Source organism: Protopterus annectens, chromosome 9.part0 (genome assembly GCF_019279795.1).
Source record: "Protopterus annectens isolate FY-2018-M chromosome 9.part0, PAN1.0, whole genome shotgun sequence".
NCBI lineage: Eukaryota > Metazoa > Chordata > Ceratodontiformes > Protopteridae > Protopterus > Protopterus annectens.
In genome coordinates, this window is record NC_056743.1 from 1175417406 (window position 1) to 1175489494 (window position 72089).

The following is a 72089-nucleotide window of genomic DNA, read 5'->3' on the forward strand; positions in this document are numbered from 1 at the left end:
GCCTTGCTGCGATCTGTTTGCAACCCCCTTCAGCACCAAATGCAGCAAATATTTCTCCCTTCTACCGCTTCCTGGTCACCCTCCCAGAGATGCTCTAGTCCACGATTGGCCTCAGGGACTTCTTTATGCCTTCCCGCCTTTTCCTTATACCCAAACTCATACAGAAAGCAATATTGTTGGGTTGCAAAATTATCCTCATTGCTCCTTACTGGCCATGACAGATTTGGTTTCCGTTCCTGCACCGTTACCTCCTCGAGCAGCCCTGGACCCTAGACCCTATTCCAGACCTGCTGATTCATCAGTCAGGAGAGCTGCATCGATCCCTCCAGACACTCCAGCTCACAGCTTGGTTGATCCATTTCCAACTCTAGACAGGCTTTCCAGCATTTCCCCGACTGTGCATGAAATTATTGTATCCTCTCACAAATTGGCTACTAGGAAGACGTATGCTAGCAAATGGAAACATTTCTCTTGTTGGGCAGAGGCTAGGAACATAGATCCCTTTCAGCCCCACTTCACAAGATCTTGGAATTCCTGACTGAGCTTTTTCACTCTGGGTCCGCTTCTGCCACAATCAGGGTTCAATTAGTGGCCATATCTAACTATCATGTTGGATTTTCTAATCTAAATATCATGTCTCATAAGCTGTGTAAAGCCTTTCTCAGAGGGATTACTCTCCTTAGGCCTCCAGTGAGAGATCCCCCTCCTCCTTGGGACCTTAATTTGGTATTAACCTCCTTGATTATGCCCTCCTTTGAACCGGCAGCTTCCTGCTCCCTTAAGTTTCTATCTTGGAAAACTCTCTTTCTGATAGCTATTACCTCAGCCAGACGTGTATCGGAACTTCAAGCACTAAACGTTCGTTCTCCGTACTTAGTCTTTCACAAGGATAGGGTTGCACTGAGAACTAATCTATCCTTCCTTCCTAAAGTGTGCTCAGAAAATAATCAAAACCATCCATAGACCTTCCAATATTCTTCCCTAACTACACCAACAAGGCAGAATATAAGTTACACCTTTTGGATGTTCATAGACAACTGTGTTTTTACCTGCATAGAACGAAGGATATAAGGAAGTCGGACCAACTCTTCCTTTCCTATGCTAGGGGCAAACAGGGTCTTCCAGTTTCCACAGTGACCCTGTCCAGGTGGTTGTCTCACATTATCACCTTCATCTATCAACTAAGAAACAAAGAATTGTCTTCCAAACCGAAAGGCCATTCTACTAGGGCTTTGGCCACTTCTGTAGCCTTCCAGTCTAGGTTGCCCATGGACTCTATTTGTGCCACTGCCACATGGGCAAATCCTCATACCTTTATTTCTCATTACAAGTTAGACATGGCCTCCAGGAATAGAGCTAGCTTTGATTCCACTGTTGTAAAGAGTCTGCTCCAATGAGCCACCCAGGATCATAGGTGCTAGGGACGCTGTCCCAACAAACAAGAAACGAAGGCAAGATAGACAACTTAACATAAATAAGTTATGTACCTACCATAACATTCCATGTTAGTTGTCTTCATCTCGCCTTCTTTCTTATGTCCCCTTCATCCCTCTGTCCTTTTGGACCGAGAGGAGTTTAGGCTTCACCGGCTGAGAATTTTCTGGTTTGTTTCCTCTACTGACTTAGTGAGTATAACAGATATGCCCAACCTGTTAGATTGGTCAGATTATTCTTGCTATGTCTTGGGTTAGCTATTACAAATGAGATCTGGGTAGCTAGCGCTAGGCATCATGGGATTAGGGGTAGCCTCAAGCCAGTAAACAGCTCTCGAGCTATAGAAGATGGCCGAGTTGGAGCTGAGGGTCGGCTCCGATCCCAACAAGCAAGAAAGAAGGCGAGATGAAGACAACTAACATGGACCGTTATGGTAGGTACATAACTTCTTTTTATCATGGATGACAAGTAAGTGAGTTTTAAATAATAATAGCAAATAGATTTTCTTCTTTCAGCAGAAAACAGTACTTGTACTGTTGAAAGGAGATGATGTGATTACAGTTACATTGGCACCACAGAGGTGATGGTCACCTTACCAAGGTCATCTCGTTTGAGAAGGTGTATTACAAACAGAATAAAAACGACCACTTCAATGGAATGCCTGGAACAGCTCTTTTATTTAGTCAAAATGGCTGTCAACCTTCCCTCTTCAAAATCTGTAACAATATGTTTCATGATGTGGAACAAATGGGCAAAATGTGGAACACTTAATAATAGCTCACTGACAACTTCATCTAGGAAGCTCACAGCATCATTAAAATGTGCTACTTCATACTTAAACACGTTAATGAATTAATAAGATTTAGTATTATTTAGTAAGGATGTTAGTTTAGCAAGCAATAATGCCTGACAGAGTGTGTGTTATTAGGGAAATGACTCACACCAAGGGGTGCTGTGAGGCCTGACAGCACAAGTTGAGGGCCTCTCCACCCTGAATAGGGATTATTTCCCCAATAAAACACATCCAGAATGGGCCATCTATTAAATTGGTTCATTTTATTTTATTTGTGTATTCACATATGGACATTATAGTATATATATTTATTATTGTGTGTTTCTTTCTTATGTTTTTTATGTAAAATGGTTCCTCCACCTAATGTTTCAGACTTGGTGTAGCACATGTATTTGCTGTTAGAGGAAGTATTTTACACCAGAAATATGCATTATTGAAGTATTACATTCTTACAAATACTCACACACACACATAAAAGTACACATTCAGAAGCACATACAGACATACATCCAGGTTCATATATAAATGCACACATACATATAAACATGCATACACACAAATGTGTCCAACAGTTACAGCCATTTTGAGTGAATACATCTCTGCTATCTCATTGTGAACAAATGAAATAAAGGAAAATATATAGAATGCAAAAATTTGCAACCCCTCTGCCTGTAACTGCCCCTGATTTTGCCTGTTCTATCTCTTGTAATGTTTGATTTGCTGATAAATCACGGATGATTAAAGTCAGTCAATAATGCCAAACATTCAAGTTTCTTACCTTTTATTGTTCAGGTAATACGTGTAGTGGACAGCCTGTTGCAATCAAAGGACATTAATATACCCTAAATCTGCCTTACTCAGGCTTTCTGTTGTTTTCTCTCTGTCTCATACACACACACATGCTGTCTCCACCTTTCTCTCTCTCTCTCACACACACACACACACACACACACACACAATTTTATTTATTTATTTTTATTTTATGTTCGCTTCAAGGCAGCTTAATATGCTGTTATAAAGCAGGGATCTTGTTTTTTTTTACCATATATTACCTGTACATTAACACCCTTCTGGAAAACATTCTCATCCATTCTCTAAAAATTCTCAGCAATTAGTGTATGACAGACCCTTTTGATGTGGAACAAATGTGGAATACGGAGTTTTTACAACTAAAGTAATGAAGAACATTCCACACATTGAAGTATATTTGAAAGGTATGATAGCCAGAAAGTTTTTGGTAAGTAAAGTTGTATTTTCTCATTAAAGTCATTATTTTATGGTAAAATAAGACACAGACAGCATCATACAACCAACAGACATCTCAAAAAGGCAGAAACAGAAAGTAGAAGCTGCATTCTGTTTTGTGCCTTAAAGGAAAACAACAGGATATTAAAGCAGATTCCCCAACCTGCTGACTCTTTCAGTCCCTGTTCTTTGATAAAGCTTAAAGAAATCACCCTTGCAGCTTTAAAAAATAACCCACTCAACTGTTTCCCTGTTCTGCTTCCTAGCTTTCTATACTGTTTTTGTTTCACTTTGCAAACCAACTTGAAAAACCTGTAGTGGCTCTGAAATTATGTTGTCACATCTGCCATCTGCTCTTGCTCTAGCTATCGGGATGTTTCCTCCCCCAAAGTGATGTAATCCCCACCTGATTTGCATGCTGTATAGAAGAGCCAGTGTTCCTCCCACATTGTGATGTCAGACCTGCCTTACCCAGCCGACTCAACCTAATAAAACCCATGTGGTGCGTGGAACTCCTTTTCATTGTATGTGTATCCTGTCGACTGCATTTGTTTGAGGGACTACTGAAACGTTTGGATTGCCTGCATCTTTGTCTGCATTTTTTGCTTTATTGGTAAGATAAGTCTTCCTAGTGAATTAAAAATGTAATTCTACATACAGCCTTTGTTTGAATGCACTTCTAGCCCTATTTTGTGCTGCCTGATATAGTTTATGACTCTCTTCTGAACAGGAATACCCTCTTCCTCCCTATGAGGATTCTGCTGCTGAAGAATATATCCCTTCAGCCTCTCCTCCTGAGGATTATTCTTTTGGGGAAACCCTGCATACCATGAGGGAGCACTTCCACTGGGAGAGCCAAGACTACTCAGAATCTAAGAAAAGGCTCAGGGACTTTCCTTTACCACCTCAGCACAGGCCTCTTGCTACCCCCCTGTTTTAGACATTGTAGATGATGTATTTTCAGAGTCCGGCCTGTCTCCTGACTCTTTACCCCCTGCACCTGTTAAGCCAGACAGATACTACAAGGTTCCAGATTCACATACATTTCTTTATAAAAACCCTGCTGCTGACCCAGAAACTATTTCAGGGTCCCAAAGGGGTCAAGGTTTCCAATGCAAAAAACCCTATCCCCTCTAATAGGGATTCAAGGGCACTGGACAGATGGGGGAAAAGGTTTACACTTCTGCTACCTTGGCTGAGATGGCTTTAAATTGTCAATTTCTTATGTTTAAATATCAGCAATACTTAATGTCACTGCTTAAACAGAAAATATTAACAAATTCTGAATGTGCAGAAAACAAGAAAATGCAGGATTTATTGCATGCAACTGAACAAGTGGGAAGGCATACTTTGCAATGTGGTTTTGATTCTCTGGAGGCCTCTTTCAGGGCCGCTGTTACAGGTTCTGTCGTTAGGAGGCATGCTTGGTTAAAGGAACAGAATCTGCCTGATCATGTTAAAGCAAAATGATTAGATGCTCCATTACAGCATGATACTTTGGTGTTAAAGCAGAGGAGGTGTTGAAGAAAACGGAGGACAAAGCAAAATCTATGCAGACAGTTAAGGATTTCTTAAAGGTGCAGCCACCCAGATTTAGCAGGAACTGGCCTACAATGAATTGGTCCTTTCCAGTGTCAGACAGGCCACAAAGAGACATATACAGATGCCCTAGAGACAGATCCCAGCCCCAAGGCTCATACAGGCCTAAACAATGGGGTGCTTCTACCTCCAAAAGTGGAGAAGACAAATCACAGCTATACAGGAAACATTCCCAATGACTTTCCTCTGCCAGCACCAAGCACTTATCTTTTGGCAGGCCCCTTAGGGGGAAAACTAGCACTTTTTTCACAAAATTGGCACATGATCACCCAGGACAAATGGGTCTTGAATATAGTGTCTCAGGGCTACAGGTTCTACTTTCACATCCTGTCAAGGGCAAAAGGTATGCCAGACCTGCCATACAACCAATGGGCAGAGGCACAAAAGCAAGTTTCATCCCTCATGGACATGAGGGCCATTCAGCGAGTACCACAGCAAGAGGAGGGACAACGATTTTACTCAAGACTTTTCTTGGTATCCAGAAAGGACAAAGCCTGGAGACCGATACTGGACCTGTCTATTCTAAACACATTTCTGGATGTTCCAAAATTCAAAATGTTGACTCTGCAGCAGATTCTGCCCATGCTGGGCAAGAAGGCTTGGCTTGTAACTTTAGACCTAAAAGAGGCATACCTGCATGTCCCAATCAGACAATATTGCAGAAGATACCTCAGATTCATAGCTGGCTCAATGCACTACCAATGTTCTGCAATGCCCTTTGGCTTTTCTACTGTGCCCAGGGTCTTCACAAAATGCCTGGCACCAGTAATTGCATTTTGCAGACAAAGAGGAATTCAAGTATATCCTTACTTGGATGGCTGCCTTATTTAAACAGAGAACAAGGACATTCTACTAAAGCATCTGGCATTTGTAAAAAGATTACTAATTTGCCTGGGGTACACAGTAAACGAAAATAAATCAAAACTAGTACCCTCTCAAGAGATAATATTCCTGGGTGCAAGCTTAAATACAACTGCCCAGATGGCTTATCTCACACCAGACAAACAAAGGCAACTGACTTCTTACTTCAAAATGTTGGCAACAAAGATCCAGTTATCTGCAAGAAAAATTCTGCAGGCTTTGGGCTTCATGGCATCCTGCATCCTGCTAATTCCATATGCCAGACTGCATATGAGAAAACTACAATGGTATCTAAAAAGTGTTTGGACTCAACATTGCCACAGCCTGGAAACATTAATTACCCTCATTCCCTGCCTGCAACAGGAGTTTCGATGGTGGGCACAGGCCTGTCACCACAAGGGACAGCCATTCACTTTACCCACAGCCAGGCAGACACTAACAACGGATGCATCAGATTATGCCTGGGGGGTCTACATGGCAGAAAAATATATTCAGAGCACATAGCCCGCAAGCCAGATGCATCTTCATATCAATCAAAAAGAGATGCTAGCTGTTCAAAATGCCCTGACAGCTTTCAAGGATCTACTTCATCCAGGACAACTACTGATAAAGACGGACAATACTACAGTCATGTGGTACATATACAAGCAGGGAGGCACACATTCCTACCCCCTCTGCAGACAAGCCATGACTTTGTGGGACACAGCATTGACTTATCAAGTTCACCTGCAAGCACAATTCTTGCCAGAAAAGATAAATACTCTGGCAGAAGAACTAAGCAGAAACCTCATGGAACCCCACGAGTGGAAACTGGATCCACAAGTCTTCAGCATGATAACAAGGAAATGGGGAAGCCCAGACATAGATCTATTTGCCTCCCCTCACAACTGCCAGCTACAGAGATTCTGCACAAGGACTTATCACAAGCAAGCATGGAAAGTAGATGCCTTATCCTTCAGCTGGAAAAACCTAACAGTATATGCCTTTCCTCCACTGCCTCTCCTCCCCAAGGTACTCCTAAAGGTCAGACAAGAGAAGCCAAAAATGATACTGGCCACACCAGCACTGGTACCCAATCCTAAAGAACTTGTCTCAAGGTCCAGCCTGGACATTGCCTCAAATTCCTCACTTACTGACCCAACAAAACAATCAGATCCTGCACAGCCAACTCAGGACCTTAAATCTGGCAGCATGGTGGATAATGTAGCCATTCAGAACACTCCTCTCTCCAAAGCTGTGATGGATGTTATTTTGGAGGCCAGGAGGCCCAGTACCAGAAAATCTTATGCAGAAAAATGGAAGAGATTCTGTGCTTGGAACCAGGCACAAGGAATTGACACATTTGTTGCAAACATTCTTCAGATTTTACAATACTTAACTGAGATGCTGGACAGAGGCCTATCCTTTTCATCAATTAAGATCCATGCCTCTGCCATTTCAGCCCATTACAATACGGAACCACCTATCTTTTCTCATTCTTTAATAAGGCAGTACCTCAGAGGGGCCAAAAACATAAGACCTTCAAGGAGAGCACCAATACCTGCATGGGACTTCAATTATGTCTTGGAAAAACTCACAATGCCTCCTTTTGAGCCAGCCTCAACAGCTGATATAAAATTCTTATCCGGGAAAACAGCTCTGCTCCTAGCAATAACCTCTGCAAGATGAGTCTCGGAGTTACAGGCACTCATGGCTGTGGAACCTTTTATCATTTTCCATCCAGACAGGGTTTCTCTGAGTACAAACCCGACATTTATGCCTAAGGTGGTCTCCAGTGTGGCCCTTAACCAAACCATTCACTTGCCTATTTTTTATCCAAACCCACAGAACAAGGGTGAGAGACTTCTGCATTCTTTGGACATACACAGACAGCTACGCTTCTACTTGGACAGAACTAAAGCTTTCCGAAAGACTGAGCAACTTTTAATGGCATATGCTGCAGGATCACAAGGAAAGGCTATCTCAAAACAGACTATTTCAAAATGGATAGGCCATTGCATTCATTTCTGCTATTCACAACATGGCAAATCAGTGCCTAAGGACATTAGGCCACATTCAAACAGAGCAGCAGCCTTCCTCAGAGGAGTACCAACCAAAAACATCTTAGAGGCTGCAACTTGGAGTTCGGTGCACACCTTTACAAAGCACTACCACTTACCTCTCTATTCTAAATCCAGAGCAGGCTTTGCCACTGCAGTTCTGCAGGGCCTCATAGCCTCTCCTAATCCTATTTAGCCCCAGCCACCCATCCTCAGCTTTGGGATTCATCCCAAGAGTAATGATTGCAACAGTGAAACACGAACATAGTACAGTTGTGTACCTACCATAAATGCAAATGTTCGAGTGTATTCACTGTTGCAGTCCAGGTTACCCTCCCACCATCCCCCTTTCTTTTGCTGGGTCTTATCTGTGCTTCTCTATTCTATACAACCTATGTGGTGTATTTGCTTGTAGATGAAGGGAATGATTACCTTAGTGCATGCATGTTTATTGGCATAATTTTTAGCCTACCTTTTTGGGGGCACCTGACATCTGGGGCAAGAAAAACTGAAGAAAATGGCATCGACTGCATCTTTTATACCCCTGGCGCACTGATGTCAGGGAAGAGGTGACAGCAACCAATGCAGGACCAAGACTTTGGAATTCAGGCCGACTGCGGGTAGCCTGCCAGCAGGATAACCCAAGCGTAATGACTGCAACAGTGAATACACTCGAACATCTACATTTATGGTATGTACACAACCGTACTTTCTGCTGAGTCAGCATAGCAGGAGCATTCGTTATGAATGGAGAATATTATATAATTTCATCAGCAGCACCCATTTGTTTCCACTTATATGTATTATTAGCATTGATATTTTGCAATAACACTGGTCTTGTATGAACTGACCGTTCGCTCAGGTGTGCTAGATTGTCTTACAGTAACACATCAGTAGCTTTAGTGGTGTTAATTGTACCGTGCCAGATTTTTCATTTATGGACATTGAAATTGCTTTATCAGCATAGGCAGTATAATTAGATACTAACTTGATTTCAGGGCTGTATGGTTTAATGTTGCTCCTTGTTTAGCTTTATAATGTGTTTAATGCATCTCCTCTAAACATTCCTGTGTCTATTTTTAGTACCACTATTATGCAAGGATATGATGGGGGTTCACACCTGTGGTTAGTTGGGCAAGCAGCAGCTCAATTCAGTCATGTTTTTGGACCAGTATAGCATTGTATTAGTGCTTTAAAAACATTGAAACACCTCCTCCATATGTTTTATTCGGAGCTGAGGGGGATCAAACTGTATGAAAGGCACTGTAGACTTTAATAGCCAGAGTGATTACTACGGTTCTGAGCTATGTTTCTGTGACTGCATATATGTGTGTGAATTTTCTAGGGTAAGGAGTACTTCCAGGTATTTTTTTTTTTTATATTTAAACTACTAGCATTGAGAAGCAGCACCTTTAGGTATTTCTGACTGATTTTTTATTATGTTGGCGAGCTTAACTTGGCATATCCTAAAAAAGGCACTATGGTGACAACGTTTTTGTCAATATTCAGAAGCCAAGTGGTGATAAGTGCAAACCATCTCTTGAAAAGCATAGTGGCTTGTCGGTTATGTCTATCCAAGCTGTCAGATATCAAATCCCCTTGTTGTGACACCAGAAACTAAGCCATTTGTTGAAGTAGGTCATTTTTTCCGGTCCTGTCATATAATCATTGCTGAAGGTAGGATGCGACTCAAGGCTAGATTCATACCTACCTGGGACACATGTATTCAGAGAGCTCCATGTCCCTCTTCATATAGTCCAGTGAAGTATCATGGACTATGACCGTCATACTGGTTCTTGTGTTTTAAAGCCACAAGTGCATGTGTGTGTATGTGAATGCAAGCAAGGGGCAAGTGTGTGTGTGTGTGTGTGTGTGTGTGTGTGTGTGTGTGTGTGTGTGTGTGAATGCAAGCAAGGGGCAAGTGTGTGTGTGTGTAAATACAAGCAAGGGGCAAGTGTGTGTGTGTGACTACAAGCAAGGGGCAAGTGTGTGTGTGTGTGTGTGTGTGTGTGTGTGTGTGTGTGTGTGTGTGAGAATGCAAGCAAGGGGCAAATGTGTGTGTGTGTGTGTGTGTGTGTGTGTGTGTGTGTGTGTGTGTGTGTGAATGCTTACTAAGCTGGGCATTAATCCCTACGTCACTCGATGGGTTGCCAACTGGCTTACTGACAAAACCCACACTATAAAAGTAGCCCATTCCAAATCTAGCTTCTGACAAGTCAGAGTACCTCAGGGGTCAGTCCTGGGACTGCTCTTGTTTGTCATCTACTTTTCTGAAGTACAGGCCAACACTAAGGGATTCTGGCTAACAAAGTTCACAGATGACTGCAAATTGGGAGCCATTATTGAATCCCCAAATGTTGTGGATACTCTAGAAAAGGGCCTTACAGAAACAGATGCTTGGTGCCAGAACCATGGGCTCAAGCTCAGTGCCAAGAAATGTATAATTATCCCCTTTGGGAAAAACATGTACCCATTCTGGGACATGCTACACTTAAAGAAATCCCAATCCCTCAGAGCTACATGCTCCAGGGATCTAAACCTTGTCATCACAATAAACAAATGCTGGAGGGATAGGTTCCTGACTCAGAGACTGCCCAGACTCTGAAATAGACTGCCCATACATGTCAAGCAGACCGCCTCTTTGGCCCTCTTCATACGGAACATTGACGATTGGATGGAAGAAAGAAATTAACCCCGGAGATTACGTCACTCACCCTGCTAGACAGGGGTCCAGGGTAGAAAATAGTGTGGAAGTAATAGCCAGGGAATTGTTATGGCTAGGCTTGTATAAGCCCTACGGCCAATAGCCTACTATCAACCTATGAACCTATAGGTAACAGACTGCTATCAGAAGGAAGAAGCCCTTGGGTCATTTTAGCTGTTGCCAAACAAACTTTGTGTCTGTGTGATAAGGGGCAAGTGTGTGCGCATCTGTGTGATAAGGGGCAAGTGTGTGCACATTTGTGTGATAAAGGGCACTCTGCCAGTATCTGCTGAATTCTACAAAACCACTTTTATCTCTAAAGCTGTCCCAGCACAATCTGATAGTTAGATGTAACATTAAATACACTATACTGGTATGTTCTTCATATACTGAATTGATAAAGTCTGTTTTGTGATTTATGATTTAGTGTTGAATTGTCACTTAATTCCATTAGGTACTGGTGTGCCTTTGCTGGGTACTTTTTTCTCTGTGGTTGTGGAACTGTGTAGTTATAAAGACAGGAAGAATGTGATTGTTCCCAGGTGGTGTGGGCATGGTTGCTTAACCCTCCCCTCAAAACCGTAACACCTTTAGTTTTGCAGCCATGTTTGGATGGATTTGGATCAGGGTGATTGCAGTTTATAGGTCTCCTTTTTGCTGAGATTTATGTAAGACCCCCAAAAGTGGGAAGGATGAAAGTTTAAAAATAAAACATCCTTCATGATAGGTCTGAGGTGGAAGATTGTGTATGTGGTTATGCTGATAAGAACTGGAAATTCCTGTGTTCACACTAATGTACAGTAGACAGTTTATTGGACTGTGCTGTAGAATCTGAATATGTGGACAGGTTTAATGGTCTGTGTAAAGTAGGGCTCACTAGTGTTGGATTAAAGTACTTTAATAATGTTGTAGGTGGAAAGCTGTTCAATGGGTGCATTTCATGTACAATTTAAATGGAGCGGCCTAATGTGTAAGATCTGTATAGGCATGTGTTTCTCTTTCTGATGTCTGCACAGCCAAAGTGCATAATTACTATTGCATTCCTCAGATGAAGGCCTGGGGTCATTCTTGGTGTTGCCAAACAAACTTGTGGTTATGTGTGTGAAAGGGTGAGTGTGTGAGTGTGGTGTGTGAGCTGAGTGAGTGTGGTGTGTGAGTTGAGTGAGTGTGGTGTGTGAGTTGAGTGAGTGCGTGAGTTGAGGGAGTGTGGGGGGTGAGTGTGTGGGGTGAGTGAGGGTGGGTGAGTGAGTGTGGGTGGGTGAGTGAGTGTGGTGTGTGGGTGGGTGAATGTGGGGAGTGAGTGTGGGTGAGTGCGGGTGAGTGCGTGGTGACTGAGCGAGTGTGATGGGTGAGCGAGTGTGGTGGGTGAGCGAGTGGGTGAGTGTGGTGAGTGGGATGAGTGGGTGTGGGTGAGTGTGGTGGGTGATGAGTGAGTGTAGTGAGTGAGTGTGGGTGGTGAGTGAGTGCAGGTGGGTGGTGAGTGAGTGAGGGTGGTGAGTGAGTGAGTGTAGTGAGTGGGTGTGGTTGGTGAGTGTGGGTGTGTGAGTGTGGGTGGGTGGGTGAGTGTGGTGGGTGAGTGAGCAGTTGAGTGTGGGTGAGTGGTTGAGCGTGAGTGAGCAGTTTAGTGTGGGTGAGCGGTTGGGTGTGGGTGAGTGAGTTGGTGTGGGTGAGTGTGGTGGGTGAGTGTGGTGGGTGAGTGTGGGTGGGTGAGTGTGGGTGAGTGAGTGAGTGTGGGTGGGTGGGTGAGTGTGGTGGATGAGGGTGAATGTGGTGAGTGACAGTGAGTGTGGTGAGTGAGTATGGTGGGTGTGGTGGGTGGTGAGTGAGTGTGGTGGGTGGTGAGTGGTGAGAGAGTGTGAGTGAGTGAGTGAGTGAGTGTGGTGGGTGAGTGAGTTGAGTGTGGGTGAGTGTGGTGAAGTGAGTGGGTGAGTGTGGTGAGGTGAGTGGGTGAGTGAGTGTGGGTGAGTGTGGGTGAATGAGTGAGTGTGGGTGACTCTCATTTTTGGATGTAATTTCTAAATTTTGTAAACTTTGTTTTTGTATTGTCATATTGCTTTAGATTGCCCTGCCGATATGTGACAAAGTACAGGCAGAAGCACAGTAACAGCTGCAAAAACTAAGAGCATAAATTTACAATAACCATGTGTATACATTAATTGCATGTTTTTACATAAGAAGCAGATGTCTGTCACAATTAATCGACAACACTACATCAGATTACAAGAAGTATGCAATACCATAATTTTTTAAATTATGTCTTAAAAAAGCATGTTGGTGCTGTCATGCAAGTCTGTGAAATATTTCATGTTTATAATGTGTCATTTGTTAGCTATTTAATCAAACGGGAAGGAAAAATAAGTGGGAGTTAGATGCTTTGCAAAACGGTGATTATTCCCAGTGCTATGTAGCTTGGTTCTAAATTTGACAGGAGGAGTGCAACAAAAAAAGTGCCCCACTGTAAGGAGGGAAAGGCTGACAAGAAAACAGTACATTACACTGGTCACCTGCTGTGAGCTGTCAATCACATGCAGATAATGGGTCAAATTACCCTTAGCTCTTTGACAGCTAGGGAAGGCAGGTGTGAAGTGGGATGGGGAGATTCCTTGAAGAACTAGATTTCAGCCTTCACAAAAGAAAGCAAGTTAACATTTCTAAGAAACAAAAGCAATAAAATGCACTTTTCAGTTCAGTTCTGTAGCATTTGCACTGCTTGGGTTTGAAGTAGTCATTGAAAAAGGATAACATTTTAACCAAAAGTAGGGGACTTTAAGACAACATTGAATGCCTGTTAAGTCAATGAAGTGACAGCAGCTTAAGGGAAAACGTGGCAGATCTGATGCAATTTTTTTGGAGACAAACAATGCATTCTGGGATACTTAGAGGCAGAGTAAACAGTCTGAATTATTTCAAAATGCCAGCCCCCATGTGGTCAGAGTCAGAAATTGCATATAAAAATATCTAAAAAGCTCTAAATAGTCCCAGAGTGCTGTTAAAATGTAGGAAACACCAAACCATGATGAAATAAATATGTTTTTTGAGTCTGAGGGTGCAGTTGTCCTTTAAAGCTTAGAATTTCAATACTGTGTTGCTGCTTATGTAAATTTGTCAGAAGAGTTGACAATTGCCTTTAAACCTCTGACTAATCTAATTGCTTTGTTTTGCTACGAAAAGGGAGTGTTAAGTTCTCCTCCCCTCTTCAATAAAAACAGTGGAAACAATTTCACAGCTTTCTGTCTTTTTTTTATATCAGCTGCTGTGTTCCTGACAGCAGGATTAATTGCCCATCTAAGACTGACAGCAGTACCTGACAGGGTAAACTACAGATTTAACTGTGTCTATGATATGTCATGCAGGTGGAGACTAACCTCTCTGTATGTGAGAAGTCGAGTTTAAAAAAAAAAAAGTAGGTTTCCCTTCCTTTGACTCCAATGCAAGGAAATAAAAGTTTTAAAAACTACAAGCAGGTTTCTGGCACATACATAATGCTGGAACCATATTATAGGGAGAAAAGAAACTCAACAATTGAGTTAAACTGTATGAGAGGGTGGAGTGTTCCTTTAAATGTTATTTATAATAGTCTGTGTTAAGATAACTTGAGTAGTAGCAAAGATTTCTGTGACATTTAGAGAAAAGTCAGTAAATATTTTTTCTTGTAAAGTATGAATGCATTTACCATTTTCAACCCCCCCCCCCACACACACACACACAAACAGGCCAGAACTGCAGAAAGAGAGTCAGGTGGCAACCCTATCAACTAGGTGCACTGATACTGTTCATAAAAAGGTCTTTTATGCCTTGTGGGACATCCTTCCAGAGGGGGATGCATATCTGGTACATGCAGATCCATTGTAAGAGATTCCCACTGACTTTGAGTCAGTCCTTACATTGTAAGAAAGCAACCATAATATACAGCTGAATTTACTTTAACATACATTTACTATGTGTCATTGCATTAAGAACACTAAGAAAAGGAAATCAGAAGTACTTAACTGTGTTTAAATGCATACACACAAGCGCACTTTTCTACACATGTCCTTTTTGTACATATACAGAAACACATACATACATACATACATAGACACACACAGTGTGTGTCTGTGTGTGTGTGTAATATGTGTGCATACAATGAATTTATAATAAACATAATACAGTTAAGCATTATTCATGTATACATTCTAGTAAATTTTGCTCAATGATTTAGTTGGTCACACATTGGTTATGTGTTCCACATGCAATCTTGGTCAATGTCTTTCTGTCAGTATTTTTTTTTTCTTTGTAGTGATAAGTGCATTTAATAATTGTTATTATCTTTGCCAGTGTAGCTTATGTTGTGGCTGAAAAAGGATCCTGGAACCAGTTTACTTTCCTGGTTACCAAAGTATAAATAAATATGAATTAGAAAAAAGGAGGGGGAACGTGACAGAAATAACTGAGGAACTAGTAAAGCACACTAAGTCTGCATCATTCATGAGAGAGAGAAGAATCCTCCCACTGAAGGCATTGGGAAGTAGCAGACAGAATAAGTTTAGAGTCCTACTACTTGTCACTTGTAAATGAACAGCAAGGAATCATTTACTGCAGTGAGAGTTTTCACACCTTGGCATGAGAGTACGGGGGAGGGTTTATCAAGTTTGTGAGGACTACAAAAGACTCCTCTTACAAAAAACATTTTTTATATGCTTTCTTTTGCTGCAAGTAGCTAACAGCTATTTATACCACAGAACAAGCTCTGTCAGAGAGATAAATGAGGCTCAGTCAGGTAAACAGAGAACAGCTCTTTTACAGAAGGTGTGTTTAGTTGACTGTGCTGCACAGTCCTGTCATCATATTTTAATGGCATGAGAAAACAGCACCACTTCCTTATGTCTAGCATGAGTCATATAAAGAGGACTTGAAATGTATTTTGGGAAAAAGGAAGGAAAGCAAGAAAATAAGATCATGTTACCAGGGAAGGCCCCATCATCCGCCATTTTGAGAGAAATGCATTAAAATTGTAAAAGAAGCACTTGGAGTGATTTTGAGGTATTAAAATAGCACAAAAACAAAGATACAATGAAAAAAAATGTTTTTTTGAGTTCTAAGGTGGAGTTTTCCTTTAAAAGAAAATCAATCATAAAAGGTGAGGAGAAAACACTGGCTGGGAAGAATCCTGCAGATGTTCAGCAAAAAGCAGTTTAAGGTCCAGCTTTGGTGCAAAACATGACTTCCAGCAATGTAGAGGAAAAATAGGTGAAATGTGCTCAGAGCTGATTAAAATAAAAGAAACACTTTAGTATATCAGTTCAGATAAAAAAAAAAGGCTGGAAAAGGTTTTAAACAGATATTCCGATATGCCGATAAAACTGCAAAAATCAGAGGTAGAAAGGAAGAAAAGGCTGGCTGAGTATGAGACTGCTCAAAAGGGGATGTTTCAAAAATGGTGCAAGTAGCACAGCATGTGGTATACTTGCTTTTGATGCAGAACGCTGTGGGTTCTATTCCCAAAGTATGTAGATGGATAGAAGACAGGGCATGTAGGGAAAACCTGAGATTTTCTGCTGTAGCAGAGAATCTGGAAGAAACAGACTGTACTAATTTTATGAAAGCACAGATAAGCAACTGGAACGGTATTCCACAGCAGGAGTTGTTAATTGAAAGGGCACATTGTGTGTGTGCTCCAAACCTGGCTCTGGGAAAGCAGTCCAGACCTTTAATTGTAAAGATGCAATCCTACCAGCAGAAAGAGATGATTCTGACAAAAATGTGGCAGAAGGACAAAGTACTAAAAGTGGGGAACAGTAGAATATTTGTGGAAAATGATTACTCACTGTACACCAGGCAGAAGAAGAGTAAATTTATTCCAGCAATCAGGGAATGTCAAGAAGCAGGTGTGATATTCAAGTTGCTGTATCCATCTTTTTAAAGAATATTTTTTTCCCTGGAGGGTCAGTCATTTTTTTTGATGCAGCATATGCTAAGGAGGAAATGCAAAAGTTTGTCCAACAAAAAGTAAGCTATCAAAAAGACATGGATTCTGCTTCTTATTTTTCTGATAATAAACCCCATAGAGAGATTATGCCAATGAAACCTTTTCCAATATTTCAAAGGAAAATGCTTGAGAAACAGAAAAAGTCACAAGTTTTGACTAGAAAAAACATGAGTCTGCTGGAATTGAACCAGAGACTAGATTTGGGAAAACTAGCAACTCGGAAATTGGTGAATAAATGTGGGATTACAAAGTTTAATTACATTTGTGAAATGTGATATAACAAGAAAACCTGGAGATATTGGACTTTTTGACTTTATTAAACTCATAAATATGTCACATAAGCAAGGCAAATAATTTAATATATAGATAATGCTAATATTTAATGAATGCAGTTGTATGCATTATATATTGGCATTGAATAGGTGTCTTGTGTCTTATGTTTTACTTGTGTTTTTTAATGCTCAAAACCTATCTGGAGACATCTGGAGATTGTGATAAACAGCATTACATAACCAAAAGCATCCTGACCTTATGTCATCAAATACATAAGCATGATGACATCAGAGCCAGGATGCACAAAAACTCCACCTAAATAGAATGATTTTATGAGGGAAATATTTGGCAACTTACTGCATGTCTTTTAGCTGTGTTTTTAATTTTAACTTGGCAGCAGTAAGCTTAAAGTTGCAGCACCAGTACAAGAGTTTGTAAGGTAAGATTTATTCATTGCACATGATCTTTAGGGAATTTTTACCTATTCCAAATTCAGACCAGAATTTTTAAGTATTCTTGTGTAAAGAAGGAGACACTAAATGCGACACCTCTGGTCATATCACTTAATCTCCACCTCCTTACCTGCCCCATCTGAAATCTGCATTCTTCTTTCATGCCAGTTTCTCTCTCTGAACCAAAGCAACTTGTTTGTACTAAAATGCATCTTTTTTCACTTGTTTTCCTGTTTAATGTGACTAACTAGCTATGTTCTTTTAACACGTTTATTTCTTCATTCTTTTCCCAGTATTCCTGTAATGTATTGATTTGTACTTTAAAATGTCTGCTAATCTCTCTCTATACTCATTTTGTACTCCATTACCCATACTGAGTCTGCAGTTGTCATTTCAGCCAGTGGTCTACCCCTGATAAACAAAGTTACATAAATTTGTAGAGGTGAATTGCTTCCCTGTCCATAAATGTCTTTTGATCCTGGAAATTTAAATGCTTGGTTGGACTTGCATAAAGATATTTTATAATTTAGAACTGTGGCTGGGATTCAAAGACAAACACTGCATGACCACACAGTGCTAATATTCAAGATGGTCACCACATGAATCACCACAGAACTGCTTGGTTCAGTATTAGTCAATAGCTACCTTTTGCATACTGAGCAATAGGACCACATACAAAAAGAGAGGTGCAGCAAATACAATAGAGAATGATAGGGTGCAGTACAGCACAAACTTATGAATTTCTCGTGGCAGATCTGACAGACATCACTGTTAAGATTAGCTGGCATAGCCTAGTTGATGACCACTTGTGTAGTGTAATGACTTAATAATGGCAACTAGCACCCATGTGGCACAAAAAGAACAGAGCAGTGACCAACAGAGAAAGATAAGTGTGGTCTTGCACAATACACTGACAGACTAGTTCGGCATATAAACAAGGACAGAAATAGACAGATAGGAAAGTTGTAAAGGAGAGACCAGAAGCAGAGGTACACACAGAAGGGTTATCATATAGTATAAGTGGGGAAAGGAGAAGTATTGTCTTTGATGTGGAAAGAGCCTCGTTTGTACGTTTTACAAAAGAATAGTAAGGAGGAAAGGTACTGAGGGAGGATGGCTGGGGATGGGATAGAGGGAGATGGACAGGAAGCATGGGCAGGTGAACATGCACAATACACAGTCAGGTGGTATGCACATAAAAGATGGGGAGTATAGTGGATGGACATATACATACAAAGGGTGAACAGATGATGATGGGCATATATTGGACAGAAAGCACGGACTGGGGAATTATTCTTAAGGAAGGAAGCATAGTAGGATACATTCTTGGCACGGTTGCCTGCCCAGCCAGTCTGGAAGGCAGCAGACCATGGCTACTTGCATAGGCCAGTTGCTCACCAAGAGGCTTGCTGACCTAAGTCTTCCAATCATGTATCTTGATCCTCTGTGCCAGAAGTTATTTGATGTTCTCTGTGCAGGTGTCCAGCTGTGTTTATGCACCTCATCAGTGACCATTGTATGTTAGAGATCCCTATCTCAACTTCAGGAGAGGAACCTTCACCCCCCCCCCCGACAGACATATACATAGGGCATGACTGACTCATTCAAGTCACCTCCAGTAGAGGAGCCTTCACCACCCTGAGAGGCTGGCTTGGTGGCAGCTGGGGTCCTAGAACTAGATACCAAGGCCAGAGACCAAGGTGGGCAGGGCTGCTGCTCCTCCTCTTCCTCAACAGTCAGACCTCCAGAACAAAGACAAGACAGGGAAAAAGATAATCAGACAGCTGTATGAGAGTGACACTAGTACATACATGAACTCAACTGCCATGTAGCACATGCACACCCAAGTGCCAAGACTGTAAAGGCACTCCCATCTTCTGCAGCAGCCAGCCATATTCTGGTGCTGTTCCTCTGCCACTGGGAAATAAAGTATGTACTGTTAAGCATACATGTACTACAGTTATGACAGAAGAGAAAGATGCTGAAAAAAATGTTCACAGTCCATGTCTGAGTCCCTTTCTTGAACCTCTGCCTCACATTGGTGAAGTTGGGCAGGATGGTACCAGTTCTGGTCACTGTGTAATTATACTGAAATTACTTACCAGAATTGGTAATGCCAGTGGCACCACTCAGGATTATAGCTGCTACCAGGCATCCATTTTCATCAGTGGACCGTCATAGCTGCTCTTCAGGGGCTCCCAGAAATTCTTAACTAGAAGAACAGGAGAACTCCCTGAAATTCTTGACTAGAAGAACAGGAAAATTCAAGAAAAATTGTAGCCCCATGTGCTTGGAAGCACATTTGTGCATCGGCTATCATGTGACATAGCTGTGCACCATGACACTTAGATATGGTTCTAAAACTGCACTGTAGCTCTAATATGGCAACACTACTGCACTGCTGCCATATACATGCACTATGCATGAGTATACAGGTCACATGCTTCATAGTCACTCTGATTTGCATGCCTCAAAACTAACATGTATGGATGGCACATTGCATACTGCTAAATGACCCTTGTGGTAACTATATAAAGCATTGACGCCATTTAGTGTAGTAAACAGAAGAATTTTAGAAAAGCCTCTGCACATTGAGCTTCCCAGAGTTAAGGAAGGAGTTCTGCCTGGTTAAGTACCTTAGCAATAACCTGCCTTTGGGTAGGAGGGTTTAAAGTATTAACATGAGAAACCATAGGAATGTTGTATCACCAAGAGGTGTAGGGTTCCAGGGCCATGTGTTAAGACATGGCTTTAGTAAATAACTTGGGAAGTCTTCTTTTGCCACATGGTCAGCCACCCCAATTCATGTGCATTGTCCAGGTCATGGACAGTGATTCTTCTCAGGCGTAACACAAGGGATGCCCCATAAGGGCACTTTCTTTCTTGCCCATAGTTCTGCCACAGATTGCATCAAGACCTGATACTGCATGGTGGATACTGCCAACAGTCACTTTGTGACACCTCAGTACCACCACAGAAAGACTCTCCACAACCTCTCAGAGTATGTGGCTTTTGCATTCACCTTTCATGACTCTAGTCTTAATTAAAGTGTTGTAGTCAACTGTCACTCTGCCCCCAACCTGTGTAAGTCATGGTGATTGTGTCTTGTCCACCCCGTAGCCTGTGGGGATATGGTGATATCTGATGCAAAACATGGTCAGTCCCTTGCATTAACCTACATAGCTTGAATGTGATACTACATGCAATATTTTATGCTTTGTTGACTGGCATGTGACCCATGGAAGGCCCTACTATAATGTTCACCTGCTGCTCCATTTGTTTGCTCAATGCCATGTTGTATAGCTTGGCACACACTACGTAGTTCTTGCTGCATATGTCTGGTTTGTGTAGCAGTGCCCCTTCTGTGGTGTCTAGACATTAGAAGTTTAGCTTCAGTAGTCTGAATACATGCTGAACTATATTTCACTTTTCCACATGGACTTTGTGATAGAACATTTCCAGCATGGACAGGGGGTTGCATATTGTGGTCATCAGTCAGGGCTGTAGGACATATCTGACATCACCTGTAACATACAGTAGACAGGATCTATTATGCAGCCTGCTGCTCCCTGCATTCGTAATATCTGTGTGTGTAGACCTGTCTATCTAGTATGTGCGTGCACCTCCCAAACAGGAGAGCCTGTGTGAAGTCCCTTCTCAGGAACTGTTGATATTGATCAGCCATGTGCCAGCTGAGAGAATCATGTAAACTGCAGTGATGGTGGGGAAGGGAATCATGTTAATAAGGACCAGCCTCGCAAGGTATCCCCCGACTGTTTGTCGCAGGCCGGCCGCCGCACCACAGAAAGTGAAGCCTGTATCCATGCCTGTGACTCCTAGCCTCAGGTTCCGTAGGTTTTCACCTGAGCCTGAGGAACAACAAAGCCGGTCTCTGCTCAGGTGTTCCCCCACTGGCACTCCCGTCCCATTTCAGCGGCGTCCTCCCACTCCACTCGGAGCCACTCGGAAGCGGAGATGGACAGGATGATGCGGAGATTTATCCACACTCAGATACAGATGGGGGTCTTGTCGGGGCCTTCTCCCTCTGGAGCTGGTCCCTTCTAACCTTTGTTCCATCCTATTACTCCTTCTCCAGTCCGACCCGTGGTTTCGGAGTCGTTGGATCTGAGGACAGTCGGAGTCGAGGGGTCGGCGACAATTGTAACCTGTACCTTGACACTGGCCAGTGCCTTGAGTTTGTCAGATCCGATGGGATTGGATCCAAGCTCTCAGAACCACAGCCTCGGGGTCGGATCCAAGGGGGTGTTTTCTGCTCTGAGCCTGTCAGAGAGGAGCATCCCTCTCGGCATCTCAGCTCCAGCAGGTTAGGCTCCGACTCCCCTGTCGGGGCAAGGGGGAGTGGCTTCTGCCTTTTAAACCCAGGAGGCACGTTCCCCCTCTGCTTTCGACGTAGTGGAGAGGGTTCTTACGGGGTTGAGACCTCAGACCATCTTGTTCTCTGAATCCGTCCAGACCCCACACTCTCTGAGTGTGGTTCCGGCCATCTTGCCCTCTCAGGGACAGCTCGTGCTCGTAATGCCCCAGGTAGTTTTGCCTTTGGAACAGCCTGTTTGTGAGACTTCCACAGACAGTCCCACTGCGGTGGCCCCCTGCAAACATACATGTAAAAGGAGGCACTTGGACTCTCCACCAGAGGCCCTCATATAGGACACGGACTTGGATGAAGAGGAAGGCTCCCCAAGGTCACCCCCAAGGATGTCTCCTTTGAGGAAATCATGGAGCTTCTCTGCCAGAGGAGGGATGGTCCGCTCCAAAGCCAACCTTGGACGAGTCCGTGTTTCTTGAGGCATTTGGCACAGGCCCATCTACCTCTTGGCTGTCCCCTCTTGCCAATCCACTTGTGTAACTAATAAAATTAAGGGCTTGGAAGGAGCCAAACACATAGAGCCAATCTCTAACTGTCCGGATAAGGTTTTGAGTCCCCCCTCGGACAAGCTTCATTGGCACAAGGGGTCCTCTGTAGATAGTATGATGGTATCAGCGGCGACCAAGAAGGAGCTCGCTCAGGAGAGCTCCATGGTCCACCCTCCTGACCAAGAGTCGAGAGCATTGGATCACTTTGGGAAGTGAGTTTATGCTTCAGCAACCTTCTCTGTGAGGGCGATAAACTATATGACGCACATCATTCGACTCCAGAGAGATCTTGTTAAGGAACTCATGGAGTTGACCCCAGGGTTCATGTTGGCAGAGGACAGGAAGACGTTTGATGCATGAATGGCCACCCTAGAAGCAGTAGCCAACATGTCCATGTGTTTGCTCTCCCACTCCACAGAGGGAGCCGCACGGGCGTCGTGGACAGTTGTTGACGTCAGGCGTCATGCCTGGCTCCGCTTATGTCAATTCACGGAGCCCTTCAAGGTGTCTTTTACCAACGCCCCTTATGACTGTTCTTCCCTGTTCATGAAGGTGGTCAGAGAGACTTTGGTTCAGAGTGAGAAGGATGGGAAGACACTGTCTGTCGTCGGGATCCGCTTCTCCCCACCTCAAAGGTCTTTTTCCAGGAACCAGTGAGGCCCAAAGAAGATGTGGTTCTGCAAGTCTCAGTCATTTTCCCGGGAAGTTCAGGACTCGATTTCCCCCAGAGGCAGAGGGGATTTGACAGACGCCGCCTCTAGAGGCAGAGGGGGTCCTAAGAATTTCGGGTCCCGAGAACCCTTCTCGGATAAACCCAGGCAGCAGCCCCGAGGGGTTGCCCAACTGTTCATCTCTGAAGGCAGTCAGGGTTCATTTGTCGCTACACCCTTTAGGATGGGAATCCATAACAGTGGATCAATGGGTGTTGCGCATCATATTCTGAGGATATTACGTTTCATTCCAGGAACCTCCACCATCCAATAAAGCCCTCCTGGATGTCCCACGTGCGCAGCGGGAGGAGGCAGTAGTACAAATAGATTCACTACTAAGGAAAAGAGTTATCCAACCATTCCCCCTAGACCAGTCTGGATCCGGAGTTTATTCTAGGTTCTTTTTAGTGCTGAAAAAGACGGGGGACCTCAGAACAACCTTGGACCTGGCCAAACTGAACCTGCCTGTAATCAAGACAAAATTCCGGATCGTCACAATTCAATCTGTCCTGCCCTATCTGCAGGCTAGAGACTAGATGTGCTCGATCGATCTCCAGGACGTGTACTATCACATCAAGATGGACAAGTGCTCCCGGAGGTTCCTTCACTTTCAGCTGGGAGCCAATCATTATCAATTTCGAGCCGTTCCCTTTGGTCTCACCACTGCCCCCCAGGTGTTCACCAAGGTAATGGCGGTAGTAGTGGCTCACTTGAGGCTTCAGGGTATTCAGGTCTTTCCATACCTGGATGATTGGCTCTTTACTGTCCCTTCAGAGCATCTACTTTGTCAGGCCAGGGACTCCTTCCTTTGGCTAGCCAACAAGTTGGGCATCACAATCAACATGAACAAATCTGCTCTACTCCCGGTTCAGGGTTTGGATTAATGAGAGTATTCCTTATGTTAGACAGGATACACAATTTGAGGTTACACGTCTTACACATTCTTGAGACCCATTTACCAACAGCCGAGGCAGTGTTAAGAGCATTGGGGTCTATGGCCGCCACAATCAATATTCTTCCAATGGCGCATCTTCATATGAGAGTGTTGCAGTGGAATCTTGCAGTTCAGTGGTCCCTGTTAGACCTCCCCTTGTTCTTTCCAGTGAGAATCTCGAGAGCATGGAGGGATTCCCTTTGGTGGTGGATTCAGTCCCCAGATCCCCTCAAGGGATGCCCGTTCCAACCTGCCTTTCCCAAGACCACAGTGACCACAGACAGCTCCCTACTAGGGTGGGCATTGGTCAGGAAGGACAGTCCAAGGCATGTGGTCCCCTTCCGAGACCTATCTGCACATCAATGTTCTACAGATGAGAGGGGTTCTTTTTGCGTTGCAGGCCCTGCATGCTCATCTTCTTCTAGGAACGACTGTAGTTCAGACGGACAATATGTCAAGTGATCTGGTATATCAACAAACAAGGGGAAACCAGATCTTATCCCCTGTGTCGACAAGCTATGAGAGTGTGGGAATGGGTGATCTCTACCGGCCATTTTCTGGTGGCAATACACATTCCGGGATGGTCCAACATTCTAGCGGACGGGCACAGCAGATCTATCCTGATGCTTTATGAGTGGTCTCTGAATCCTTCAGTAGCGGAACAGATATTTCTAGAGTGGGATCGTCCTTGCTGCGATCTCTTCACATCTCCTTCCAACTCGAAATGCATTGAGTTTTTTGCTCTGAACTCCCTGCCAAGGGAAAGCCCCAGAGACGCTCTGATTTATGCCTGGCCTCCCGGTCTTCTTTATTCATATCATCCTCTTCCCCTGATGTCAAAGGTTCTGCAGAAAGCCCGAAGGCTGGGGATCACTGTGATCCTTGACAGGTTTGGTTTCCCTTACTCAGGTCTCATCTAGTTGTTCCACCATGGACTTTGGATCCAGTTCCGGATCTTCTCTTGCATCCCTCATGGATCTCCCACCCAGACCTGGACAAGCTGAAGCTCACTGCTTGGCTGCTCCAGTTCCGATGATTATTAGGACTCCCGGTTTGTCATCCCCTGTTAAGTCTATTCTGGTAGCAGCTCACAAAGCTTCTACCAAAATCTATTGTAAATGGAAATGTTTCTCGATATGGGCCACTCATCAGTCCCTGGACCCTTTTACCGCACCTCTTTCAGCAGTCTTAGATTTTCTGGCTAGCATTTTTCAACAGGGCACCAGTTCCTCTACGGTTAAAGTCCAAGTGGCAGCCATTTCGAAATTTCATGTGGGGGTAAATATGTCTTCATTGGCTTCCTCTAAACTTTGTAAGACCTTTCTTAAAGGTGGTTTTCTTCTTAGACCCTCGGTAAAGGATCCTATCCTGCCTTGGGACCTTACCTTACTGTTGCAGGCATTGGTTTCTCCCCCCTTTGAGCCTGCGGCTTCAGTAGATTTAGAATTTCTGACCTGGAAAACTGCCTTCTTGGTCGCTATCATTTCTGCCATAAGGGTGTAGGAGCTTCAGGCTCTTTCAGTCAAAATTCCCTACATGATTTTGCATAAAGATAGGGTCTCGCTACACACTAACCCATACTTCTTTTCTAAGGTAGCTTCGGAAGCCAATATTAATCAGACCATTAACTTGCCATTCTTTTTTCCTAACTACCAGAACAAAGGGGAATATAGGTTACTTTTATTGGATGTGCATAGACAATTGAGGTTTTACCTACACAGGACTAAATCATTCTACAAATCTGATCGTTTTGTGTCTTATGCCAAACCTTTCTTCAGTAAACCAGTTTCGAAAGTGACAATTGTTCGCTGGATTTTACAATGCATTGACCGAGCCTATTTAGAGAGAGATCTGTCTCTGCCAGGGAAAATAAAAGCTCATTCGAGCCGATCTATGGCTATGTCAGTGGCCTTTTGGTCCAGGGTATCTTTGGATGATATATGTTCGGCTGCCACTTGGGCCTTATCTCATACCTTTATTTTGCATTATAAATTAGACATTGTCGCTAGGAGTAGAGCATCCATTGGCTCTGCGGTGCTCCGGAACATCCTTCCATGAGGGCCACCCAAGAGTTTGGTAGCTGGGGACTCTGTCCCACAGGTTGAAGATCAAATGAAGTAAACAACTTCAGATAAAGAAGTTATGTACTCACCATAATGTTCCATCTGAGTAGTTGTACTTCATTTGTCTTCAACCGTTCCTCCCCTCCTTCCCCCTAACCTTATCATTTAGATTATGATATGTTTTCTTATCAGATGGTATTGTTAGGATCTTTCGTTTTGTCCAGGCTAAGGGTGTTTGGTGTTTATTATTGGTTATCCTGGTGATAAGGTGTCACTGGTCGGGTGTCTGATACATGTTAGGCAGCAAACTTGATCTGAGGGGAGAAGGGAGACGGGGGCATTATGGGTAAGGGGAGGAGCATGGAGCTCAGAATCAAAGCAGGAAAATGCGGCCGTGTCGGATCCGATGCTGATCTGAAGACCCACAGGTTGACGACAAATGAAGTACAACTACTCGGAACGTTATGGTGAGTGCATAACTTTTTTTCTATCAACCGGGTAAGTTGTGGAGCTAATCGTTTCTTCCATGGATCCTAAGCCTGGATCCAAACAGGCAAGACTTAGGCACTTCTCGGATCTGGACCTCCTTCGGATTTGAGCTATTAGGCCAGTGCAATTTCTAACAAGACTTCTTCGGATTCTAACTCTAGGAGCCGACAGGTAAGTGCTGAGCATTTCTCGAATTCAGTCCCCCCCCCCACTTCAAATTCGAGCTGTGGGACCAGTGTAGCTTCATCAGATCCAACGCATCCCTCTGATCTGATGCCCTTCCGGCATGGAAGTCTGGTCAGTTCCTCCCTGTCAGAGCTTACACAAGTGCTGAAAGAGTATGTTTTTTCTGGCCCAGGATACCGTTTCCCCCTCCTTGAAGGCCTTGGCTTGTTGACCATTCTGTCCAGTTAATTGTTTCATTCGCAATACTAAAATTGGTCAAAGTTACGCTGTCTAGATGGCCATTACGGGCCCATTACACTAGATCTGTGGTGACAAGATATGTATAAGATACATGTAGACAACGCTCTATCTCCAAACATATGCTATAACATACTCTTTGAATCTTTTCTCTACTCCCTTTCCTACTTGTCAAACAGGCTGTCTCGGGAGGTGAAGCGTTGCATTGGTTTCTCAGAGTCGGACCCACACAGTATTCTTGCCTATTGGATGTCCCCACTGTATCTATTTGTCAGTTTTAGGACACGGGCATTCCTGGAGGTTAGGTGTCAGAGCTTAGACCTCAGAAATAGAGGTTCTCTACAAAATCAGAACTTCAGAGGATTTCTTTGTCAGTCCCTATCAGCACCCATGCAGCGCTGTCCAACTGCCCATCTACGGAAGCAGTTGGGGGACATTTTTTGCATGACACCTGGACTCCAGGACCAGCATAACAGATAATACCTGGGTGCTAAGCATAATATCCAGCAATTATTACTTTTCCATTTTTCCCATTTTGTATCTAAACTATCAATGGGTAGAGAAGTCAAAGTTCCGGATGGTCACAGTTCAGTCCATTCAACCATTCTGAGCAAGGATGATCGGATGTACTTTATACTTTTTTGAGTATGTTAAACAGGTGCTCCAAGACATCTGTATTTCCATCTGAGAGCCAGTCACTACCAGTTCAGAGCTCTGTCTTTCAGACTTACCACAGCCCCCAGGATGTTTATCCATATGCATGGCAGTAGTGGTTGGTCACCTGCATCTCAAAGGATTTCAGGTGTTTTCCATTTCTGAACAGCTGCCCCCTTACTGCTCCAACCAGGGGATTCCCTGTTTCAAATCTCCAATTCCCTGGGCATGACTATAAATCTGGCTAGATCGAATCTATCCCTAGTACATAATCTGGGATTCATAAGTTCTCACGTGAATACCATGTATCAGGTAGCTTCACTGATTCTTCACAGCATCACGTCAGTTAGAAATCAAGTGTAGGACTCACTGTCACTTCTGCTCCCCTCCAGCAAGATTAATTCTGCAAGCTGGTGGTGCTATTCCTTTTCAGTCCCTATTGCTTTTATAAAACTAATTTACAAATGTCATCTTTGCTAGTGGATCCAGCTGAACTTCCCATTTCTAGGCAGATTGTTCCCCCCTCCACAGCCACAGTGACCACAGATGCTTCCTATCCGGAGTGGGGAGGTGGGTCATGTGAAAGATGGCCCAAAGCACATAGTCTTCCCTGGAGACTAGTTTGCATAGCAATGTCCTAGAGTTGACAGCCATCCTACTTGCGTTTCATGCCTTTTTAGGATGTTAAAGAGCAAAGTGATCCTCATCTCCCCCTTTTGACCTCGACATGTTTGGTTCACTTTCCTGTGATCTTATCGAATATGCCCTCTGTGGACACTGGATCCACATCCAGACCTTCTATCTCATCCTTCAGGCAAATTCTTCCAGATCTTACACTTTGAAACTAAACGCATGGTTTCTACAATTCCGATGATGGCGAGACAATCTAGGCTTTTTTCCCCAGTTCAAAAGATTAGCATTTTCTCCCACAAGTCGTCTACCAGAAAAATTTATAAAAGCAAGTAGAAGAGGTTTTCCATTTGGGCCCAGCAGCATCACATTGATCCGCTTACAGCACACATTTCGGCGGTCTTGGACTTCCTAGCTGGTCTTTTTCATTCGAGGGCCAGCTTCTCTACTGTTAAAGTTCAGTTAGCAGCCATTTCTAATTTTCACAGTGGGGAAAATGCTGCATCTTTAGCTTCTTCTAGACTTTGCAAAGCTTTTCTCAAGTGTATGTTCCTTCTTCGTCCTCCTGTCAAAGATCCTGCTCCTCTGTGGGATCTTACGTTGGTTCTTCAAGCTCTGACTTTACCTCCCTTTGAACCTGCTGCTAAGGCAGAGTTGAAATTCTTGTCCTGGAAGACAGCCTTTTTAGTAGTAATTACTTCGGCCAAGAGGGTTTCAGAGATTCAAGTGTTGTATTCCAAACCTCCCTATTTTATTTTTCATAAAGACAGTTACATTACATACTAATCCTTCATTCTTACCAAAGGTTGTGTCAATAAACACCATTAATCAAGCCATTAATCTCTCTGTGTTTTTTCCAGATTTCCAAAATAAGGGTGTATATGTGTTGCACCGTTTAGACGTTTTGCCTGTATAGCATAAAAACATTCAGGAAGTCCGATCAGTTGTTTGCTGCTTTCTTAGATTCCAAAAAGGGAAAGCTATTGCTAAAGCTCCTATTGCTTGAAGGTTAAGGGATTATATTACTCGTGTATTTGTTGCACAATGTTCCCTTACGTAGGTCAGTCAGAGCTCATTCCATGAGATCCATAGCTATATCCCAAGCCTTCTGGTCTAGAGTTTCTTTAGAAGATATTTCTGCAGCTGCTTCATGGGCAAATTCTCACACCTTTATTTCGCATTACATACTTGATATCATATCCAGAAATAGGGCTGCTTTTGGCTCTGCATTGCTCCAGAATAATCTTCCATGAAGCTGCCCAGATTCATGTAGCTGGGGACTCTGTCCCACAGGTTTTGATGAAAACTGAACAGACAACATCAGATAAAGAAGTTATTTACTCACCATAAAGTTCCATCTGTGTTGTCTGCTTCAGTCTTCATCAACGTTCCCTCCCTCCTTCCTTATCTCTGAAGGACCTAATGGATAATTTTGGGAACCTTTGTTCCTGTTTTGAGCTGAGTATTCTTTTAAGCTCTATTGTTTGTTTTTAAGCATGTATTTCTTTCTTCTCGGAATACTGGCAGCAAACTTGATCTGAGGTATCTGATAGGAGCTAGACAGTATGGGTAGCTTGGGAGGACTGTAACCTGGAATCGTAAGCTTGCTGACAGCTGAGTTGGTTTCAAGCTCAGAACTGAAACTCACAGCTTTTGATGAAGACTGAAGCAGACAGCACAGATGGAACGTTATGTTGAGTACATACCTTTTTCTTTCCAAACCTTATTAATAAGAATCTGTATATGCTGCATCCTCTTGAGGTTCATAGACAACTACATGTTTATCTTCAAAGAACAAAAAGTACAGGAAGGCTGATCAACTATTTATATCTTTCCAAAATTACTTTGACTAAATGGATTACTAACTGTATTTCACTGTTCACTGGCTTATTCTCAGAAAGGTTTGGAATTGCTTCGTTCTCCTAGAGCCCACTTTACCAGATTTATGGCTACCTCATCTGTTAATTCTTCCTGAGCTTCAATTGATATTTGTGCTGCAGCCACTTGGTCAAAGACTCATACCTTCGTCACACATTACAATTTGGACATTCTCTCCAGAAGCAAGGCTTCCTTTGGTCTGACAGTGCTCCAGCATATCCTTCCTTGAGGGCCACAAAAGAGTTATGTAGCTAGGGATTCTGACCCATCAGTGAGGAAGAATGAAAGTGCAACATCAGATTTAGAAGTTATGTACTTACTATAACTTGGCATCTGTGTTATCCATTTCATTCTTCCTCACCTTCCCTCCCAGCCATCCTCTGGCCTTGTCAATTCAAAGATCTTTGGATGATTTTGGAAACCTCAGGTTCCAGGTTTGAGCCTCGACTTTTCTTGTATTTGTCCTGTCTCTATAACTGTGTGGGCAGTAGGGCAGCAAAATCGATCTGAGGAGTTGGGGATGTTGTAGTGCATTGTGGGAAGAGGGAGGAGCTTGAGATTTGGATCCAAGTCTTGGAAATGCAGCTGAGTCAGATCTGAGGGTTGGATCCATAACCCATCAGTGAGGAAGAATGGAATGGACAATACAGATGCCAAGTTATGGTAAGTACATAACTTCTAATTTCAGCCAAGTTTCAATGATGATTTGAATGTGTGAGCTGTGTGTTGCAGTGCATGCATGGAGATCTGGAATTCTGGTCTAGAAGCTTCTGAGGTTTATGTACAGTAATAGGTTGTGGTTAGGATTAGTGGGTTATGTGTTAGTAAACTGGTGAGTTAGATGGGGTTTGGTTGGTTTGAAGGCATGGTCCAAGTTATGGGTGGATGTCTCCACAGAGTGGGAGATTAGAATTCTGGTCAGAGAAGTTGTACCACTTTTTATATTTATCTCTTAGGTCTAATACTGATATATGAGTCTGGTAGTTTTCTTTGATGAAACTGTAACTGAAGAGGGACAGTTTCTAATAGGTAGAGACTTTGTGCAGTTTTGTAGTTGTTGGGTGGGTGTTTGTTCACTAGGAGTACAGAGTTGGAGAAAATAGAGTGATGGAGGTAGCGGAGTGTGGTAGGATGTGGCATTGATGAGTATGCATAGTATAATAATTGTGAGAGCAGGCTAGAAGAGTAGCATATTATACATAAGTTAGGGGACATTACAGTTAGGTGGTTGGAAGTTATATGCTATTTTTGTTGGGAGCAGATTGGGAGAAGTGAGTTAGTTAGGTGGGTCTGTCATATGAGTTTACAAGTTGTGTAGTTAAGCCAGTTGGATGTCTCAGTAAATTTGGTTGGTTGTTTTGTTGTAATGGGTGGAGATAGAATGATATGCGTTTAGATGAAGTGGAGGTGGGTGGGAGTAGGGGATGCAGTAGGGGAGCGAAGTGAGCCTGACTGTAGCAAGGACGAACAGAGTGGGCTGAAATGGTAGTACAGCTGCCATGGGTGAAAAATAAATATCTGTAAGCCTGAAAGCTATATAGGACCAGGCAATAAAATTGTATTGAAGTACTAAGGTGAAAGAAGAGCTTTAAGTGTATTATGATTATGTGAACAACAGCTGTGTGTGAGATAGGCAGTAGACTGGGATAGTTAGTAAAAATAAAGTTTGGAAAAATTAGAAAAGATCTTGTTCTTAACTACTTTTAAAGCTAACCACATTTAATGCTCAAAGGAGAAGTTGTGTGTTTACTAGTTTGTGAAAATTTCAGGGCATGAAAAAGGGAAGAAGCAAACCAACACAGACCTGCCTATACAAGCAAAGGAGAGTCACAAAAGCAGTAGCTGGAAAGAGCAATTAAGAAAGTGCAGGCTGCCAGCAAGAGTAAGGTGTAGTTCATTAATTAGAGGAAAGGGAAGGGGAAAGATTTAAGGTGCAGTGGAGGCTATTTTTGATTCTAGTTAAAACAGTGAAAAAGCAAACCACTAAATACTGACGAAGCAGAGAAGAGACATTAAACTTCATACCATTTTCAACAGAGCATGATTAGGATAGCAGAACAAACAAGTGAATTCCCCTTACACTGAATAAAAAACATGTCTGTATGCATTTCCAGTGCTAGATGCTGGATTTATTCTCCTGTAGTCTTTGGGGTGGGGGTTGCAGTCCATGACTATCTGTGATATAACAAAATTCTGTGGTTAACTGTCGAAGCAAGATGCATAAAAGTAAACGAGGCAAAATAGAGCAGCATTAGTACCAAAAGGACATGGTACATGTGCAGACAGTGAGAGATAAAGAAAGAAAGGTAATTGAAGTTACAGTTGTCAAGAGATAGGGGCACGCAGAGAGAGGGGCACACAGAAGGACAAAAAATGATATTTTCTGTATGTTATGAGGATTAGATATGCAACAGGTGACTTTCAGCAACGTGAGCTTGAGGACTAAAACAGTAGTACTAATCCAAGCAGTTATTTATAGAAAAAAATAAGATGAGCTAAGAAGCAGAGTCTAAAACAAGTATAAACAGAGCAGTAAGCACTATCTTTAGCCAAATGGCATTCTGACTGTATTACCTTTGTTTGCAAATCTGGGGGGTTGTCCCTTCCATCTAATCTGAGAGCTCATTGTACCGGATCTGTTTCTACTTTGACAGTTTACTTCCAACACACTTCAAATGATATTTGTGATATAGTAACTTGGTCTGTCATATATACTTTGCCAGACATATTAAACTGTATGTCTTATTTCAGTTGTAGCCCGGCTAGCTCAGTCGGTAGAGCATGAGACTCTTAATCTCAGGGTCGTGGGTTCGAGCCCCACGTTGGGCGATTGTATTTTCATTTGTCTTTATTATAGTGGTAAGTATCGCTGCCTGCCATATATATGGGAGATCAGAGTTCAATTCCCTGATGAGGATGTAGGCTTCTTTCTTTGTAGGAGGTTGATTAGCCCAGTTAGAATATAATGCTAGTAACAAGGTTGCAGGTTGAATCCCCATACGGGCCAGATGTAAACTTTAAGAACATAGCGGTTGTGTTTCCTACACTGGTTCAGGAATATATTTGTAGGGACACGATAAAATTAAGTATTTATTAGAATAGATTAAAAAAAGATTATGTTTTGGCAGCTATGACTATGTGGGAAGAGACTAAACAAAAAATAATACAAAAACTGAGAAACTGAAAACGCTTCTTTATGGAAATGGATAGCAAGACACAAGTAGTGAATTTGTTGTTAGTCCCTTTAGTTTTATATACAGGCCAGACATATTTTTATCAGCCAGAGGAGAAGTTGTGGACAGTAATTAATAAAGAGTTGAAGGATTTTATCTGGAAGCAGAAGAGGGCAAGGGTCACATGGGATAAGTTGATCCTTCTAATAGAATTACAGGAATTAAGATTTCCCTGATTTAAATAGATTTTTGGAGCTACACAGTTAAGGCTGATATACATAACACAAACAGAAAGCTTATAATTCTGAGTGAAAAGGGATTATGATTAAGCAGGGAAGAAATTCAAGGAGTAAGGAGAGAGTCGGATTTTGGATGCAGATCCTTACGGAGAATAACAGCAGCAATAAAGAATATTACATTCATAACGTAGCAGAAAATATTCTAACAACTAAGCCAACACGAGAAAGAAGAAAGGAGACTTTGCCGACAGAGATGACTACAATTAGGGCTACTGAGAATAGGCAAGAGGAGGCTGAGATTTACTGGAGAAAACTAGCAATGGAAACAAGATACTGGGAGCAAATAACTAGAGAGGGAAAAGTAATAGAATGGGAAGAGGCCAAGAACACATTTGGACTGCCAGCTAGACACTACCTTCCCTTTTTCAAATTTATATCAGAGTATAGGCAAGAGAAAGGAATAAGGAAATTGTAGGTGAAAGATCTGCTCTGCTAGAGTTTTTACTTGTATGTAGAACAGAAGCTGCTGTTAAAAGTAATTAGTAAGGCATGTAAAATATCGCACTGTAAGTATAGGAATCAGTCAGTGCAGGTAAGAAAATATTAGTAAGAGAAATTAGATAAAAAATTCACAAGAAAACAATGGGAGTTATAAGATTTTTGCTTGGAAGTTTTTGTATAGGTATTTTTATATCTGAAGTAGACTCAAAAGATTTTTTCCTCAGTTAATGGCAAATGTTGGAGGTGTGATGGGGAGAAGGAGGTAACTGCTGGCATATGATCTGATGTTGTCATTCTTCATGTAATCTTTGACTGGGGGCTCAGTTCTGAGCCGCGGAACCAACTCGGCCGTTTATTTCAGCTCGCACCTTCCAAAACTCTTGAGCAAAGCACTACCCATGATGCTCCTCTGAAATAACCCCCAATCTTGTTTGTTTACTGCTTCATAGTGTCAGATGCATCCAATCATATCTCTCGAGCTTGGGCTATATTTTGTAAGTTTTTTTCTCTTTATTAATGTCCTTTCTTAGAGTATTTTTGTATCTATTTCTACCTCTGTTTACTACCCGCATCTCTATCTAGCGTTTAGTGTGCGTGTGAGTTCTCTTCCCTTTCTGTTTTTTTTCTACCTTTTGGTAGTCCTGTTAAGTACCATTGTTGGTGCTTTTCTTTCCCTCTTTAGTTACCATTCATCAGTATTTTCTTAATTACCATAGTTGGTAATTTTTCCATTCTGTCCCTTCTTCTAAAAAAAAGTTCTTTCCTCTTCTTTCTCTGTATGTGTGCCACTTGAGTGCTAGGCCCTTTATTTATCTAACATGGCTGATAAAGTTTCAAAAGGCACCTCAAGTTTTAAGAGGTGCCAAAAATGCGATTGAAAAATGCCCAATTCAGATGGGCATGTTTTTTGTGTATACTGTCTTGGTGTAGTCCACCAGCAGGACTGCGAGATTTGCCATGGATTCTCCGCCAGGACTTTAACTGAGCAGAAAAACAAATTAATATTAAAAAGTCTTTTGAAAGGAGATTTTGTGAAACCCATTTCTACTTCCAGAACTGAAGCCAGTTCGTCCTCATCCTTCTACTCTTCCATATCATAAAAGAGACAACAATCGGCTCCGAGCAGCTCCTCGGAACCAACAACAAAATTGGGAAAACAGCCTTCGGTACCAACAGTTTCTCCGGCACCAGCAGGCACAGATGATTCGACTACATCTAAAACCTCGGTACAGATATCAAAACAGTATCAGTACCGAAGCAATCTTCATTTCAAATCTTACCAAGGACCTCTTATTCAGCCTCGGTGGATCCTTTTGCTGACAGGCCACCCAGTCCATTCTTTGAACCGAGGCCTCCCAGATCTCCATCTGTTTCATCTGTTCAATCCACTAAGATTCTTGGGAGTCGAACATTATGAGACTGGTCGATCAGCTCCTGACGGCGAGGGGATTGCATCCTCCTTCAGTTCCAAGCCAACTTAATACCGGAACTGCTCCTTTATTGGCATCAACACAGTTTCCTCCTCCAACTCCTGTTGAGGCTTTGGAGCCCCTGGCACTGACCCTCCCAGCTCCAACTGTCTTGGCACCAACTTGAACTTCTTCTCTGGAACCGAGGCTTGCCTTGAGTTCTTCCTGTTTATCATAGGTTCATAGGTTCATACTAGGCTATCTGCCCGAGGGCATTTATAAGCCTAGCCCATAGTTTTGTGGCTTACGCCACCCCTTTAGTTTGGAGAAACTGTGCCCATTATTTTGCTGTGCCTCTGTCGAGCAGTGACACTGAGGTAACCCCTGGGGTGTATCTGCGATCTCCCATCCATTGGTCAAGATTCCTCTTGAACAAGGCCAGCGAGGTGCTCTGCCTCATATAAACCGGGATTTTGTTCCACAGCATAGGGAGTCTTTGGGTGATGAATCTATCCCTCCAGCACGTCCTATTAATAACCGTGTCGAGGTTTAAGTCTCCCGCCCTTGTGGCTCTGAGGGATCTAGATTTTTTGAGATGAAGCATGTTCATCAAATCTGGGTTTGACATGGCCTTGTATGTCAGGCATAGGTCACCTCTGAGCAAGCGGTAAGCAACTGAATATAACTGGAGTTCTTTCAGTCGGGCAGCATAAGACAGATTTTTGAGACCCTTTATCCTTTTGGTGAGGAACTTTTGTGGCCTCTCCAGCTGCTGCAAGTGTCGGGTCAGATACATTCGAATGGGGCATTGTACTCGATCATTGGTCTGATGAGTGATGAGTATAGGGAGACTATGACTTCCCTTGATCTAGATTTGAATCCCTTCATGATAAGGTGGGCAATGTAGAAGGTCTTCCTAACTACTTTAGCAATATGAGTGTCGAATGAAAGGCTACTGTCAACCTGGGTTCCCAGGTCCCTAATAACTTCTTCTGTGTTCAGGGGATTGCCACCTATATGGTAGCTAGGGGTAACCTTATTTTTCCCGAAGGGTATGACTATGCATTTCTTGGCATTTAACTTGAGACATATAACTGGAGACCTCTTGGGGTCGAGGCTTCATCACTGGTTCCAAGGAGCAGGTCTCACCATCGATTATTTCAGAGCCATCCATGCCTCTTGGTGCCTCGGCATTCGTAAGTTCCACCCAGGCTTTTGCTTCAAAGGCGGCTTCCTTGGTGTGGGGTGGGACCACGGTTCCAAAGGAGTCTATTTCAGTGCCAGGCTGTCATCCCACTATAGGGGGGCAGCCTTCCTGATCATGGAGAAGGCTTTGTTGTTTGTGGACACACAGTCCTTGTCACCCCTTTCAGGCCAAGCATCATCCCTGACCCCTCGACCAAAGTTCTCTCCCTTCTCATCCCTGAGACAGGAGGCACCAAAGCTTCAGGAATAACCCACCTTGGTGGTTTCATCTTCGGATAATTCCCCAGACCATCAGGGGGAAGAAGTACCTGTGAAGAAAAAATGCAAGAAGAAGCACTTAGACTCCCCTGAAGAGTCTTTCATGAAGGACACCAATTTCGATGAAGAGGAAAGTTCCCCTAAGTCACCCCCTGTCCCTTTGGGGACATCCTTGAAATCCTAAAACAGAGGACTGGTTGGACCTCCCTTCAGCCTTCCTTGGAGGAATCGGTTTATCTGGAGGCTTTTTGTGCCCAGCCCTCTACTTCTTGTATCTCTCCGCCCACTGACGACCTTATCAAACTTATTGCTCAGCAGGCTGGAATATTCCAGATTCTATTGAACCGATTCCCAAGAGACCTGACAAAATTCTGTCTGCTCCTAAGGATGGACAGCATTGGGTCAGGAGTATCCCAGTTGATGCCATGGTGATAGTGGCAGCTACAAAGAAGGAACTTGCAGAAGAGAGTCCTACTATCCATCCTACTAACAAGGAGTGTAGGACGATGGATAGATTTGGAAAGCAGATTTACGCTTCGACCTTCACTGTCAGGTCTTTGAATTATATGGTGCACTTTACTAAACTACAGGGAGATCTAATCAAAGAGCTTTCAGATACTCTCACAGGAGCAGTAGCTGAAGGGGTCTGAGATAAAGTTGCCTCTCAGCTTACCACCCTTGAATCGATAGCCAAATCGTCCATGAGGCTTATCGCTCATGCAGCTGAAAGGATGACAAGAGCAGTGGGTTCAGGTGTAGCCAACAGGACACACGTGGATGCACTTGTGTGACTTTGCGGAGCCATTTAAATCTTCATTTGTCAATGCACTGTTTAACGGATCATCCCTGTTCAGACCTGAAGTGAAGGGCACACTAGCCGGATGTGAGAAAGATGGAAAGACTCATCTGATGTTGTAAAATCTTTATTCATTCCTTACTGATAGGACTTTGGTTCCAGCCTCGGAACAGACACTGCCGTTTCCATGCTTGCTGCAGCCAAAAACTCTCAGCTAAGACCTACCCATAATGCCCCCTCATAGTTTCTTCAGGTCTCGTTTGCTGCGTTCCTCATCAGACGTGACAAGCCTTCTCTCTCAAAGCTAAGTGTAAAATTTGTGTATTTTTGCATAGTCTCTCTCAAAACTTTACCTTTTTTAGTCAGTCTCTCTAATTTCTCCCCTTGCCTGTAATCTACTTCTACTTCCTGCCCTCTACCTTTGGTAGTTACCCTTTTACCATTGTTAGTACTGTCCCTCTCTCCTACCTTTGGTAGGCCCTCTTTTTACCACTTGTGGTATTTCTAGATACCATTGTTTGTACTCTTCTCTTCTTCTATATATTTCTTACAAAAAAAAACAAAAACCTTTCACTTGTTGCCTTCTTGATAGTTTTTTTGTCAGCGTACATTGTATATTATGTCAGAAAAAGCTAAATTGGGGTTTAAGCAGTGCGATAAGTGTGGGCGTAAGATGCCCAACTCAGATGGTCACGCTCAGTGCATTTATTGTTTGGGTGTGGACCATATAAATGCTTCATGTGACATCTGCTCTAGTTTCAGTAATCACACTCTAGCCGAGCGCAAAAACAAACTGATTGTGACGAGTTTAATAAAAATGCCTTTTTCGGAGGGTCTCTCTGGAACGGAGGTCTCACCACCTCCTAAGACCAAGAAACACAAGGAGAAACGGAGTCACTCAGTTCCTACATCCCCGTCCTTTATGGAACCGAGTCGACACCGAGCTTCTCCGGCGCCCTTGGCGCAGATAACTTCAGCACGAGGCTCTGTGTCTTCTCCCTTGGTGCTGTCTCTGATGTTGACTCCTATTACGGTTCCAGCTTCGGTACCATCGTTTTCGGTGCTGTCCTTGGTTCTGACACTGGCTTTGACAACCATACCCGCTTCGGCACTATTCCCAGCCACGGTGCAGATAGCTTATTCGGCTCCACAGACTATGACTCCATCGGTTCCAAAGGTTGAACACCTCCCAAGAACCAGATACTCTCCTACTTATGACCCTTTTTCGGGGCACCAATTTAGCCCCTTTCTTGAAAGACCTGACTCTCTTTCAGCAGCCTCCGATAGATCCACCAGGAGCCTTTCAGAACAAGATGTAGTGCGGGTTATGAACCAGCTTCTGGCAGCTAGAGGATTGCCCACCCCAGCTAGACCTTCTCTTCCCGTTGGAACGGAACCTTTCACAGCATACTCTCCAGTATATCCTCCTCCAGCCTTTTCCCAGGCTCCGGAGATCTCAGTACTGATGACCAACCCCGGTGCAGTTTGTCTCGGCTCCAACTGCGGAGTTTCCCCTGTCGGCACTGACTTCCCTTGGTGCATCGTCTCCGTTGGAACTGGTACACTCTCAGAGCACTGTTTGGGCTGTTTGCACCGTAGTTCCTAGTCCGGCATCTATTTTTTCGCTGGCACCGTCATGTCCATGGCTCCACCGACAGCTACCAGTCCTGTAGGAGTTCCTCACCTGGAGGCGGGCTTCTCAGGGCGGGGTGTGACCCCAGTTCTGAAGTTGTCCTCCTCGGTTTTGGGCTCCCATCCCTCCTCGGGTGGGCCTGCTTTTCAGGTGATGGAGAGGGTCCTTGCCTCCACAGGCTCGCAGTCAGCACCAATGGCATCGACACCATAACCCCCCCCCACTAGCATACAGCTGTCCCAACTCCCTACTCTAGGATCCCGGGCATGGCAGCCGCAAGACCTTCCCTTGAAGAGAACTCTTTCTCTGGAGTCCTCTTCAGAAGATCTCACTGGGGAGCCACCCCGGAAGAAATGGTGCAAGATGAAGCACTTTGATTCCCCTGAGGAATCTATCACTGAGGACAGCGATTTCGATGAGGGAAAAGAGTCCCCACGGTCTCCCCCAGAAGACATCTCATGTGTAGACATTCTCGAAATCCTCAAGCAGAGGGGAGACTGGAAGTCCTCTAACCCTTCTTCAGAGGAATCGGTGTTCTTTCAAGCCTTCCATGCCTGGCCATCTACTTTCTGGGTGACCTCGCCTGTGGATGAGCTTGTAAAGCTGATCATGCAGCATGCCTGGAAGGTAGAACATGTCCCCCGGAGGCCGGACAAAATTTTATCCACCCTCTAAGACCAGCCCAATTGGTCCAAGCAGTTGACAGTGGATTCCAGGGTTGTGGTGGTGGCCACCAAGAGCGAACTGGCAGAAGATAGTTCCACTGTTCACCCTCCGAACAGGGAGTCTCAGGCCATGGCCAGACTGGGGAAGCGGACCTATGCTTCAGCGACCTTTGCCATTTGGTCGCTGAACTATTTGGCACACTTCACGCACCTCCAAAAAGACCTAATTTCTGAAATGTCTACCTCTTTGGCGGGGGTACTGCCTGATGAGGTGCATGACAGTGTCACCTCGCAGCTAGCTACCCTTGAATTTATCTCAAACTCCTTGATGTGATTGATATCTGACATCACCGAGGGTGCAGCTTGAGCAGCCGCATCAGGCATCATGAGACGTCATGCTTGGATGCTTTTGTGTGATTTTGCAGACCCCTTTAAATCTTCCTTCGTCAACGTGCCTGTTGACGAATCTTCACTCTTTGGCCCAAAGTATGTGACACACTAGCACGAAATGAGAAAGATGGAAAGACCCTATCTGCTTTGGGCATACGTTTTTCCACCTGCAGAGGTGCTATTCCAGGAACCAGAGGGGGGGATTGTGGTTTAAAAAGTCCCAAGGATCTTTTCGTGACATTCGTGGTGATCAATCCTCCTGGGGCCAGAGGAGGTAACTCATCCAAAAGATGCCCCTTTCGGGCCAGAGGGCATCCGCGTAACCAGGGCGCTAGAGATTCCTTCTCTGGCCGACCCTACCAGCACCCCTGAGCAGCGGCCCGATTGCTTTCCTCTGGAAGCAGTCAGGGGTCGTTTTTTTATGCACCTACCAGCCTGGCAACTTATTACTACCGATGTTTGGGTGCAGAGAATAATATCCAGAGGCTACCATATCCCATTCGATCTTACTCCCAGACCTGTCAAACGAGTCCCTGATGTTCCATCCAATCAGAGGAAGGTAGCAGCCTTAGAAATAGAAAAGCTGCTAAGAAAAAGAGGCATCCAGCCAGTCCCACCAGACCAGAGAGGATCCGGGTTTTACTCAAGGTTCTTTTTAGTGCCAAAAAAAGATGGGACTGGAGACCAATCCTGGATCTCAGCCTATTGAACAAATTTATAAAACCTCAAAAATTCTGGATGGCCACGGTTCAGTCCATTCTCCCTTTTCTAGGGAAGGACAACTGGATGTGCTCTATAGATCTCCAGGAAAATTTCAGGGCATGAAAAAGGGAAGAAGCAAACCAACACAGACCTGCCTATACAAGCAAAGAAGGAGAGTCACAAAAGCAGTAGCTGGAAAGAGCAATTAAGAAAGTGCAGGCTGCCAGCAAGAGTAAGGTGTAGTTCATTAATTAGAGGAAAGGGAAGGGGAAAGATTTAAGGTGCAGTGGAGGCTATTTTTGATTCTAGTTAAAACAGTGAAAAAGCAAACCACTAAATACTGACGAAGCAGAGAAGAGACATTAAACTTCATACCATTTTCAACAGAGCATGATTAGGATAGCAGAACAAACAAGTGAATTCACCTTACACTGAATAAAAAACATGTCTGTATGCATTTGCAGGGCTAGATGCTGTATTTATTCTGCTGTAGTCTTTGGGATGGGGTGGGGTGCAGTCCATGACTATCTGTGATATAACAAAATTTTATGGTTAACTGTTGAAGCAAGGTGTATAAAAGTAAAGGAGGCAAAATAGAACAGCATTAGTACCAAAAGGACATGGTACATGTGCAGACAGTGAGAGATAAAGAAAGAAAGGTAATTGAAGTTACAGTTGTCAAGAGATAGGGGCACGCAGAGAGAGGGGCACACAGAAGGACAAAAAATGATATTTTCTGTATGTTATGAGGATTAGATATGCAACAGGTGACTTTCAGCAACGTGAGCTTGAGGACTAAAACAGTAGTACTAATCCAAGCAGTTATTTATAGAAAAAAATAAGATGAGCTAAGAAGCAGAGTCTAAAACAAGTATAAACAGAGCAGTAAGCACTATCTTTAGCCAGATGGCATTCTGACTGTATAACCTTTGTTTGCAAATCTGGGGGGTTGTCCCTTCCATCTAATCTGAGAGCTCATTGTACCGGATCTGTTTCTACTTTGACAGTTTACTTCCAACACACTTCAAATGATATTTGTGATATAGTAACTTGGTCTGTCATATATACTTTGCCAGACATATTAAACTGTATGTCTTATTTCAGTTGTAGCCCGGCTAGCTCAGTCGGTAGAGCATGAGACTCTTAATCTCAGGGTCGTGGGTTCGAGCCCCACGTTGGGGGATTGTATTTTCATTTGTCTTTATTATAGTGGTAAGTATCGCTGCCTGCCATATATATATGGGAGATCAGAGTTCAATTCCCTGATGAGGATGTAGGCTTCTTTCTTTGTAGGAGGTTGATTAGCCCAGTTAGAATATAATGCTAGTAACAAGGTTGCAGGTTGAATCCCCATACAGGCCAGATGTAAACTTTAAGAACATAGCGGTTGTGTTTCCTACACTGGTTCAGGAATATATTTGTAGGGACACGATAAAATTAAGTATTTATTAGAATAGATTAAAAAAAGATTATGTTTTGGCAGCTATGACTATGTGGGAAGAGACTAAACAAAAAATAATACAAAAACTGAGAAACTGAAAACGCTTCTTTATGGAAATGGATAGCAAGACACAAGTAGTGAATTTGTTGTTAGTCCCTTTAGTTTTATATACAGGCCAGACATATTTTTATCAGCCAGAGGAGAAGTTGTGGACAGTAATTAATAAAGAGTTGAAGGATTTTATCTGGAAGCAGAAGAGGGCAAGGGTCACATGGGATAAGTTGATCCTTCTAATAGAATTACAGGAATTAAGATTTCCCTGATTTAAATAGATTTTTTGGAGCTACACAGTTAAGGCTGATATACATAACACAAACAGAAAGCTTATAATTCTGAGTGAAAAGGGATTATGATTAAGCAGGGAAGAAATTCAAGGAGTAAGGAGAGAGTGGGATTTTGGATGCAGATCCTTACGGAGAATAACAGCAGCAATAAAGAATATTACATTCATAACGTAGCAGAAAATATTCTAACAACTAAGCCAACACGAGAAAGAAGAAAGGAGACTTTGCCGACAGAGATGACTACAATTAGGGCTACTGAGAATAGGCAAGAGGAGGCTGAGATTTACTGGAGAAAACTAGCAATGGAAACAAGATACTGGGAGCAAATAACTAGAGAGGGAAAAGTAATAGAATGGGAAGAGGCCAAGAACACATTTGGACTGCCAGCTAGACACTACCTTCCCTTTTTCAAATTTATATCGGAGTATAGGCAAGAGAAAGGAATAAGGAAATTGTAGGTGAAAGATCTGCTCTGCTAGAGTTTTTACTTGTATGTAGAACAGAAGCTGCTGTTAAAAGTAATTAGTAAGGCATGTAAAATATCGCAGTGTAAGTATAGGAATCAGTCAGCGCAGGTAAGAAAATATTAGTAAGAGAAATTAGATAAAAAATTCACAAGAAAACAATGGGAGATATAAGATTTTTGCTTGGAAGTTTTTGTATAGGTATTTTTATATCTGAAGTAGACTCAAAAGATTTTTTCCTCAGTTAATGGCAAATGTTGGAGGTGTGATGGGGAGAAGGAGGTAACTGCTGGCATATGATCTGATGTTGTCATTCTTCATGTAATCTTTGACTGGGGGCTCAGTTCTGAGCCGCGGAACCAACTCGGCCGTTTATTTCAGCTCGCACCTTCCAAAACACTTGAGCAAAGCAGTACCCATGATGCTCCTCTGAAATAACCCCCGATCTTGTTTGTTAGCTGCTTCGTAGTGTCAGATGCATCCAATCATATCTCTCGAGCTTGGGCTGTATTTTGTAAGTTTTTTTCTCTTTATTAATGTCCTTTCTTAGATAGAGTATTTTTGTATCTATTTCTACCTCTGTTTACTACCCGCATCTCTATCTAGCGTTTAGTGTGCGTGTGAGTTCTCTGCCCTTTCTGTTTACTTTCTACCCTTTGGTAGTCCTGTTAAGTACCATTGTTGGTGCTTTTCTTTCCCTCTTTAGTTACCATTCATCGGTATTTTCTTAATTACCATAGTTGGTAATTTTTCCGTTCTGTCCCTTCTTCTAAAAAAAAAAGTTCTTTCCTCTTCTTTCTCTGTATGTGTGCCACTTGAGTGCTAGGCCCTTTATTTATCTAACATGGCTGATAAAGTTTCGAAAGGCACCTCAAGTTTTAAGAGGTGCCAAAAATGCGATTGAAAATGCCCAATTCAGATGGGCATTTTTTTGTGTATACTGTCTTGGTGTAGTCCACCAGCAGGACTGTGAGATTTGCCATGGATTCTCCGCCAGGACTTTAACTGAGCAGAAAAACAAATTAATATTAAAAAGTCTTTTGAAAGGAGATTTTGTGAAACCCATTTCTGCTTCCAGAACTGAAGCCAGTTCGTTCTCATCCTTCTACTCTTCCATATCATAAAAGAGACAACAATCGGCTCCGAGCAGCTCCTCGGAACCAACAACAAAATTGGGAAAACAGCCTTCGGTACCAACAGTTTCTCCGGCACCAGCAGGCACAGATGATTTGACTACATCTAAAACCTCGGTACAGATATCAAAACAGTATCAGTACTGAAGCAATCTTCATTTCAAATCTTACCAAGGACCTCTTATTCAGCCTCGGTGGATCCTTTTGCTGACAGGCCACCCAGTCCATTCTTTGAACCGAGGCCTCCCAGATCTCCATCTGTTTCATCTGTTCAATCCACTAAGATTCTTGGGAGTCGAACATTATGAGACTGGTCGATCAGCTCCTGACGGCGAGGGGATTGCATCCTCCTTCAGTTCCAAGCCAACTTAGTACCGGAACTGCTCCTTCATTGGCATCAACACAGTTTCCTCCTCCAACTCCTGTTGAGGCTTTGGAGCCCCTGGCACTGACCCTCCCAGCTCCAACTGTCTTGGCACCAACTTGAACTTCTTCTCTGGAACCGAGGCTTGCCTTGAGTTCTTCCTGTTTATCATAACTGGAGACCTCTTGGGGTCGAGGCTTCATCACTGGTTCCAAGGAGCAAGTCTCACCATCGATTATTTCAGAGCCATCCATGCCTCTTGGTGCCTCGGCATTCGTAAGTTCCACCCAGGCTTTTGCTTCAAAGGCGGCTTCCTTGGTGTGGGGTGGGACCACGGTTCCAAAGGAGTCTATTTCAGTGCCAGGCTGTCATCCCACTATAGGGGGACAGCCTTCCGGATCATGGAGAAGGCTTTGTTGTTTGTGGACACACAGTCCTTGCCACCCCTTTCAGGCCAAGCATCATCCCTGACCCCTCGACCAAAGTTCCCTCCATTCTCATCCCTGAGACAGGAGGCACCAAAGCTTCAGGAATAACCCACCTTGGTGGTTTCATCTTCGGATACTTCCCCAGACCATCGGGGGGAAGAAGTACCTGTGAAGAAAAAGTGCAAGAAGAAGCACTTAGACTCCCCTGAAGAGTCTTTCATGAAGGACACCAATTTCGATGAAGAGGAAAGTTCCCCTAAGTCACCCCCTGTCCCTTTGGGGACATCCTTGAAATCCTAAAACAGAGGACTGGTTGGACCTCCCTTCAGCCTTCCTTGGAGGAATCGGTTTATCTGGAGGCTTTTTCTGCCCAGCCCTCTACTTCTTGTATCTCTCCGCCCACTGATGACCTTATCAAACTTATTGCTCAGCAGGCTGGAATATTCCAGATTCCATTGAACCGATTCCCAAGAGACCTGACAAAATTCTGTCTGCTCCTAAGGATGGACAGCATTGGGTCAGGAGTATCCCAGTTGATGCCATGGTGATAGCGGCAGCTACAAAGAAGGAACTTGCAGAAGAGAGTCCTACTATCCATCCTACTAACAAGGAGTGTAGGACGATGGATAGATTTGGAAAACAGATTTATGCTTCGACCTTCACTGTCAGGTCTTATGGTGCACTTTACTAAACTACAGGGAGATCTAATCAAAGAGCTTTCAGATACTCTCACAGGAGCAGTAGCTGAAGGGGTCTGAGATAAAGTTGCCTCTCAGCTTACCACCCTTGAATCGATAGCCAAATCGTCCATGAGGCTTATTGCTCATGCAGCTGAAAGGATGACAAGAGCAGTGGGTTCAGGTGTAGCCATCAGGACACACCTGGATGCACTTGTGTGACTTTGCGGAGCCATTTAAATCTTCATTTGTCAATGCACTGTTTAACGGATCATCCCTGTTCAGACCTGAAGTGAAGGGCACACTAGCTGGATGTGAGAAAGATGGAAAGACTCATCTGATGTTGTAAAATCTTTATTCATTCCTTACTGATAGGACTTTGGTTTCAGCCTCGGAACAGACACTGCCGTTTCCATGCTCGCTGCAGCCAAAAACTCTCAGCTAAGACCTACCCATAATGCCCCCTCATAGTTTCTTCAGGTCTCGTTTGCTGCGTTCCTCATCAGACGTGACAAGCCTTCTCTCTCAAAGCTAAGTGTAAAATTTGTGTATTTTTGCATAGTCTCTCTCAAAACTTTACCTTTTTTAGTCAGTCTCTCTAATTTCTCCCCTTGCCTGTAATCTGCTTCTACTTCCTGCCCTCTACCTTTGGTAGTTACCCTTTTACCATTGTTAGTACTGTCCTTCTCTCCTACCTTTGGTAGGCCCTCTTTTTACCACTTGTGGTATTTCTAGATACCATTGTTTGTACTCTTCTCTTCTTCTATATATTTCTTACAAAAAAAAAACAAAAACCTTTCACTTGTTGCCTTCGTGATAGTTTTTTTTGTCAGCGTACATTGTATATTATGTCAGAAAAAGCTAAATTGGGGTTTAAGCAGTGCGATAAGTGTGGGCGTAAGATGCCCAACTCAGATGGTCACGCTCAGTGCATTTATTGTTTGGATGTGGACCATATAAATGCTTCATGTGACATCTGCTCTAGTTTCAGTAATCACACTCTAGCCGAGCGCAAAAACAAACTGATTGTGAAGAGTTTAATAAAAATGCCTTTTTCGGAGGGTCTCTCTGGAACGGAGGTCTCACCACCTCCTAAGACCAAGAAACACAAGGAGAAACGGAGTCACACAGTTCCTACATCCCCATCCTTTATGGAACCGAGTCGACACCGAGCTTCTCCGGCGCCCTTGGCGCAGATAACTTCAGCACGAGGCTCTGTGTCTTCTCCTTTGGTGCTGTCTCTGATGTTGACTCCTATTACGGTTCCAGCTTCGGTACCATCGTTTTCGGTGCTGTCCTTGGTTCTGACACTGGCTTTGACAACCATACCCGCTTCGGCAGTATTCCCAGGCACGGTGCAGATAGCTTATTCGGCTCCACAGACTATGACTCCGTCGGTTCCAAAGGTTGAACACCTCCCAAGAACCAGATACTCTCCTACTTCTGACCCTTTTTCAGGGCACCAATTTAGCCCCTTTCTTGAAAGACCTGACTCTCCTTCAGCAGCCTCCGATAGATCCACCAGGAGCCTTTCAGAACAAGATGTAGTGCGGGTTATGAACCAGCTTCTGACAGCTAGAGGATTGCCCACCCCAGCTAGACCTTCTCTTCCCATTGGAACGGAACCTTTCACAGCATACTCTCCAGTATATCCTCCTCCAGCCTTTTCCCGGGCTCCGGAGATCTCAGTACTGATGACCAACCCCGGTGCAGATTGTCTCGGCTCCAACTGCGGAGTTTCCCCTGTCGGGACTGACTTCCCTTGGTGCATCGTCTCCGTTGGAACTGGTACACTCTCAGAGCAGTGTTTGGGCTGTTTGCACCGTAGTTCCTAGTCCGGCATCTATTTTTTCGCTGGCACTGTCTATGTCCATGGCTCCACCGACAGCTACCAGTCCTGTAGGAGCTCCTCACCTGGAGGCGGGCTTCTCAGGGTGGGGTATGACCCCAGTTCTGAAGTTGTCCTTCTCGGTTTTGGGCTCCCATCCCTCCTCGGGTGGGCCTGCTTTTCAGGTGATGGAGAGGGTCCTTGCCTCCACAGGTTCGCAGTCAGCACCAATGGCATCGACACCATAACCCCCCCCTCTAGCATACAGCTGTCCCAACCCCCTACTCTAGGATCCCGGGCATGGGAGCCGCAAGACCTTCCCTTGAAGAGAACTCTTTCTCTGGAGTCCTCTTCAGAAGATCCCACTGGGGAGCCACCCCGGAAGAAATGGTGCGAGATGAAGCACTTTGATTCCCCTGAGGAATCTATCACTGAGGACAGCGATTGCGATGAGGGAAAAGGGTCCCCACAGTCTCCCCGAGAAGACATCTCATGTGTAGACATTCTCGAAATTTTTATTTTATTTATTTATTTTATTTTATTTTACATTTGTTGACCGGGCTAGTCTAACTGGAGATATTTCCATTTTCAGTAGAGGCCCGGGGAGAAAAGCTCCACAGAGAATACATTAAGGCAAACATACTAGTGTTTTAAAGAAAGTTTTAAAAGACAGAAACTAACAACTCTACAGTTACTCATTATTACTAGTGAGTTTAATACTGACTCACATAGTTACAGTCACAAAAATACTTATATAACTATAATATACTAAGTCTGATAAAGATAACTAAATGAAATAAATACTACCACACACAGTTAAACTCAAAGACATCATATAAAGTTAAAAAATACTTTGAGAGATAATGATAAGGTAGGAAGTATGAGAAATGAGAGCTAAGAATATGAGAAATTAGAAGAGGTAGGTTGTAGGAAGGAGAGCAAGTAAGATAGTCAGCAAGCAATGAGAGCTAGAAGCCAGTCTATAAGCAAAGAAGTAGTAGGAAAACAAGTGGCAGAAGAAGAGGAAAGCCAGGTGGATGATAGAGTAAGTAAGAAGTAGGAGATAGTAATGAAGTAGAGTCTAAGTAGTGGAAGGATTAATCAGGTTTACTACAGGTGCACAGCCAGTGATTTTGGAAGTGAAGTTTAATGTTTAGTTTGAAAAGAGGTAATGATGCAATGGTTGTTATGTTGCTAGGAAGTAGATTCCATTTTCTACCTACTGAATTGGTGAAAAGGGAGTCGCCAGCAAGACCTTCCCTTGAAGAGAACTCTTTCTCTGGAGTCCTCTTCAGAAGATCCCACTGGGGAGCCACCCCGGAAGAAATGGTGCGAGATGAAGCACTTTGATTCCCCTGAGGGGAAATCCTCAAGCAGAGGGGAGACTGGAAGTCCTCTAACCCTTCTTCAGAGGAATCGGTGTTCTTTCAGGCCTTCCATGCCTGGCCATCTACTTTCTGGGTGACCTCGCCTGTGGATGAGCTGGTAAATCTGATCATGCAGCATGCCTGGAAGGTAGAACCTGTCCCCCGGAGGCCGGACAAAATTTTATCCACCCTCTAAGACCAGCCCAATTGGTCCAAGCAGTTGACAGTGGATTCCAGGGTCGTGGTGGTGGCCACCAAGAGCGAACTGGCAGAAGATAGTTCCACTGTTCACCCTCGGAACAGGGAGTCTCAGGCCATGGCCAGACTGGAAGCGGACCTATGCTTCAGCGACCTTTGCCATTTGGTCGCTGAACTATTTGGCACACTTCACGCACCTCCAAAAAGACTTAATTTCTGAAATGTCTACCTCTTTGGTGGGGGTACTGCCTGATGAGGTGCATGACAGTGTCACCTCGCAGCTAGCTACCCTTGAATTTATCTCAAACTCCTTGATGTGATTGATATCTGACATCACCGAGGGTGCAGCTCGAGCAGCCGCATCAGGCATCATGAGACGTCATGCTTGGATGCTTTTGTGTGATTTCGCAGACCCCTTTAAATCTTCCTTCGTCAACGTGCTTGTTGACGAATCTTCACTCTTTGGCCCAAAGTACATGACACACTAGCACGAAATGAGAAAGATGGAAAGACCCTATCTGCTTTGGGCATACGTTTTTCCACCTGCAGAGGTGCTATTCCAGGAACCAGAGGGGGGGGGTTGTGGTTTAAAAAGTCCCAAGGATCTTTTCGTGACATTCGTGGTGAGCAATCCCCCTGGGGCAGAGGAGGCAACTCATCCAGAAGATGCCCTTTTCGGGCCAGAGAGCATCCGCGTAACCAGGGCGCTAGAGATTCCTTCTCTGGCCGACCCTACCAGCACCCCTGAGCAGCGGCTCGATTGCTTTCCTCTGGAAGCAGTCAGGGGTCGTTTTTTTATGCACCTACCAGCCTGGCAACTTATTACTACCGATGTTTGGGTGCAGAGAATAATATCCAGAGGCTACCATATCCCATTCGATCTTACTCCCAGACCTGTCAAACGAGTCCCTGATGTTCCATCCAATCAGAGGAAGGTAGCAGCCTTAGAAATAGAAAAGCTGCTAAGAAAAAGAGGCATCCAGCCAGTCCCACCAGACCCGAGAGGATCCGGGTTTTACTCAAGGTTCTTTTTAGTGCCAAAAAAGATGGGACTGGAGACCAATCCTGGATCTCAGCCTATTGAACAAATTTATAAAACCTCAAAAATTCTGGATGGTCACGGTTCAGTCCATTCTCCCTTTTCTAGGGAAGGACAACTGGATGTGCTCCATAGATCTCCAGGACGCGTATTACCACATAAAGATGGACCAGCGCTTCCAGAGATTTCTCCACTTCCGGCTGGGAGCCAATCACTACCAGTTCAGGTTACTGCCATTCGGTCTCTCAACAGCCCCCCAAGTGTTCACCAAATGTATGGCAGTTGTAGTAGCTCATCTTCGACTACAAGGATTCCAGGTGTTTCTGTATCTAGACGACTGGATCCTTACCGCCACGACCAGGAATCTTCTCATCCACAGCCTGTCTTACACGCAAGGCCTTGCTCTCTGCTTGGGGATTACAATCAACAAGGACAAATCTCAAATGTCCCCAACAAAAACACTGGAATTTATTGGCGCGATCTTTGACACAAAATCCTGTCAAGCTTCCCTCCCTCTTCACAGGCTTTCAAAAATAAGAACCCAAATCCAAGTCCTCCTTCCACAGACGTTTGTAACAGCATGCCTTGTACTACAACTTTTAGGGTCTATGGCATCAGCCATTACCCTAGGACTACTGACGAGGTTGCACATGAGACTATTATGGTGGCTCCTTTCATTACAATAGTCGATCTTAACCTGCCCACTCAACCACATGATACGCCTTACAAACCTTTGCAAGAAAGAAATGCTATGGTGGATGAAGCCAGAATCAAATCTTTGGTGTTGACCGTTCTGTCTCCCCCAGCCCAGGGCCACGGTGACCACGGACACTTCCCTGTTAGGGTGGGGGTGGGCATTTCCAGGGAAAGACGGTCCAAGGCACCTGATTCCCCATGGAGGCCAGTTTGCACATAAATGTCCTGGAATTGAGGGCAGTTGTCTTAGGCGTTGCAAGCGTTCCATACATCCCTACCTTCCGGGACCATTGCAAGACAATTGGACAACATGTCAGTCGTCTGGTATATAAACAAACAAGGTGGAACCAGGTCTTACCCCCTGTGTCAGGAAGCCACGAGGATTTGGCACTGGGCGATAGCTTCCAACTGCTTTCTTATAGCAACGCACATTCCCGGGAGTTCCAGCTTTATTGCAAACAATCTGAGCAGGAATATCCTGATGCCTCACGAGTGGTCCCTCAGTCCTGTAATAGCGAATCGGACCATCCACCATTGGGGCAGGCCTTGCTGCGATCTGTTTGCTTCCCCTTCTAAACAACAAATGTAGAAGCTGCTTTGCCCTGATCCCCCTCAGGGGGAATCACCAAGGGATGCTCTAACGCACGATTGGCCCCCAGGTCTAATGTATGCTTTCCCCCCATTTCCACTCATCCCAGAATTCCTCCAGAAAGCTCAAAGGTTGAGAATCAAAGTGATCCTCATTGCCCCTTATTGGTCCCGTCAAGTCTGGTTTCCTTTCCTATGGCCTCATCTGATTGACAGCCCTTGGATCCTGGATCAATCCCAAGGTCTGCTATCTCACCCTCAGGGATTGATTCACCCCAATATCCACAGCCTCCAGCTCACAGCTTGGTTCCTCCACTTCCGATGATTGCCAGGCTGCCTGATATTTCATCTCCTGTCTGTGAAATTCTTCTGGCTTCACACAAGCCTTCCACCAGAAAAACACATTCTAGTAAATGGGCCAGGTTCTCTACATAGGCCAAAGATCAGGATATAGACCCTTTCTCTATGCCTATTCAGAATATTCTACAGTACCTTACTACTCTTCTACATGCAGGAGCCTTAGCATCGACAATTACTGTACACTTAGCAGCTATCACACATTTTCATAATGGATTATGTAATTCTTCTGTTATGTCACACGGTCTATACAAAACTTTCTTGAAAAGAGTATCACATGTTAAACCTCCTGTCAAGCCCCCCATAGGGCCCTGGGACTTGACTTTGGTACTTCAGTCATTAATAAGCCCTCCTTTCGAACTGTCTAATTCATGTGATATAATTTTTTTGTCATGAAAGACTCTACTTCTAGTAGCACTTACCTTAGTGAGAAGAGTATCTGAGTTGCAGGCCTTGAGTGTCAAAAAACCTTACTTGAACTTCCACAGGGATAGAGTGTCCCTACGTACTGACCTTTCCTTCTTACCCCAGGTCATTTGTGGATTTTCAGTTAACCAAGCTATTGACCTGATGGTTTTCTTCCCTCAGCACTCAAACAGAGGGGAGTATCTTTTGCACACCCTTGATGTTTTTATTTGGACAGAACTAAATCTTTCAGAAAAACGGATCAGTTGTTTGTGGCATTTGCAGGACCTAGATTGGGTAAACCTGTCTCCAAAGTGACTTTATCCTCCTGGCTTATAAACGTCATCACCTTCATCTACCATCAGAATAAACTGCCATACCTTCCAGAGTAAAGGCTCATTCCACTAGGTCGATTGCTACTTCTGTGGCTTTTTATTACAGAGCCTCTATGGATGATATCTGTGCAGCAGCCACTTGGGCAAGACCTCATACCTTTATCACTCATTAAAAATTGGATTTGGCCTCCAGGGGACGAGCATCTTTTGGTTCTATGGTGCTCAGGAGTATCCTTCCTTAGGGGCACCCAGGACTCAAGCAGCTGGGGACTCAGTCCTATCAGTAAGGAATGAAAAAGATTTACAACATCAGATAAAGAAGTCATGTCTTACCATAATGTTCCATCTGTCTTGTAGATCTTTATTCATTCATTACTTCCCCACCTTCCATCCCCCTGCCTGGACTCCTGGTGGACTTTAGGAACTCCTGGTTAAGGTATTTGCTCAGACAGAGCCTTTTACTATCTCTCTTATTATCTTTAGAATATAGGGGTGGGCAAACTCGATCTGAAGAGACTATGAGAGGGGTGTTATGGGTAGGTCTTAGCTGAGAGTTTTTGGCTGGCCATGTCAGTTCCGAGGATGGAACCAAAGTCCTATCAGTAAGTAATGAATGAATAAAGATCTACAACACAGATGGAACGTTATGGTAAGACATAACTTCATTTTTCTGCCATGGGCGTACGCTTCTCCACTCTTCATTTGTCCTATTCTAGGAACCAGAGAAGTGGGAGGCTATGGTCCAAAAAGCCCCAAGGGCTTTTCCAGGACTCAAGTGGCAAAGACTCCTTCCAAGGCAGAGTGGAAGATAACAGAAGACGCCATTCCAGAGGCAGAAGTGGCCCGCAGAAACAGTGGGCCAGAGACTCCTTCTCTGGTAACTTCTACCAATGCTCCTGAATGGAGGCCAGATTGCCTTCCTCTGGAGGCAGTTGGGGGGGGGGGTTATCCCTACACCAATTCATCAGGCTACAAGCGACTTCAAACAAATGGGTGCAGAGGATCATTTCCAGAGGTTATGTCATTCCCCTTATAACCAATCCGAAAATTCAAAAAAGACTCCCAGATGTTCCATTCAGTCACAGGGAGGCAGCAGTTTTCAGAAATCCAAAAACTGCTCAACAAAAGAGTCATCCAAGAAGTCCCCCCGGACCAGAAAAGATCTGGATTTTACTGAAGATTCTTTTTAGTACCCAAAAAGACAGGACTAGAGACCCATCTTGGATCTCAGCCACTTCAACAGGTCGTTTCAATAAACCAGATGGTCTCATTTCAGTCAATACTTCCTTTCTTGGAAAAAGACAATTGGATACATTCAGTAGACTTTCAGGATGCGTATTACAACATAAAAATGGACAAACACTGCAGAAGATTCCTACGCTTCCGGCTGGGAACCAGTCATTATCAGTTCAGAGCACTGCCGTTTAGTATCATCACAACCCCCTGAGTGTTTACCAAATGCATGGCAATGGTAGCAGCTGATCTCAGACTGCTAGAATATCGAGTTTTTCCTTATCTCAATGATTGGCTTCTCACTGTTATCACCAAGCATCAACTCCTAAGGACAAGAGATTACACCCTCCATCTTTGTACTACCTTAAGCATCACAGTAAATTATGAAAAGTCACTTCTAGAACTCACTCAACAGTTGGAATTTATCAGAGGCCGATTGAACACCATGACAGGAATAGCTTCACTCCCGTTAGATAGACTCCAGAAAATCAGAACACAAGTAAATCACATTATCCAGAACAGAACTGTTTCAGTAAAGCTCATTCTGCAAGCTCTAGGGTCCATGGCGGCCTCTGTTACCTTAGTTCCCTTAGCCAGGTATCACTTGCAGATTCTTCAATGGCTTCTAGCCTCCTAGTGGTCATTAACGAATCAACCTATGTCCCATCACATCCTGATCACCAGTCATTGCAAACAAGACCTGTTATGGTGAATTCAGTCCAGTCAGATACTTTCAGGCCATCCATTTCTCCTTTCACAGCCCCAAGCCATAGTGACCATGGACACTTCCTGGATAGGGTGGGGGCATTATTTATTTATTTTTTTTTATTTTACATTTGTTGACCGGGCGAGTCCAGCTGGATATATGCCCATTTTCAGCAGAGGCCCGGGGAGAAAAGCTCCTCGAAAACACAGTAAAATTTATATAAAATGCCAGTTTTAACAGATGCAGGTACAATACATATTTAAGCAATTCTTTACATGACAGTTTTTACAGATGTGGGTGCATTACATATATAAGCTATTATTTTCACTTCTAAACATTTCTGCTTACAGAATCATATTACTTATAGCATTAAGTAAGTTATAGATAGATACTGATAAAGACATTTGATTAATATATAAAAGCCCATTTTCTTTATGGTTTTCAGAAAGCAACTGGTATATACAGATGAAGTGACAGGTATTTTGTGATAAATGGGGTAATTAGTCTGGGTTTGCACAAGGACATAACCAATGGGATTTAAGGTAGATTTTCAGTTTGCTTTTAAATAGGGTTGTTGAGGATAGGGAGGTCAGGTCACTGGGAAGGACAGTCCAAGGTACTTGGTCCCAGATGGAGGCCAATTTGCACATCAGTGTTCTAGAGTTGAGGGCAGTGCTCTTAACATTGCAAGCATTTCAACATGCCCTCCCCTTGGGAACAGTGGCAATTCAGATTGACAACATGTTGGTAGTCTGGTATATCAACAAACAAGGGGGAACCACATCTTATCCGCTTTGTCGAGAAGCCCTCAGAGTTTGGTAATTGGTGATTTCTTCCAACCGATTTCTAAAAGCAACACACATTCTGGGGAGCTCCAACATAATAGCGGATAAACTGAGCAGATTTATCCTGATGCCTCTTGAGTGGTCTCTCAATCAGTCAGTGGTGGAAAATATTTTCCAGCAGTGGGGCCAACCTTGCTTCGACCTATTTGTGTCCCCCGTGAACAACAAGTGCAACAGTTACTTTGCCCTAATCCCCCCTCCGGGAGACTCACTCAGAGATGCCCCCCTCCCCAGTCTTCTGTATGCCTTTCCTCCGAATCCTCTGATATCTCAGTTTCTAATGAAATCCAAGAGGTCAAAAAACATAATCCTCATTGCCCCATTTTGGCCTTGACAGGTATGTTTCCCCTTCCTTTTGCCTCATCTGCTTTGGAAACCTTGGATTCTGGACCCAGCTCCAGATCTGCTATCTTACCCAGAAGGAATGGTTGGTTCATCTTAATCTCCAGCATCTCAAGCTCACTGCATGGCTTCTCCATTTCCCATGATTGCCAGGCTTTCTTCTCTCACATCAGCAGTCCAACAAATTGTTATAGCTCATCACAAGCCTTCAACTAGAAAATTGTACAATAGTAAATGGAAAAATTTTCCACATGGGCTCTTGACAAGGATTGTGACCCTTATGCAGCTCATGTGGATAAGGTTCTAGAATTTTTGGCCTTTCTTTATCAGTCTGGCTCTTCAGCTTCCACCATTAGAGTACACATTTCATATTGGTTTTGATGGGTCTACTCTCATGCCCCATAAACTGTGTAAGGCCTTATTAAAAGGAACACTCATGCTAAGGCCACCCTTTAAAGAACCTAGCACCCCATGGGATTTACCTTTGGTCCTTCAATGCCTCACAGTACCTCCTTTTGAACCATTGGCTACCTGTGAATTAAAATTTTTGACCTGGAAAACTGAATTTCTAATAGCAATTACTTCAGCCAAAAGAGTATCAGAAATTCAAGCCTTGTTCTGCAAACCCCTCTGTCTAATATTTCACAAAGACTGGGTTTCTCTCAGAATTAATCCTTCATTTTTACTGAAGGTTGTTTCAGAATCCAGTATCAATCAAACCTTATACCTGCCAGACTTTTTTTCCTAATTTCTCCAATGGGGAGTATACTGCCTGTACTTATTAGATGTCCACAGACAGTTACGTTTCTACCTTCACAGAACAAAAGATATCAGGAAATCTGACCAGTTGTTTGTTTCCTTTTCCTGACTTTCTCTAGGTAACCCATTTTCTAAGGTTACAGTAGCTAAAGGGCTTAGAGATTGTATTACTTTTGTTTACACTTTAAAGGGACTTCAACCACCATGTTCTGTAAAAGCTCATTCGAAGAGAGCTGTAGCTGCTTCCGCAGTTTTTCATGCCAGAGCTTCCTTAGATGATATTTGTGCAGCAGCTACATGGGCATCTGCTCATACCTTTATTACTCATTACAAATTGGACCAGGTATCTAGGGGACATGTATCCTTCAGTTCAATGATCCTCTGGAATGTCCTTCCATGAGACCTGCCAAGATTCAGGTAGCTCGGAACTCTATCCCACAGTCAAAGATTACATGAAGATTGAAAATATTAGATAAAGAAGTTATGTCTTACCATAACGGTTCCATCTGTGTTGTTGATCTTCACTAATCCTTGACACACACCCCTTCCCCCTACCTAAGACTCTTAGTGGACCAAATGATCCCAAAAGACTGGCTTCATTATATGGAGTCAGATTTGGTATCTCTTTTATTGCATTGTCTGTCACTGTTTTTGGCAAACTCAGTCTGAGGTAATTTCAGAGGAGCATCATGGGTAGTGCCTAGCTCAAGAGTTTTGGAAGGCGTGAGCTGAAATAAATGGCCAAGTTGGTTCACAGTCAAGGATTAGTGAAGATCGACAACTCAGATGGAACTTTATAGTAAGACATAACTTCTTTTCTTGGTAGTGTAATGAGTTGGCATATTTTAAAAATTCCCTACAGAGTACTCTGTCAGAAATATTGTGTGAGCAAATGGGTGTAACTAAGGACATTTTTTTTTTGAGCTGGGATAGGGGATCTCAATTGCCTAGACATACTAAAGCCTTGCAAAGTTTAATTCTGGTGGCTAACAAAAAAGCAGTTACTAGAAAATGGAAATTAAATTGTAAACCAACTGTATTTGAAGCCCTGAATATTGCAACAGAGACAAAAGAACTGGAAGTGGGATCTGTAGAATAAGGTATGCTCAAATTACAAAGAAAAAAAGGAAATTGTGGAAATAAATTCAGAATGATGTCATGGAAGAGGAGTGAGGTTTAAGGGAAGGCAGGAATTGATCAGTTTATGTAATGTTGCATAGATGATTATAGAAAAGAGTATATGTGACGTATAATATTTGTAAATGGGAAAATGTTAAGGTTTGCTTTCTTTTATATAAATATATGTTTGCTTATGTCAATTTCAATAAAGGTGTTAAATAGGTTTTTATCTTACCGACACGAGGTGCAGTGTTTGATTCTCACCTTTAAGAAAATTGGCTATGCTTAAATGGCTTAAAACCTGAGCTTTGGCTGGCTAAGATCTAGCTGTATTCAACTGGATGTATAAGAGAATTTAAGTACCTTTTATCTGCACTTTTTTCAAATAATACAGTATTTTAATTGATTTATTTGTGTTGCATTGAATATTAACTGAACTGGAAGTTTTGACTCTGTTTTTTTCAGTTAGCTCCTCACCCACCCTCCCTGGTTTTGTTTTGGTGTTAATCTTGGTGGCTTTGAAACTGCCCGCCCCTCTTGTAAATTTGTGTTTGGATACTCCTTCTGGGCCCATCTCATTTGTTCACTCAACTGAGTGCAGTGAGATCATATTCTGATTTCAGGCACTCCTACTGTGTACAGAGAGAGCATCTGGGAAAGAAAAAAAAAATTAAGCTTGTTTCCTGCCTTTCCTGTAAGTGGTCTAGACTGTTTGTAGGCTTCTGAGCCCCCAAGCCTTTCTGTGGTGGAGGGAAGCCTTTTAGCTTAATTTTGTTTCTTAGAACTAGCCAGTTTTCTAGTTTCAGCACTCAAATTTGTTTCATTGAACTCAGCACTTGTTCAGAACTCATTGTAAGCACTAAATAAGCTGCAAATTACTACAGCACTCAACTTTCCTCACTTGTCTAGAGGAAAGCAGTTTTTAGTACTTAATAAATAAGCACCTATCCAGGCATGTCTAAGGGTGAGCTCCCGGTAAGTTCCCCCTGTCTACCTGATGAATCTGGGCATCTTGGGGCAATGCAGCAATTGCCTCATGTACACAGACAACCCTCTCCTCCTACCACCCAACATTACAATCTGTGAGAGATGCACTTATATAGCCAACTGGAAGTAAAGCTCTCTTCACCCAAGACTGGACTAGACAGTCAAGAGGAGAAGGTAAACACTTGCACCACACCACACTCATCACATAGTCCCTCAAAACCTACACCACTAAAACACACACATAGAAACACAAAACACACACCTACATTCACGGAGACTCTCAATAAAAACCTGCCCAAGCATCAGGGAGCTCCAAAGCAGAAACGCAAGCAAACTCCACCCCCCAACACAACACAAATGACACATAGCCCGCAGTGTGCCACTCAACCACAGCCCATAAGGCATAACAACGTACCCAACACTCTAGTCATAGGTGACTCTATAGTCAGGCACACTGATGTTCCACTCACCAGGCTAAACAAGGAGAAAGTTACTGTCAGCTGCCTGTCAGGTGCCAGGATCCGCACATAATGCACGCACTCAGGTCACTCCACAAGTACAAATATGACACTGTCATTGTCCATGTTGGTGTGAATGACCTGAGACGTACCTCCCTGGACTACATGAAAAGAGACATGGAGGAGCTCTCCGATCTTGTAGCCCAGGCAGGTATGACCCTAGCCCTGAGTAGCATCCTGCCATCATCCAGAATGATACCACAGTACAAGGACAAAATGATTGACTTCAACAATTGGCTAAACTTCTGGTTTCATTCTAAGGGGATCCAGTATTTGTCTGCCTGGGACGACATGATCGACGGACCACGATGCTTTGCCGAAATGGCCTGCACATTTCGCCCTTGGGATTCCGGATACTGGCTAACGATCTTGCCACCCCTATAGTGCCTTTTTTAGGCAAGGTTCAAATGACATATTCACCACCGTAACAGGTACAAGCAAGCAAAATCTGAGCGTAATGCTACTCAATGCTAGAGGTCTAAACCTCAAAATGCACTCACTCGAGGCACTCCATAAAATGGAGAACATCGACATCTGTGCAGTGACAGAGACCTGGTTCAAAACTCCAGAGAACACCCCTGCGTTACCAGGCTATAATTCATACCACACCTTTCGGCCACCTAACCCGGAATGAAGCACTAAAGGTGGAGCCGTGATATATTCATTAAGGATATCCACACCTCCAGGCTAGTTGCACAGCATAATGCATCTGAGATTATCCAAATGCAACTAACTCTGGGCAAGACCGCAATCCAAATTGTAGCTTGCTACAGACCCCCCCCACCATGCCCCAGGATTCCCACTCCTCATTTCTTGATACACTGGAAAGTATTAGGTTACAACCCAACACCCTAATAATGGGCGGTTTCAACTACCCCACCATTAACTGGGAAGAATACTCATGTACCAACACTTTTGCTCAACGTCTTCTGGAATTCATAAATTCCAACGCCTTGGATCAACTTATTCACACCCCCACCAGGGACAGCAATATCCTAGACCTGGTTATTACCAGCATGGGCAACCGGTGTTCCACACCAGAGGTCAATTCCTCGTTGGTCAGATCCAACCACAAGCTAATCAACCTAGACATTCACATCCCTCCCCCACCCCCAATTAGGGAAACCACCATAAAAAACTTCTCCAGAGCCAACTTCACACTTCTTAAGACAGAAGTGGCAAACTTCATGACACCCATGCAGACGGACAATAGAGGTACGACTACTGAATCCTACACAAATGCACTTTATAAGCACTTACACGAGTGCATGAATCATGCTATCCCTAATAGAACCAAGATGCTATCCTCCAAAAAAAGGAAGCCAATCTGGTGGTCCTCTGCCATAAACTAACTCTACAACAGAAGAAAGAAACTGTTGCAAAAAAGAGTAAAATCCCATGACTGGAGGAACTCCCTGGTCAACCTCAGGAAGAAGCGGAGATCCCTCATAAAATCCTCCAAAGCTAGTTAAGAAAACAAAATTGCCACTGACTCTAAAGACAGCCACAGAGCATTCTATAGCTATGTCAAGAATCTCAATGGCAATACTCATATCTGCTCTGAGTTACAGCACAATGGCACGAAATATACAGAACCAACTGATATTGCCAACATCTTGGCAGATAGGTTCATTGCTAACTTTACCCCCTCTCACCCCCTAGAGGGCTCATCTCTATACTGGAAGAATGCAAAGTTCCTGTAATCACAGCTGCACAGGTAAAAAAAAAACACTCTCCAAAGCCAAGAACACAGCATCCATGGGACCTGGCAATATCCCAGGCTGCATTCCACACGAACTACAGAATGAACTGGCACCCTACCTAAGTATCATGTTCAATCATAACCTCACCTCAGGCTTTGTGCCCACTGAATGGCTCACCGCGACGGTTATCCCACTACACAAAGGGGGAGCTGCAACGGACCCCGGGAACTACTGCCCCATTAGCCTAACAAGCCTGGTCTGCAAGGCCATGGAATGTATCATCATAGAACTCATAAACAAAGACATTGGTAATCTCCAAACTCTGGACCCTACAACGTTTGGGTTTGTAAAAGGCAAGTCATGTCTCCTAAACCTGATTGACTTCTTTGAAGCAGTCACTAAAGCCATAGATGAGGGTAAGCTGCTTCACACAGCTTATCTAGATCTTGCCAAGGCTTTCGACACCATCCTCCACTCTTGAATTATAGATAAGCTCACTAAACTAGGTATAAATCCCTATGCCACAAGATGGGTTGCCAACTGGCTCACGGACAGAACCCACACTGTGAAAGTAGCAGACTCCAAATCTGACTTCAGACCAGTGACAAGTGGAGTACCACAGGGTTCAGTCCTGGGTCCTCTCCTGTTTGGAATCTGCTTCTCTGAAGTACAGGCTAACATAGAAGGTCTTTGGCTAACAAAGTTTGCAGATAACTGCAAACTAGGATCCATAATCGAAACTCCTAACGATGTGGACATACTACAAAAGGGCTTCACTGAGACAGATGCCTGGTGTCAAAGCCATGGCCTGAAGCTCAATGTCAAAAAGTGTATTGTCATCCCCTTTGGTAAAAACTCTGTACCCATGAACTACCACATAAGTGGTAGTCTACTTAATGCCGAAAATGTGATGAGACCTTAGGTCACAGGTGGACAGTAGTCTCTCCTTTGGTAATCACATCACCACAGTGGTCAGGAAGCCCTTCTACGTGGCTCACCTCATCACAAAAGGTTTCTCATCCAGAAAAAAGAGGTCATTGTTCCCCTCTACTCATCACTCATTAGACCCATTATAGAGTACAATGCTCCCTTTGGTCTGTACCTCACAAGACTATCTACAACAACTAGAAAGGCCACAGAAATACCTCACAAAAAGGATTACTGGCCTCAAACAGATGCCCTACGCAGACCGTCTCAAAAAACCCCAGCTTTACTCCGTCGCATATCGGCTACTCAGAGGCGATCTCTGTCTAACATACAAAGCTATGTCAAACCCAGAGCTGCTGGACATGCTCCACTTAAAGAAAACCCAGTCCCTCTGAGCTACACGCTCTAGGGACCTAAACCTTGTCACCACAATAAACAGAACATACTGGAGGGATAGATTCCTGTCCCAGAGACTTCCCATACTCTGGAACAGACTACCTATCTATGTCAACAGAGCTCCTCATTAGCACTCTTCAAGAAAAATGATGATTGATGATTGGATGGGAAATAGGAAATTCACCCCAGGGATCACTTCTGTGGCTCTGCTCGACAGGGGCACAGGAAAATAATTTTCTTGGATGGCGAAAGCCAGGGTACCTTTTCGGCTAGGCTTATATAGGCCCTAGGGCTAATAGCCTAGTACCTACCTATGAACCTATGGCCCACAGTGACAGCTAGTGCAGTACAAACTTATAAATCTATGATCCAGGGCCTCTTTTGGCTCCGTCATTCTCAGGAAAGTTCTACCTTGATACCCAGAGATGAGTAGCTGAGGACTCTGTTCCAACTATCAAGATGGATGGAAAAGACAACATAGGATATGAAAGTTATGTACTTACCATAACACTTGAGACAGATGGAGCAATTTTTCTCCCTCCTTCCAAATTGTCACTATGCCCTTGCCTTTGTTTCTAGAGGAGTATGGTGGACCACTCTAAAGCCTTTCTGGGAACAGCCTCTTACTGTATTTTGTCCATGGGAGGTGTCTCCTATTTCCTTCCTGCTCATGCTTTTCTTTGAGGCAAACTCGATCTGATATTACAGTCCACCAAAGTGCATTATGAGGGAGAGGTGCTTGAGCACAGGAGAGACTCTGAAGTATTGCCATCTTGGACAGAGATAGACAGAGAAGGACAACAATAATCTACTGTTATGGTAAGTACATAACTTTAATTTCTTTGTTATCACCACTTTACTGTGAACCACCAAACTACATCAAAGCTGAAAGACATCTCATGATGATGAAAAAATTGATTAGCTTGTTAAATATGGTATCTAAGCTATCATTACATATGTGATATGTAAAAATGTGCCTAATATATACTTAGTTGTTTTTTAAATCTTAGTAGTAATGTGACCTAATGTAATTTTCATTCGCTCCTCAAAGTATGGGGTTCAGATCCAATTCTCGGATCCGACTCAGCCATCTTTTGTGGACTCTAGGATCTGACTGTCAAGCTCCTCCTTTACCTGTAATGCCCCTAAGTACTGCAATACCCCAGATCTCAGTTACCGCTGTTCACGTTATGACAAGATTGCGATCTCTTGAGCTATGATTGTTAGTGAGTGTGAATTAAAGCGGATTTTATTCATTTTCCATATTTATTTATAACTTTTTTAACCTTTTTGAACTCTTATTAATATCTCACTTGCCCTGTATACCAGTTCTTTTGGTACTCTTTATCTACCATTAATGGTAGATGTTAAGTTGTCTATCTCGCCTTCATTCTTGCTGGATGGGTTCGGAGCCGACCTCGGCTCCGACTCGGCCACTCTAAAAGCTCAAGAGTTGGTTCCACCGGCTCGAGGCTCCCCTTATATCCCACAATGCTAGGCGTGAGTTACCTCAGATCTCGTTTGCCGCTACAGCGATCGAGGTGTTGGTTTTCTACCGGCTTCTTGGTGAGTAAACTTTCAGTAAAGTTAGTATACTTAAACCCCTTTATTTTTAATTTTAACTATTGTTTCCCTTAGTTTAGTGGAATTCTACCCCTTTTTTCACAAAAATCCCGTTTCTTTCCCACAAGAACTTACAAGTTCTCCCCCGGGCCTTCAGGCCCTTTCTTCCATTCCCTAGTGGTGTGTGTGTGTTGCTTCTCTTAATTAAAACTATTGATAGTTGTTTTATTTTTGAGTTTAAAAATAAGATAAGGTGTAATCAGTGTGTTTGACTGAGTGGGTGTGATTACACTGTCTTGTTCTAAGATGTCTAAAGACACAAAGGTCTCAGGCTTCAAGAAGTGTGATGCGTGCTGTCAGAAAATGTCTCTGACAGACGGTCACACTTCTTGTGTCTACTGCCTGGGGCCTTTGCACCTGCAGGACTCCTGTGCTGTATGCCACGGCTTCAGTCCCAGGGTCCTGCAGGAAAGAAAGAACAAATTGATCCTAAGGGGTCTACTCAAGCCTGAGGATTCCCTCTCTGTCTCTGGGAAGCCCTCCAAGGCTTCTAGGTCCTCGGCTCCAGCTACTGAGCCGAGACCTAAGGCTACTAAACCTACGTCTGCATCGGCTCCGGCTGGAGCCGATGAGTCTACAGCCTCTGTGGTTCCCTCGGCTCCGGCTGGAGCCGAGGTATTAGAAATTCCCTTGTCGGCTCCGACCACACCTTCGGAGCCGACATCTAGGAAGAGATCTAGGTCACCATCCCTTGGCTCCGTTCATTCGGCTCCAGCATCTCCTCTGCTGTCTGAATGGAGCCATAAATCTCACTCCTCTAGGTCATCGAGGCTGTCGGATCATGACCTTCAGAGGGTAGTGAGTCGACTTCTTAAGTCCGAGGCACTGGCCCAAATGCTTCAGAGCCCGACTCATCAGTCGATGCCTGCCCCTGTCCATCAATATGTTCCTCCTCCGACTCCGTTGAGCTCGGAGCCGGGCGCTGAACCGAGACTGTGGTAGCATCGGAGCCGATACAGATGTCTTCGGCTCCGCTGCCGGCTCCGATTTCTTCTTCGAAGAATCTCGGCGCCGACTTCGCCGGCTCCGAGGGTGAGTGGCATCGGACCCTTGTCCGACCCCGCTCTTCCTCTCGGAGCTTCGGCGCTGGTGAGTTCGGCTCCGACATCGGCCTCGGAGCCATCACTGTCGGTGCCAAGGGAGGTTCTCAGCTTCTCGGAGCGGTGACCTCTGGCTCTGCCTGACAGGGGTGTGTTCGAGGTCATGCGGAGTGTGTTAGAACCTGGTTCTACTCCACAGTCGGCTCCGTCCGCCCCTCCCTCTACGGTGCCTCAGGTCAAGTCGACTCACTCCCTCATCCCGGACCGCAGAGAGCCAGCTCCTCAGGAACCCCCTGTGGGGATCTCATCCTCTTCCGAGGCCTCTCCTGATTTGGCAGAAGAGCCCCCTCGGAAGAGAAAGTGTAAGAGGAAACACATTGACTCACCTGAGTCCGTCACCTCTGACACAGATTTAGAGGATTCCGAGGGTTCCCCCCGTTCCCCTTCTGAAGATGTCTCTTTTGCAGACATTCTAGAAATCCTCAAACAGAGGGGAAATTGGCCAGCCCTCAACCCTTCGGAGGATGAATCTGTGTACCTTGAGGCGTTTGGCTCTCGCCCTTCCACCTCCTGGGTGTCTCCCCTTTGACCCCTCATGCAGGTGGTAGCTAAAAAGGCATGGACGGCTCCTGATTCGGTGGACCCCACTCCCAGGAGACCCTCAAAATTCATAACGGCACCAGCAGACAAACAGTTCTTGACAAAAGGAGTTTCTGTGGATGCTATGGTGGTTGCTGCTGCCACTAAGAAGGAACTAGCTGATCCTTCAGTACCTGTCCATCCACCTAACAAGGAATCTAGGTCTATGGACAGGTACGGGAAGCGGATGTTCTCGTCAGTGACCTTTGCTATGCGTTCGCTGAACTACCTATGCCATTTTACTCGTCTTCAAAGAGACTTGATCAAAGAAGCGAGTGACATGTTGAAGGATCCTACGGCTGCGGGTTTTCAAGACAAGATGAACACTCAGCTGGCTACCCTGAACTCCATAGCTAACTCCTCCATGCACCTCCTTTCTTATGCGGCTGATGGAGCGAGCAGGGCCGCAGGGACAGGTGTGGCCTTACGCAGGCATGCCTGGATGCGGCTATGCAACTTTATGGACCCCTTTAAAACGCCATTCACTAATTCCTCGCTTTGATGGATCATCTCTTTTTGGTCCTCAAGTGAAAGAAACCTTGACTAGGTGCGAGACGGATGGCAAGACTCTTTCTGCCGACGGAGTCCGTTTTTTTTACTCCTTCTAGGCCTTACCCCAAAGGCCAGAAAAGTGGAAAAATGTGGTTCCAAACAATCTCAAGGGACTTCGCCTGACGACAGAGTCGGTTCCCGCCAGAGGCAGAGGGGGAACAACAATGGTAGACGCCGCCCTAGAGGCAGGGGGTCCGCAGAACCAGGGCAATCGAGAAACCTTCTCTGATAAGCCCTTTCAGCATCCCTGAGGTGTTGCCCGACTGCCCACCTTCGAGGCAGTCGGGGAAGATTGTCACTGTACCCAGAAGCCTGGCTATCCCTGACTCAAGACAAATGGGTACAGTCCATCATTTCGAAGGCTATTCCATTCCCTTCGTCGCATTACAAACCAATCAAAAATCCCTTCCAGATGTCCCACTCGCTCAAAGGGATCTTGCAGCTTTGGAAATTTCAAAGCTGCCTGGAAAAAGAGCAATTCAGCCAGTTCCAGCAGACCAGCAAGGATCCGGAATCTACTCCAGGTTCTTTTAGTTCCAAAGAAAACAGGGACTGGAGACCAATTTTGGATCTCAGTATCTTGAACAAGTCAGTCAAGAAAACAAGATTTCGGATGGTCACGCTGCAGTCCATCCTTCCCCTATTGGGAAAGGGAAACTGGATGTGCTCTATAGACCTTCAGGATGCGTACTATCACATAAAATGAACAGACGCTCCAGAAGATTCCTCCGCTTCAGGCTGGGAACCAGTCATTTTCAATTCAGGGCCCTGCCCTTTGGTCTCACCACTGCCCCGGTGTTTACCAAATGCATGGCAGTGGTAGCTTCTCACCTGAGACGCCAAGGATTCCAGGTGTTTCCATATTTGGACGACTGGCTCCTCACAGCTCCCACCAAGCATCTTCTTCTAATGGCCAGGGACTACACCTTTCGCATTTGTCAAAATTTAGGCATTTCAATAAATTGCGAAAAGTCTGTTTTGTTGCCTTGTCATACTATTACCTTCATAGGCTAAATCTAGACACAGTCAACATGTCTGCGAGACTAACAGATCAGAGAATAACAGACATACACAAACTGGTCTCGCTCCTCTTCAGCAGCAACAGAATCAAAGCCAGGTTAGTTCTGAAAGTGTTGGGGATTATGGCGGCTGCCATACCTCTGCTTCCATTAGCCAGATTCCACATGAGAATCCTTCAATGGATGCTCTTCACGCAATGGTCATACCAGCAACTTCCGATGTCCCACACCATTATGATTACGCAAACATGCAGAAATCATCTTCTGTGGTGGATGTCTTCCCTCAGCTCTTATTGGGAAGACCCTTTGTTCCTTCCTCCGGTTGCTACTCTGACAACGGACGCCTCCTGATCGGGTGGGGGCATTATCAGGGCAGAACTGTCCAGGGCACATGGCAACCAGACGAATGCCACTTGCACATAAATGTTCTAGAGATGAGAGCAGTGCTTTTAGCGCTATGAGCCCTTCAAGACTCGCTTCCCTTGGGAACGATAGCAATCCAGACGGACAATATGTCTGTAGTGTGGTATATCAACAAACAAGGCGGAACCAGGTCCTACCCCTGTGTCGAGAAGCACTCAGACTGTGGCAATGGGCGATTTCTTCTCAGCGGTTTCTGATAGCAACGCACATCCCCGGAAGTCCAATCAAATCACGGACAAGTTGAGCAGAGCTATCCTCATGCCTCACGAGTGGTCTCTGAAAGACTCTGTTGTGAGAGAAATTTTTCTCAAGTGGGGTCAGCCTTGCTGCGACCTTTTTGCTACTCCCCAAAACAGCAAGTGCAGAGATTATTTCACTCTATTCCCTTTACCAGGCCAGCCCAGCAGAGACGCTCTAGTCCAAGTTTGGCCCCGGGGACTTCTGTATGCATTTCCTCCTTCCCACTAATCTCTCAAGTGATACAGAAAGCTATTGCTCAGAAGGCCTCGTTGATCCTCATTGCTCCTTACTGGCCTCGACAGGTGTGGTTCCCCTTTCTACATCAATTTCTATTGGAGCGACCTTGGCATCTGGACCTAGTTCCAGATCTTTTGATCCATCAGTCGGGTCAGTTTCATCGCCCTCCCTCTCTGAACCTCACTGCTTGGTTCCTCCAGTTCCAACCTTAGCCAGGCTTCCTCAATTATCTCACTCTGTTCGAGATATTTTGATAGCTTCCCATAAATCTTCCACTCGGAAGATTTATTTGAGTAAGTGGAAACGCTTCACATATTGGGCTCAAGGAAGGGACATAGATCCTTTCACTGCTTCCATTCAAATAGTCCTTGATTTTCTAGCTGAACTCTTCCATGCAGGTTCATCTCCTTCTACTCTTAAAGTTCAATTGGCAGCTATTTCTAACTTTCATGTGGGTTTTCTGAGTCTGCCTTAATGTCCCACAAGCTTTGCAAAGCCTTTTTGAAAGGAGTTTTTCTTCTCAGACCTCCTATAAGAAATCCTCCTTCTCCTTGGGACCTAAATTTAGTTCTTACTTCTTTGATTCTTCCCCGTTTCGAACCTGCAACCTCCTGTTCTTTAAAATTGCTATCATGCAAGACACTCTTTCTGGTAGCTTTTACTTCAGCTAGAACAGTTTCAGAACTTCATGCGCTCTGCTCTCGACCTCCTTATCTATTGTTCCATAAGGACAGGGTATCTTCTGAACCAACCCGTCCTTTTTGCCTAAGGTAGTCTCGACGCCTAACCTAAATCAAAGCATTGACCTCCCTGTCTTTTATCCAGAATATTCCAATAGGTCTGAACAAAAATTACACTGGCTAGATGTTCATCGTCAGTTGAGGTACTATTTGGATAGAACAAAACAATTCAGAAAATCTGACCAGCTGTTTGTCTCCTATGCAGAAGGCAGAAAGGGACTTTCAGTTTCAAAGGTATCATTATCTAGATGGCTAACATCTCTGATTTCCCTTGTTTATGAAATTAGACACCAAAAGCTGCCTAATAAACCTAAGGCCCATTCCACCAGAGCTTTGGCTACTTCTTTAGCCTTCCAAGACAGACTGCCTATTGACACCATTTGTGCAGCGGCTACTTGGGCTACTCCTCACACTTTCATTTCTCATTATAAGTTGGATTTAGCTTCTAGGCATAGAGCTAACTTTGGTTCCACTGTTCTCAGGAGTCTGTTCCGTTAGGCCACCCGGGACAAGGTGCTAGGGACACGGTCCCATCCAGCAAGAATGAAGGCGAGATAGACAACTTAACATATAGAAGTTATGTTCTTACCATAACGTTCCATGTTAGTTGTCTTCTTCTCGCCTTCTTCTTGGCCCCACCCTCCTTCCCCCTGGCCTGGACAGACCTAGAGGAGTTGTGATCGTGACCTCTCTTTCTACCACCTCTTTTCTTAGGCATATGCTGTTGTGCATATTTCCTGGATCAGGATATAGGTCACCCTTCTTTCTCTCTGGTTTTAGAGGTGGACTTTGTTTATAGTTTTTCTGATACTATTATAAGCTGGGGTTAGCTTACAAACGAGATCTGAGGTAACTCACGCCTAGCATTGTGGGATATAAGGGGAGCCTCGAGCCGGTGGAACCAACTCTCGAGCTTTTAGAGTGGCCGAGTCGGAGCCGAGGTCGGCTCCGAACCCATCCAGCAAGAAGAAGGCGAGAAGAAGACAACTAACATGGAACGTTATGGTAAGAACATAACTTCTATTTTTCCTGATCTCTCCTTTCTCAGATCTACCATTGTTGGTATTTTTGTTTCTTTTCTTTGTTGGTAAAAAAAAAAAATGTATATATAATAGAGACTGTTTCATTTAGTGCTTGTTAGTTTTTGTGTGATGTTAGTCTTTAGACCTAACTAACTTTGCCTATTGTTGTTTACTAAACTGTTCAAGTATGGCCAATAAGCCAACTGGATTCAAAAATTGCACTTCCTGTGGGCATAAGATTCCCATCACTGATGTGCACAGGAAGTGTGTTTATTGTTTGGCGGCAGCACATCTGGACACATTTTGTTCTATATGTGTGACTTTTAATGTTAGAGCTCTTAGTGGCAGGTGTAATAAGTTGATTTTTAAAGGCCTCCATGACTTCTGCTACTTCTCCATCAGATGCTTAGACCCCCTCCCCCTAAAGTCTAAGGAGCCCAAGGAGCATCATAAATGCTCTCCTGCCCGGTCTCTCTCCAAACCTCTGATGGAGCCACCTAAAAAATTGGCTAAGTCTTTGGATCCAAAAGCTTTAGATCAGACACCATCAGTCTCATCTCCTTGGCTTCAAGCTCCAAGGTTTTCTCCAGAGCAATATCATCAAGGTTAAAGCCTCCATTTTTACAAGAGACACCAAAAAAGTTATGTAGGCCACCTTCTACCTTGTCATCCATTAGGTCATCCCAAAGTCTATCTGAAGCAGAGGTGGATAGGATGATGAGAAGGTTCCTCAAGATCCAGATCAAGATGGGGTCTTGCTGGCTTCAGCTCCCATCGGATCCTAGAGCCTAAAGCCTTCCTTTCAATCTGTTGTCACTACTTCTGCGATCCGGCAATCCATTTCCGAGTCATCGGATCCGAGAATCCCTAGAGTTAAGTAGTCAGATCTAAAGTTCTTGTTTTTTCCAGTATGATGATATCCCTGATCCAATTGGCTCCTACCCTGTCGAAGCCGGATCGTTCTTGGAGCCAAAGCTTCACCTTTAGATCCAAGGGGTGGACCTCATCTCAGAAGCTTTCAGAGCCATTGTCTCCCTCAGTACTTCAGCACTTGACAGCTCAGCTCTGATTCCTCCATTGGAGCGGAGGGTTGGGGAGGGTCTGGGATTGTCTGATTCAAAAGCCTCAGCTCCGAGTGGCTTTTCCTTGGTGTCTTCTAGTCCTTCTACTGTTGAAGTAGTGGAGAGGGTTTTCTCTCATCAAGTAGCCTTGACTCTTTCACCATCAGATCCGTCCCTTGCTTCCCCCATTTGGATCTTGTGCCTGAGTCTGTTCACTCGACCTTCTGCATCTTGGGTTACCTTCTGCAGATGAGCTTACAGACCTTGTCTCCCACAGGGTGTGGAAGAAACCGGACTCCTTTGAGGCAATTCCTAAACGCCTTGATAAAATTTTGAGTGTCCCTGCTGATAGACACTACTGGACTAAAGGGGTTCCTGTAGATGCCATGGTTGTTGTAGCAGCCACCAAAAAGGAGCTAGCCGAGCAGAGCTCCTCTGTCCACTCCCCTAACAGAGAGTCTAGGGCTTTGGACAGGTTTGGGAAGCAAATGTATGCATCAGTGATATTTGTTCTGTGTTTGCCGAACTACCTGGCACATTTCACCAGATTACAGAGTGACTTGATAAAGGAACTCTCTAATTCTGCCATAGGTTCCATGTCCGCAGTGGAACAGAAGTCTTTTTCCTCATGACTAGCCACCCTGCAATCCATTACAAATGTGTCCGTGAGCTTAATCCTGCATACAGCTGAAGGTACCTCAAGGACGGCTGGTTCTGGCAATGTCATAAGAAAACATGCCTGGATGTGATTGTGCCATTGTGTAGAACCTTTTGAGGTGTCTTTCATCGGTGCTTCTTTTGATGGATCTTTCTTGTTTGGGCCTACTGTGAAAGAGACTCTTTCCCGCAGTGAACAGGACAGAAATACCTTGTCTGCCATTGAAATCCACTTTTCTATCCCACAATGACCTTTCTGTAAGAATCAACATGGTGGGAAGAAGATGTGGTTATGGAAGTCTCCTGGTCCTTTTCAGGAATCACACAGAGATTTTCCCCCCAGAGGCGGGGGGGGTGGTTGCTACAATGGTAAATGTCACCCATGTGGCAGAAAGGGTCTGCAGAATCAAAGATCTTGAGAGTCCTTCTCTCACAGGTCCTTTCAGTGCTCCTGAAAGGTTACCCATCTGTCCCTCTCTGGAGGAACATCCTTGCACCTGGACACCTGGATAGCCATCACAAAAGATTCTTGGGTGCACAGGATCATATCCAGAGGATGTTTCATTCCCTTTCCCCAACCTTTCCTAAAGAAAAGAAAATGTCTCCTGATGTTCCACCCAATCAGAGGGCACTGTCAGCTA

The 72089-nt window shown here is 44.1% G+C and overlaps 2 non-coding genes across 2 annotated transcripts; both read left to right on the top strand.

The window, feature by feature from the left end:
* Positions 1-32780: 32780 nt before the first annotated feature.
* TRNAK-CUU lies at positions 32781-32853 on the top strand. Its single transcript has one exon. It is a non-coding gene; the product is annotated as a tRNA-Lys (tRNA).
* Positions 32854-42105: 9252 nt separating this feature from the next.
* On the top strand, positions 42106-42178 carry TRNAK-CUU. Its single transcript has one exon. It is a non-coding gene; the product is annotated as a tRNA-Lys (tRNA).
* Positions 42179-72089: the final 29911 nt, after the last annotated feature.